The sequence below is a fragment of the Populus nigra genome, chromosome 2, assembly GCF_951802175.1.
Source record: "Populus nigra chromosome 2, ddPopNigr1.1, whole genome shotgun sequence".
Classification (NCBI taxonomy): domain Eukaryota; kingdom Viridiplantae; phylum Streptophyta; class Magnoliopsida; order Malpighiales; family Salicaceae; genus Populus; species Populus nigra.
Window position 1 is genome coordinate 23,036,537 of NC_084853.1, and position 57,686 is coordinate 23,094,222.

The 57,686-nt window shown below is 36.3% G+C and overlaps 3 protein-coding genes, 2 non-coding genes and 1 pseudogene across 5 annotated transcripts; all 6 read left to right on the forward strand.

Annotated features, from left to right (window-relative positions):
- Positions 1-5,417: 5,417 nt before the first annotated feature.
- Positions 5,418-6,614, forward strand: LOC133682883 (uncharacterized). The gene has a single exon (XM_062106431.1). The coding sequence runs from the start codon at positions 5,418-5,420 to the stop codon at positions 6,612-6,614; it is 1,197 nt and encodes a 398-aa protein (XP_061962415.1).
- Positions 6,615-9,315: 2,701 nt separating this feature from the next.
- On the forward strand, positions 9,316-16,678 carry LOC133682884 (uncharacterized). Its single transcript, XM_062106432.1, has 11 exons — positions 9,316-9,507; positions 9,779-10,348; positions 10,465-10,588; positions 10,853-11,182; positions 11,264-11,374; positions 11,465-11,969; positions 12,614-12,826; positions 13,716-14,089; positions 16,069-16,106; positions 16,191-16,338; positions 16,463-16,678. The coding sequence occupies exons 2-11, from the start codon at positions 9,780-9,782 to the stop codon at positions 16,676-16,678; spliced, it is 2,628 nt and encodes an 875-aa protein (XP_061962416.1). The 5' UTR covers positions 9,316-9,507; position 9,779.
- Positions 14,490-14,563, forward strand: TRNAF-GAA (transfer RNA phenylalanine (anticodon GAA)). Its single transcript has one exon. It is a non-coding gene; the product is annotated as a tRNA-Phe (tRNA).
- On the forward strand, positions 14,815-14,889 carry TRNAP-UGG (transfer RNA proline (anticodon UGG)). The gene has a single exon. It is a non-coding gene; the product is annotated as a tRNA-Pro (tRNA).
- A 2,147-nt stretch (positions 16,679-18,825) lies between the features above and the next one.
- Positions 18,826-45,382, forward strand: LOC133683155 (uncharacterized; annotated as a pseudogene).
- A 9,850-nt stretch (positions 45,383-55,232) lies between these two features.
- Positions 55,233-56,294, forward strand: LOC133682885 (L10-interacting MYB domain-containing protein-like). Its single transcript, XM_062106433.1, has 3 exons — positions 55,233-55,553; positions 55,651-56,035; positions 56,146-56,294. Exons 1-3 carry the CDS (start codon positions 55,233-55,235, stop codon positions 56,292-56,294), a joined length of 855 nt encoding a protein of 284 aa, XP_061962417.1.
- Positions 56,295-57,686: the final 1,392 nt, after the last annotated feature.

The window sequence follows — 57,686 nt, forward strand, 5'->3', positions numbered from 1 at the left end:
ACCAAGCACTATTTTAAAGTTTTGAAGTGTGTGAGGGGAGGGGAGTAGCGCAGCGCTGCGCAGCTTTTGATTTCCCTTAAAAAATAGTAATTCCTGAGCTTGCACTTGCCTTATCTTCTTCTTCTGCGACTGTTTCTGGAACAGTAGTAGCTCGTATTTCTATTCCAGCCAACCTGTAGTCCGCTACTACTACTTTACTAGTAGCAGAACCGGCCCGGCCCAAGGATTAGATTAGGAAAGTACAGCAATAGCCCTTGCAGTTCCTATGGAAATACCAATTTCGCCTCCTCGCCTCTTATCTGGTTCGTTTTGTAATGTTCGTTGTCAAAAACCCTAAAAATAAAAGGGGTTGTGCCCAAATCAAGAACATGTTTTGTGCTGGGCATTTTTCTTTCACATAAACTTGATGATCTAACTACAATATTGAATTCAACACATTTGTTACGAGCTCAAAGCTTCTGTTAGGTGAGTCATGTAAAAGATCAATTATATCTAACCAAACTCAAACTATAAATTAAGGCAGAGATTAGCATAATGAGATATCAAAGCAAGCTAGCTAGCAATCATACAGAAGCTCTGGAAATTTAGTCGTTACAAATTGTTGGATAAGCAAACATGGCATCACTCAAGTCTCTTAGCTCCCCAGCAGCACTCCCTACTAAAAAAATGAGGTATTAGCATCTGAATTTAGCAACGGATAATTCCGTTGCTAAATTCAGTAACGGATTTGCAACGGATTACATATATATTATTTTTTTAATGTCAGCAACGGATTTTAGCAATGAATAATCCGTTGCAAAATTTACATTGAATTTAGCAACGGATTTTCCGTTGCTAATTAAAAAAATAATTATTTAAATTTTAATATAAAACCAAAATTACGAACACCGTTGATTACATTTACAAGAATTAAATCTCAACCATTGAGTGTTTGCTGGCTTTGGTAAATATACACCAGTGCTCGATCTCCCCCCACACCGAAAGCCAAACAGAGATAATGAAATGAACAAAACCAAAATCAATGATCTTCCACTCTTCCAGTCTCCTTCGTCCCTAACAACCTCGATCCATAGCTGTAGAAAAATAACCCTCTCTTCATCAATGTGATTTTCCTTTATCCCAAACATTTCATCTTCTTCGCGTCTTCAGCACCCATAATTTCTTTTCTTCATCTTCTTCTCCTTCATCTGAACAAAATCGAACCACACCCATCATTATCACCATCGAACATGCTGATTTAAGGTATCTCCTTGTAAACGGGTTGGGTGTTTAACGATTTTCTTCAATAGTTCAGGTAAGTAATTATGGGTTTTTGTTTTTGTTTGTTGCAATTTAACTTGCACTAAAAATTTTTCACCTAACTTTCCCAATCCAGGTTTCTTTCTGTCCTGTAGAATAATCTCGGTCACCTGTAACTCAAGAACACAGGTAATTTTTTTTTCAATAATTTGAATAATTGTTTTAGGCTATTAATTCGATAATATAGGGGTTTATGAAATGTTTTTACCATGATCTATAACCTAATTATACATGTCTAATTGAAAATTTATCAAAACCCCCAATTTAATTTTTAGGGTTACGGTTCAAAAAAATTTTGATGTTCGTAAATTTTTTGATCTATAACCTAAAATAGCTGTCACTGGATATAAAGGGAACATAATGATAAGTTAAGGTACAGGAATTAATTTTTGATTAGAGGTTGTTTATGTTTATGTTCATGAAGTTGAGTTTAATTTCCACACATACCTTATCATTACTATCACAGTTGTAAAGAGGGCATAGATGCTTTTGATATCATATACTATGAATCGTTTTAGGATAAACAAATTGATGTAGTACTGAACAAAAAGCCTAGGGTGATTATTCTGCTTTTTAGGCAATTTTTGTAATACATGTGTTTGATCTCCAACTGTGATAATCAACACATCTTTATCTGGGCAGAAAGACACCCAGCCTTTCTTGGAGTAAACATGAAATTGCGATGACCCATCACATATATGCCTTCCTTTTTTACTGTAAATAAATATGTTGTTATAACATGTATATGACTGGGTTTTGAATGCAGGACCAGGATTTTGGGAGAAACAGGGAAGGTGATACATGGGAAAAGGTTGGCCAAATTCGAGATAAATTTGAATATGACAGAGAGAAAAGAATGAGGGAGAAGGGTATGTTCAATGCATATAATTTACTCAATGTGTGGTCACTTATATTTCTCAGGATAAATTGGTCAAGGGGTCATTCTTGTAGGTATAAGTAGCTGATATGCTCAATAATAACTTCAAGTTGATTTCTTTTATCAGATTGTTTGTCTGTTAGGCAGTCCATGATTAAATCTTTGTGTTTAGCATGCTTGTTATAAATTGCAGAGCTGGAGTTTGAGCATCCATAAGCTTGGTTTTGATTGACTAACAAACATATTTATGTAGACAAGCACCTATATGTATTTACATATACACATTTATACATATATGTTTTGTGTTTTCTTCTTCTGAAGAGCACTGAAGTATACAAATTTTGCTTTCTCCTGTTCAAAGCATTCTAGATAGAAGAGGACATTTCAACATAAAGTATCTTCTTATTTACCTGGTGATCTATTGTAGAATAGTGTTCATGCACAGTTGCAGCCAAGTCAGGTTTTTGTTTTTTAGTGCTGACATCTGATGCTTTGTGTCACCTGCTACTGAAATAAGCTCTTGAATGTGCGTGGCATTTGTCAAGGTGCTAAACGATCTGTTTCTCTTTCATAGAATCTTGATTTTGTTTTTGGTAGAATTTTACCTTTCTTTATGGTTGCTTTTTTTCTAGTATTATTTTCATCACTAACACTTCCTGTCATTGTTAGGCCTTTGGGTTTAATAACCAAACCTAACCTAAAACCAGTCATTTTGATTTCCAAATTGTTAGGCCTATATAGGTTTAAGCAAATGAATTGTACATCAATGGTGGGCTAACTATATAAACATAAGCTCTAACGTAACGGAAGCTTGGATTTGCTTAGAAGCATTAAGTTCCATAAGGAAAAATCTTTTCTTGTCACAATAGAGTGAGTTGGACCATCATCATCGCAATAGAAAGGTGTGAAATTGAGTTTTTGCAATTGGATCTGTATAAAACTCAGCCCTCCTCTTACAAAATAAAATAGCTAATTAATTATTCAGGTGAAAAAGCCAAACGTATTGAGTCTTATGAGTTATTAATTGTTTTTTTATTATTTATTTTAACACATAAACATTCAAACCAATCTTCACAACCATCATGAAATTAAGTGTTTTAAGATTTGAGAATTTTATATTTAAAAAATAAAATACAAATTTTGTGTTGAAAAAGGTTTTGATATTAGAATGTTACCTATGAGGTTAGTAAACTGTTTTGGTGGTCTTCTAAGGTTTTCTGGTCGACAAAATGGTGGAATTCTGCTAGTGGTTTGTGATAGAGAGGATCCCAATCAAAGCATCACATAATTAATGTATTAAATTTTAAAGAAAAAGTGTGTAGGGATATGTCAATCAAAACAATTAATAATTTAGAAAGAATATGTTTTAACCCGAAAGAAAGAACAAACTTTAATGGTATAATATTTTATTATATCAACCTTTATTCCTTGTATTTGACATTGTTTATTTAATTACAGCATTTGATTCATTTAATAAAAAAAATCAAAACGCAGGAGTATTCTTTATAGATTAAATGACTCCATCTTATAATAATTAAAATATTTGAGTAATTTAGATATTCACAGTCCATTTTTTCCAAAAGCAGAAACTGCATTTAGCATTGTCATGATCCCTCTGGTTTCATAATTCTCCGAAGCCTGGCTGGTTGACAAAAACTGTAAGCGTCAATTAGATGTTTTTCTCATGAAGAACACATAGAAAACTCGAAAGATATGGTTTGCTTCCATGTTCATCAATGACAACCAGTTTAAATGTTAACCACGTGGAAACGTACTGTGACAACATACCAAGGCATTACTGATCACAGATTTTGTAAATTATTGACTGGCGTGCTCTGAGCTAAAAAGGTAATTTGTTGGGACTGGACGGATCAAAACTAAGTAGATAGTGATGATTGTGGACTTTTTTTACAGGACTCCACCGTACTGCATATAAAGAATCATATATACGGCACTCATTTTGCTTATTCAGCTGTTGATTCTTTGTGTTAATCCATTGCAAAGTAGGAAATTAATAATCTATCAACCTTTATTCCTTGTTAAAAAATTACAAGAAAATACTTAGTTTATTCCAAATTCTTTATAAAAAAATCAATTATAAATGAGTAATGTTAATCTTACAAAAAACAAATAAAATCATTTCTTAAAAATTCCATCCATTTGATTTTATGTAATTCCGTAATAGGATCTTCATTCAATGCCCAAGTTTGTTTAGGAGTGGTTTTGGATAGAATATTTGATAAAATAGTACTGCTTATCATAAAGTTTTGAGTTTGTATCACCTTCTTATCATTGTTTATGATATTGCAATTACATTTTATAATATTTTAATTTATTAACTAAATCTTGTAATACTTGAGGATTCATCAATATAACCAAAATTTCATTGTTGTCACATTCTATAATATAAGGATTTGTTTTAAAGACTAGCAATTGTTATAACTTGATGGGTGTAACATACTGTTTATGTTTTTTTTATTTTTCCAGCAATATAAATGGCTTATTGGATCACAATATAATCCAATAGAGTTGGCTAAATCTGATTGGGTTGCAATAAGAAAACCTCCACCTTGTGCCATTGATTCTTGGGGCTTAGGTAAGTCTATTTTGCATTATTTTTACATGGTTGCTTAATTATATCGTGCATAATTTTTTTGTTGGGCATGCCTATTGTAATCTTGTCAAGTAGTTGGAACTCTGTCTTTCATTGGGACAATATTGATAGTTTGTATAAGAAAACTAATTGAATGATTTTCTTTTATTAAATCTGATATTGAGTTTATTTTGGATGGAAATTATGAGACCAAAATGAAACCTAGAGGTGGGAATTTATTTGTTCAACTCCAAAACTATTATAAAGATAAATTTATTTAGTATTTGTTCAACTAAATATATTTTTTTATCCATTCATTCTCTATAAAATACTAACCGAACATAATCTAAATAGTATATTTTTGTCACTAGTTAGAAAATATAAATGACAATATAAGTGTGTGGGAATTCCTCACACACTCATATTGTCACACTAAACAGCCTATATAATTAAACACTCAATAAGAAAAAGTAGAAGAAAAACAGTTATCTATTTTTTAGCTTCATATATGTTTGAGCTGGACAAATAATTAAAGTTTATTCATGTGGTACATATTTTATTTTAAAGGATTGTTTAAGTACTAGTAGTTAAAGAAGTATGCTTATTTCAAAAAATGCTTATTGGTGTTGTCATGTTAATTAGATTAACATGGATGATCGATCGTGGATGTATCGTCGTCTTATGGATGGTCGCCTTCGTCCTGAATACATTACTGGTGTTAGAAGATTTATCAATTTTGCATTTTCAATTGATAAAAATATATCTGGGGGAAAAATTAGATGTCCTTGTGTGAGGTGCAAAAATCAAAAGTTTTTAAAAGAAGATGATGTTTGTAAACATCTATTGATAAAAGGTTTTTTACCTTGTTATGAAAATTGGACTGTACATGGGGAGCCTTATGTCGCAGAACCAATATTGGCTGGACCTTCATCGATTATAATGAGTCATGATGTGAATGATGTTTGTCTAGAGAATCCATATAGGAATCTGGTTATGGATGCAATGGGGGTTGGTAATGCATTCTATAATGATAATGTGTCTAGTCCTATGGTAGCAGGGGAAATTCCAAATCCGGAGGCAACTAAATTTTTTAAGCTTTTGAAAGCCGCGGAGGAGCCGTTGTGGGATGGGTGTACCAAGCAATCCAAATTATCTGCTTGTGTACAATTGCTTAATATGAAGTCAACTTTAAATTTGACTCAGAATGCCTTCAATAATTTTATTGACTTTACAAAAAGTTGCATGCCTAATGATGAAAATTTGGTTTCAAATTTTTATGATGCCAAGAAATTTATGCGGCCACTTGGACTTGGTTATGAGAAATATGATGTGTGTCCTAATTACTGTATGCTGTACTATGGGGTAGATGCAATGAAAATAAATTGTGATTTTTGTGGAAGTTCACGATACAAACCTAGAAATCCAACTAGTAAAGGTTCCAATAAGGCGGAGAAGCAACTCCGATACTTTCCTCTAACACCAAGGCTTCAGAGACTATTCATGTCTCCATATCATGCCAAAGATATGACATGGCATCATTTTCATAAGTCTGATAATGGGGTTATGGTGCACCCATCTGATGGGGAGGCATGGAAGGAGTTTAATCGTGTCCACTTAAGCTTTGCATCAGATCCGAGAAATATTCGGTTAGGGTTGTGCACTGATGGGTTTTGTCCATTTGACATGTCTTCAAATACATATTCTTGTTGGCCAGTAATTGTGACTGTTTATAATTTGCCTCCGTGGAAGTGCATGACTAGACCATTCATGTTTTTGACAATGATGATTCCTGGGCCAAAGAATCCGGGTAAAAAGCTTGATGTTTTTCTAAGACCTTTTGATTGATGAGTTAAAGAATTTGTGGTTTTTTGGTGTTGAAACATATGATGTATACAGAAAGGAAAATTTTCAATTAAGGGCAGCTTTGATGTGGACCATTAGTGACTTTCCAGCATATGGCATGTTATCGGGGTGGAGTACTCATGGAAATCTGTCTTGTCCTTATTGTATGGAGCATAGCAAGGCTTTTAGATTAAAAAATGGGGGGAAAACTACATTTTTTGATTGTCATCGACGATTCCTACCCATGGACCACCCATATAGATTTCAATATGATAAGTTTTTGAAAGGAGTAATTGAAAGGCTTCCTCCTTTACCTCGTCCATCTGGTTTGGAAATGTTAAATGAAGTGTCCAAGTATACTGAGGGACATAATGGAGGTTCATCATATAATGATAAAATTCATGGCTTTGGTGTTAAGCACAATTGGGTGAAGAAGAGCATTTTTTGGGAGCTTCCATATTGGCATACAAATTTGATTCGTCATAATCTTGATGTCATGCATATTGAGAAAAATGTCTTTGACAACATTTTTTATACAGTAATGGATTGTCCGAATAGAAGCAAGGACAATTTAAAGGCTAGGTTGGATATTCAATTGTATTGTCAGAAGCCAAATTTACATTTGCAACAAGATATGAGTGGTCGGCTTTACAAACCTAAAGGCACTTATTGTCTACACAAGAAACAACAACAAGAAGTTTTGTCATGGATGAAGGAATTATCATTTCCTGATGGTTATGCTTCAAGCATTTCACGATGTGTGAAAGAGGCACAATGTAAGGTTTCAGGGATGAAGAGCCATGATTGTCATGTCTTCATTCAAAGACTTCTTCCAACCGCTTTTCGACCTTACTTACCTAGGCCACTGTGGGAGGCATTAACTGAACTGTCCGTATTTTTCCAAGATATTTGTTCAACAAATTTAAATGCTCAGCACATAGAGTTAATGCAGATGAATATAATTGAAATAATTTGCAAACTTGAAAGGATTTTTCCTCCATCCTTCTTTGACTCCATGGAACACTTGACGATACATCTACCTTATGAGGCAAAAGTTGGTGGACCAGTTCAATATCGATGGATGTATCCATTTGAACGGTATGTTTTCATACTATGTTAATTTTATTCACTTTTTATTTTTTAAAAATAAACTAATTGACAGAAATGATATAGGTATATGTTTTATTTGAAGAAGAAAGTGACCAATAAAGCTAAAGTTGAGGGTTCCATATGTGAAGCATACTTGATTGATGAAATTATCAATTTCGCATCTCATTATTTTGGTGATGACGTGCAAACAATTTGGAATCGAGTTCCACGGAATGATGATGGTGGCCTTAGAAGTGTAGATGGATGTCTCTCTATTTTTTCCTATCTAGGGAAAAAATTATCCAAAAGATTTTATAAAAGGCAGTTGTCACATGCTGAAATGCAAATTGCGCATAACTATGTGATATTCAATTGTCAAGAACTGAAGCCTTATTTAGAGTAAGTATGAAATATTAATTTGTACTAAATTTATAATAATTTATTATTAACTTTAACATTTTAAAATTTTAGGCAATGTCGACAAGAGCTAAAGTCACAACAACCACATGCGAGTGATGGTGAAATTGAAAAATTATGCGAAGTGATCTTTCCAAATTGGTTAAAAAATAATGTAAGTATTTTAGTAAAATTAATTTATATTTTATGTCAATTAGCTACTTTAAAAATATTATTAATCTCTTTTGAATCATTATTTCTTATGGAGTTAACTATTATGCTAGGTGGAATACCAATCTAATGGAATTGAAAATCAGCTCTTTGGACTTGCTATGGGCCCTTCAACTTCAGTGAAATGTTATAATGGCTATTATGTGAATGGTTTTAAATTTCATACTCAACGTTATGGTCGTTTTAAAAAGACAATGAATAGTGGAGTTTGTGTTAAAGGAAGTTGCTATGATGATAATGAATGTGATTATTATGGAATGCTTAAAGAAGTTGTTCGGCTAAAATACTTGGGGAGTAAGTGCAAGTTATTTATGTTTAAATGTAATTGGTATGATACAAAACGAGGGATTAGAGTGCATCCTTCGAATGGTTTGGTTGAAATCAAGCATACATCTCGACTACACGGAAATGAAGATTTTGTGTTAGCACAACAATGTCAACAAGTCTACTATACATATCCACCTGGTAATAAATCATCTGAATGGTGGACGGTTATTAAGACAACTGCTAGAAGTCGTTACAATGTTGATATGGGTGAATTTATCGAAGATGCCAACAATGTGAGATCATTTGATGTTGATCAATCAGATGAGATTTCTCAATCATGTCGTGTCCTTCCTACTTAAACACTTGATGATCCAAATATACTTGTTGAACCATCTTATTATGAAGAAATCGGGCAACATGAATTGATTCAACTTGACATGAATTGGGGAAACAAAGATGATGAAGATGAAGATGAAGATGAAGAAGCTGATGGTGATGGTGATGGTGATGGTGATGGTGAAGAAGAAGAAGAAGATGATGGTGAGGATGATTGTTATGGTGGTGATGGTTAGGAATGATGATAATAATGAGTAGCACAAGTTAATTATATTTTGTAGTATATGTAATGAATTATCTTTATTATATGTATGAATGATTTCATATTATTTGACAATATTTAGGCTGTCAATGTTTTTTTTTATTATTTTATTCAAGTGTGGGTTATGCATCACATTACATAAATCATTTTCATTCACCTTTGAAACCATTTATAACCTTTCAAGTATCAATCTTTAAATTGTGATTCTGATGTTATATTTTATTTTGTGATTCGTTTTCTTGCTTACAGATGCTGAAGCGTGAAAGAAAGGGTTCTTCCTACTCAATGTTTTGATTTATAGGACCAAACATCAAGGTAAGCATACTCATAAATTTTGATTTCTGCTTAATTAATTATTTAGATTATTATTTTTATTACTGTTTGTGGTAATTGGCTTTTGACAATTTAAACTTCATGGCTGAGTTTTGTCAATGAGATTTAACAGTTTGTTTTCATTCTAGTTATGGCAGTCTTGGGAAAATATCTGTGAATTTTTTGTTCCTGATAGTTTAACTATGAGCTAATTTATTGTTATGTTGTATATATTGCCATATTCTAAATGTTAGTTATTTTTTCCGGTTTTTAGCATGCCTCGACGAGGATCCATATTAGATTCTAGGAGTGACAGGTCCACTTCAAGGAGTGACAAGTCCACTTCATCCAAGTCATTTCAAACTACATCAAGGCATAATAACAAAGGATCCACATTTCATCAACCTATGTATCAGAACGCAAATGAGTATTATATACCTACTTTGGGGAGTACACATCCTCCTCAACATGATTGTGGGAGGGTTGATGCATATCAATATTGTGAGGGCTTTCGTTTTCAAGATTTGCTTCAAACTCAAGGAGGTTTCTCTCGAGATAACCAACTTGTTTATGGAGGACATAATTTATATGGGAGTTATAGGAGAGTTGAAGGTAATGATAATGATGTGAACATTAGAAATGAAGATGAGGGAGACGGTAGTAATGAGAGAGGTGTATGTGATGAGAGAGATGTATGTGATGAGGATCAAGATGGTGTTCCATCATATCACGGTTCAACATCTTCTCCATACAATTATGATCAAAGTGTTAAAAGGAAGGGTTTTGACACGTCAATAGATCCAATAACAAGAAAAAAAGAGCTTTGTTTGTATGGAACAACAGAGTAAGTTCAAACTTTCAATAACTAACTTATTAAGGTTATATTTTCAAGTATGAAAAAAATTACTTATTATTGTGTAATTATTTGTTTAATATAAGTTTGTTATTATATATTTTCAGGTTCAATAATGCATCGTGTGGTCGTGCAATCGGAGATATTTTGAGGTCCAATTTTAAGGGAGCATGGCACTCTTGGGAAAAAGTAGATCCAATGTGCAGGGATGAATTCTTTAAAGAGTTTAAGGTAAGAACCAACACTAATTGCCATCATATTCTTTTTAATTTTGATCACTTTAATGTAGAATTATGAAAATTATCAACTGAATAGCTATGATTGATTTGTGTTATAATTTGTTCTTATTTCTTGTTTACTCTTTAATATCATTTAATTTCTTTAGTTATTACATCATCTTGCAAATTCTGAACAAGATAACACAATATGATTAATTATTTATATAATTTGAAATTTTGTGCACCCTTTTTACTTGGTATATATATTATTTGGTAGAAAAAATATTCCTTTCCTGAGAAAGATGAGTCGATTGTTCGTAATATTTGGGAAGATAAGGCTAGGATAGCTTTGAATCAACAATTGACCCGAGCTCGCAAGAAAGCCATGTCAAAAGAAAACACTACAAATATTATAGATTGTCTTGATAAGGGTCCTGCCTGGATAAACAATGATGACTGGAATCAAATGATCAAAGATGTTTGGTCCACCCCTGAATTTCAAAGGAGATCTGAATCTGCTAGGAGAAATCGATTAACCAAAACAGATGGCAAAATAAGCACTCATTCTGGAGGAACAGTGTCATTTGCATCATATCGAGCTAACATGGTAAGGATTTTTTTTTAATGCTTAAGATAATAAATTAAAATTTGTATATTTCTCTTTTATAATATTTATTAATCTTGAAAGCAAGAGGAAGCTGGTGGAAAAGAACCTCCATGGGATGATGTCTTTACAGCTTTGCATCAAAGTACTAAGCAATCTGGTAGCTTTGTCGACAACAAGTCTAAAAAAGTGGTTGTATGTATTTTTATTTGATTATTTCTTAATATAACTTAAGTATTATTCAACATTCAAATTAATTTATTGTTGCATGTATTTTATTTGTAGGAAAATTATAAAATGGAGATGATTTCAAAGTATGGAACTGATCGGGAAAATCATCCTTCATTTGATGGAGCAGCTTGGTGTGTGGCTTCAGGAGGAGTTACAAAGGGTAGGGTATATGGTGCACCTCGTATGCCAAAATCAAAAGTTAGTACAAGCTCTTCATCACATTCTTACTCGGTGGAGTCATCATATCCCAGTTCATCGTATCGAGCATTGCAAAAGGAGATAAAGGATAAAGAAGAGGAGATAAAGAAAAAAGATGATTTTATTCTTGAAATGAAACGGCAGATGGATTCCATGAAAGAATATATTGTGAACAATCTTGGATACCATGGTGGGACATCAAATATTGATCAAGGTATGCCACCACCTTTGACTCCATCAATACCGCCACCTATGGCTCCTCAGATAATGACACCTATGGGTCCTGCATTTCAACCAATTTTTCGACCTACACCTCGACCTTTATATCCTGCTCAATCTTCTGTTGATCCACAATATCATGGTTCGTCTTCGCAACCTGCACCATGATTGTATCTTTTGTTGTTTTTTTTATTGTATTTGAACTTAATTGTATTAATGCAAGTTTAACTAAATTTTTATAATATGAATATTATTTTTATTTTGTTTTTTATTAATGATATAATTATTTTTAATATTAATTAATTTATGTTGGTTATATTTTTAAATTATCCATAAATAATTAAATAAATAAATTAAAAGTGATTTTAATAAATAAATAAAAATTAATTTAATAAAAAAACAAATGCAATCACCAACAGATTCTCCGTTGGTGATTGCAACTTATGCATGAATCAGCAACGGAGAATCCGTTGCTGATTCACAAAATTAGCAACGGATTTGTTCGTTGCTGATTTGGCAGCAACGGATAATCCGTTGCTAGTTTTGCAACGGATTATCCGTTGCTAAATTTCAGCAACGGATTTTCCATTGCTATCAAATCAGCAACGGACAAATCCGTTGCAAAAAAATCAGCAACGACAAATCTGCATCCGATTTTTGTTGTTGTTGATTTCGTTGCTAAATTGTTTTAGCAACGGATGTTAGCTTTATTTGCAACGGAATTGTCCGTTGCTAATTACTCCATTTTTTAGTAGTGACTGCTTTTCTTGCTCATTGCACTTGCAGTGCAGACTCAACTGGCTCACTCGCAGATATGCACATCCCAGCTCAACAGCCTGAATGTCTGTGCACCATTTGTGGTGCCTGGTGCAACGAACACCAACCCTAGTACTGATTGTTGTAATGCACTTGGTGCAGTGCAACATGACTGCCTCTGCAGCACTCTCCAGATTGCGGCTCGCCTCTCTTCTCAATGCAATCTTCCACCTATCACTTGCGGTAACTAGAGCAGGTATGAACTTCGTAAATCAAACTTTAAAATTAAATTGCTAGGAAGATATTATTAGGTAATATTAATTAAAATCTCAAAAGGAATTGTGTAAATTTTTTAATATAGTATTTAAAAATATACATAATAACGTAAAATTTTAAGTTTAAATAATTTTTTAATATAATATTTAAATTTTAATAATCAAGTAATCACGAAATTATATCTTATTATTTTTATTTTATTTTATTAAATTATAAATACATTAAACATGAGATACTATAACTTTGTATAAATTTTAAATTTTAATTATTTTTATTTAAAAAAATATATAAGAGAATAATATAATTTTTTATAATAATTTAAGCTATGAGTTTCTTGTTTTTTTCCCCTTGAAAAAAGTGATGGGTCTTGTCGACGAAAACAATTTTACTCTCTGCATCAACTGTCCTTAGCAATTAAAATATATAATATGATCCAACATTCAGATCTAAGCATGAATTATCCATCCCTTATCATAGTAGTTTGACTTAGATTTTTAATAATAATAATAATAATAATAATTAATTATGTCTATCATCTCTTTGCAGGTACAAGACAAGCATGAAGCTGTTGGCAAAAGAGTGAAAAGGAATATTAGTGTAATTGGAACTTCAATCATTGAAGCTTATGATCCATCAATCTTCCTTTTCTCTTTCAAATGTGTCCCGATGATCTGTAACCAAGCAGAAGCTTCATGCTGATTAATAAATAAAACACATTATTAGTTGTTCTATCGTATTTGTGACTGGATATATAGTAATTAATTACATGCACGTAGCAATGCAATCCATCAGATTTCGCTTGCTACCATGTCATCTCCCAAATCTTTGGAATCTCACGAATATGATCCCATTGCAGAACATGTGAACTCCCAGAGGTTGTGTGAATTGGATATGTGCAGTGATTCCATTGGTGAAATTGAGCTGAAGAAATCAGTCCTTTCAAAGAAGGAGGCAACTGATAATATAGGAGAGCAAATGGAGGAAAGATTTGCAAGGGGTGGAGTACAAGGGACCATGGAGATGATGACTGATTTAGAGCCCGGGCCGCAACAGTCCGCTGAAGAAAGTAAAGGCCAGCTGAATAGATGGAAGAGATTGTGTATTTACCTTGGTACTGTTGGAATGCTGGTTGCTTTTCTAATGGGTTTGGCCATGTCTTGGACTGCACTCACAGCAGCCCTCATTTTTGTGATTCTTGATTTCAAAGATGCAGGGCCTTGCCTAGAGAAGGTAAATCAACAGGTCTTTCACAAAGATTCTATCTCCTCTCCTAAATATCTTTTCATCAACTGGAATACTTACATGCAGTATTCGATTGAGTAAAAATGAGTTCCGAAAATAGCACTACTTAGTGACTAGGAGCGGAGAGCCTGTTTCGCGTTTTTTTTTTGTTTGACCGGTCTATCTTCTTTCTATAAGCAAGCTCCCTCCGGCCATCCAGTCCCTGGACGGCTCTCAGTTCTTGAGCATGGTGGGAGATTAGATTAGGCGGCAGTTGAAAGAGTTGCTCGAAAGCTTGGCGAACAAGCGAAAAAAGCCCTATATCTTCTTTTTTTTTACTTTTCCCTTACTAGTCAAGTGGTAAGGTAGGGCGCTCTTCGATGAATAAAACACAGACTTTAGGAAAGTGGTTCAGGTAGCTCAGCAGGTTAGAGCAAAGGACTGAAAATCCTTGTGTCAGTGGTTCGAATCCACTTCTAAGCGGGCGAAGGGTCATGAGGACACGTAGCCGGGAGCGAGCCGAATTTGGAAATTCAAGTGAAAGAAAAAGCCAAAAAATCTCGCTCCTGCACTCTACGGCTTTTTGGCGTCGCCATATCTTGCTGGAGGCAGATTTTCTAAAAAAAGCGGTTGATTACTCGGATTGGTTCTCGCCTCCCTGTGTCCAAAAGGATGGGCGAGTTCGGTTCAAGTCTTCATCGATCGGGTGGATCTATATGCTCGGGGGGGTGAGACGAGGTGTAGCGCAGTCTAGTCAGCGCATCTGTTTTGGGTACAGAGGGCCATAGGTTCGAATCCTGTCACCTTGACCAAGGAAGGGCTATTTTTTTTATATAGATCTGACACCCTTTCCCGGGAAAAGAAGTTAGGGATCACCATTTTGGGCAACAGAAAAGCTGTTGTTTTGCTTCTCCATTTCCAAGCAACCCTGTGATGTGACTATCTGTAACCATATAAATGATGAGTATGAATAACGAACTGCCGTAGCCCCTTTCTCATCTCTAATGGCCATGGATACATAGTGGCTGGTCGAGGGGTTATCGCTGGCACTACTTCCACTTGATCGCTTCGTACTTCACATTCGATCAGCAACTTTAGGCTAGTTTATTTCCCTTCGTACTGACCTGGCATACAAATAAAAGCCCATGACCCTCTTTTCGTCTTCAAAGAATGTTTGTAGCGTTCTCATCTCTGTACTGAATGATTGAGCTACCCATGCTATGACGGAACTACTCCACTGTCAACTGATCGAACTAGACTGATCTAGGGACACTAGCATCTATCCATCAAGGAACTGAGCTATGCCACATGTCGCTCTGACTGAACTACCGAGACTGACTGACAAACGAACCCAGCTCTCAAAGACCTAGCTATACTACTTAATTACTGACCTATTCTAGTGCGCTAGGTAGGAAAGGGAGACAAGAACTACATTGCTATACCTGAATCAGTTTGACTCAATGCTAGCACTTAGACCTTTCCCCCAAGCTTCCTTCTATGCTGCCAGAAGCGGAGAGGAGGGTTTTCACTTCTTAGAACACTTAAACCGAAAGAAGAAATGCCCTAGCTCAGCTTCCTAGCATGACACATCAGCTACGCCATCAGAGACTGAATTAGAGCCTGGAATGATCCTCCACTTGCTAGTCAGGAAATATCACCGCTCTGTCTTTCGTTGCTCTCTTAAGCTACTTTACGAGTGCAACCAAGTTCAAGAAACTGCTAATTAAGATACTATTCTGTTATCTATCTAAAAGTCAATATCTGTGAGAAGCTTCTTTCTCATAAACATCCGAAGCAACGAGAGATGCTCAAAATCCTATTTCCTCTTTCCTCCATAACCTTACCAATACTCCCTCGCCTGGAATTCTCCCAGTAAGCTGATCAGACACAGCCCTGGACTTCCCTTCACTACCAACCCCTCCCATTAAGATTCCTCACCGCCTGGGTATGAAGATCCCTCACTGCCTGGTTATGTTTGCAAGTTGCAGAAAGCATTGTATAGTCTTAAACAGGCATCACGCGCTTGGTATGATAAGTTTTATAGCTTTTTAATCAATAAAGGCTTTCTTATGAGCCGTAGTGATTCCTCGTTATTTATTCAAACTAACAGTTTGCGAACTACAATTCTTGCGGTTTATGTGGATGATATTATTATAACTGGCAGTGCTACCTCTTATATCTCCACTCTAATCACTAAATTAAGTGCTCAGTTTGCTATAAAAAACCTTAGGAACTTGAACTATTTTCTTGGCATTGAGGTACTCAAGACAAGAATGATCGTGGACTTTTTTTAACACAACAAAAATATACGTTGGATCTCCTCCAGAGAGCTGCTATGCTGAACTGTAAGCCCTGCTCTTCTCTAATTAACTTTAAAATCAGTCCTCTGCTGCAGTCTCTTCTACTCCATTTCATAATCCATCTCTGTACAGAAGCATCGTTGGAGCCCTACAGTATATTACAAGACCTGATTTGGCCTTTGCTGTTAACTCTGTTTGTCAGCACATGCAATCTCCTACAGATGACCACTTTACTGCAGTAAAACGTATCTTGCCTTATCTCAAAGAGACTATTACAACTTGGTATTCAGTTCACTAGAGGACCTTTCACTCTTACTGCCTATTCAGACACTGATTGGGTAGGTGATACTTGTGATCGTCGGTCGGTTAGTGGCTATTGTATTTTTATGGGTAATAATCCCATTGCCTGATATGCTAAGAAGCAGGCCACAGTTGCCAGATCTTCCACTACCAGAAATTCGCTAAATACCAACGGATTTACCGACGAAATATTTTCTGTCGGTATTTTGAGGTCGAAATTACCGACGGCCACCTTCCGTCCGTAATTCAGTCGGTAAAAACCGACGAAAACTTTTCCGTCCGTAATTCAGTCAGTAAATACAGACGGAACATTTCCGTCGGTATGTACCGACTGAATTACAGACGGAAAAGTTTCTGAATTTAAAAAAAGGTGGGTCGCTGACATGGAGGTTTTGGCGGGTTTTTGTTTCCAACGGAATCACCGACGGATTCAAAAACGACTGCCCGTACAGTGCCCGTAAAGTGATGTGACCGGTTCGCCGTTTAAATTGCCGACGGACTCACCAAGGGATTTGAAATGGCAGATCCGTACGGTGACATGTCTATGTTTCCGTCAGAATCACCGGTGTAATAACCGACGGAGTGTCCGTCGGTAAAACCGTCGGAAAAAGTTAATATATGACAGCTCTGCCGACCCTCTCATCCCCTATTTCTCCTTCTTCTTCCTCATCTCAACTCTCCCCATCTGCAAACAACCAGCCCCCCCTCCCCCCCTAAAAAAAAAAATCTTCCTCATATCAGCACAACAAGTTATATTTCTTGAAGTTTTGTGGTCACAGCATCCGCGCGTGTTCTGATTTACCGATGGATTTTATCAATTTTTGTAAGTAATTATATCTTTTTAAATTTTAACATTTAATTAAATGTTAATTTTATTGTTTTTTTAGTATATGTATTTTGTTAGTAGATGTACATGTTTTATTGTTATTTCTCAAACAAACTTGTAGTATATGAATGTATAATTTTGTACATGTTATGGTTTGTTTTAGGTATTTGTTTGTAAATTGTTATTTCTTTATAGAATTACCGAATTAAATGTGCTATTTTGAAATAATTAATAGCTTGCTTAATGGGCCTGTTTAAAGTTTTATCAATGGTATTGCGGAGTGGTAATTTCTGTAAATTTATATTTTTTAATTCGTATGGACGTTGATAAATGATAATAAATATTTAATATTTATGAGAAGTTGTGATTGGTTTGTTGGATAATCTCGAGTTAAAGTAATATTTGTACAAGTTTATTTACCTAACTTAGTTAATTAATACATGAAGTCATCATAATTTTATAGAGGTTCGATATAAGTCATGGATGATCGTTCATGGATGTATCGAGATTCACCCCAAGGATTGCGGAGGATGGATTATTGTAATGGGGTTCAGGGTTTTATTAATTTCGTAACATCTATTCCCAGAAATTTTACTGGAGGCGGTATTAGGTGTCCATGCAGGAAATGTGAAAATAAAAAGTATCTGCATCCAGATGTTGTAATGATGCATCTTCTACACAAAGGGTTTATGGAGAATTACCAGTGTTGGTATGCACATGGAGAAGTATTTGTTAGCGAGAGTGAGAGGAGAATGGAAGAAACGGTGGTTGGGTCTACTTCTAGTGCTAGTAACGTGCATGAAGCGGCAAATGACAACACTAATCCTTACAGAAATATGGTTATGGATGCAATGAGAATGAATCAAGGTAATGGCAGTCAATGTCCAATCGTAGAAGAAGAACCTAATGTAGATGCAGCTAGGTTTTTTGATTTGTTGAAAGATTCTGACGAACCATTATGGGATGGCTGCACGAACCACAGTAAATTATCGGCCGTAGCACAGGTGTTCACCATCAAGTCAGATCACGGGTTGAGTGAGGTCGGGTATGACAAGATTATTGAATGGGCAAGAAGCATTTTACCTGAAGGGAACAGGCTAAAAGAGAACTTCTATGTTGCGAAGTCCATGATGAAACCCCTCGGTTTAGGATACCAGAAAATTGACATGTGCCCTAACTTCTGCATGTTATACTACCTTGAAAATACTGAGATGACCGAGTGCATGACATGCGGGCATTCCCGTTACAAACCTAGAACTGGCAGGGGAAAGACTCTAGTGGCATATAAAAAACTTAGATACTTCCCGATCACACCTAGACTGCAGAGGTTATTCATGTCACCAAGGACTGCTGAGCACATGACATGGCACCAAGCACACCATGCGGTTGATGGAGTGATGGTTCATCCTTCTGATGGCGAAGCGTGGAAACGCTTTAACAGTGTTCATCCTCACTTTTCAGCTGAATCAAGGAATGTGCGTCTTGGGTTGTGTACAGACGGATTCAACCCATTTGGGTCATTTGCTGCTCCTTATTCTTGTTGGCCGGTCATACTCACAGTTTATAACTTGCCACCGGGAATGTGTATGAGGCCGGAGTTCATGTTTTTATCTACTGTCATACCCGGTCCAAGAAGCCCGGGGCGGAATATAAATGTTTGTCTTTGACCATTGATTGATGAGTTGGCGCAGTTGTGGTCCTCCGGAGCTCTGACTTATGATATATCGAGGAAACAAAATTTCCTTATGAGGGCGGCATTGATGTGGACTATCAATGATTTTCCAGCTTATGGAATGCTTTCTGGTTGGAGCACGCATGGGAAACTCGCATGTCCATACTGCATGGAAAACAACAAGGCATTCACGTTAGCAAATGGAGGTAAAGCTTCTTTTTTTTACTGTCACCGTCGCTTCTTGCCACTTCATCACAGGTACAGAAAGAACAAAAAAGATTTCTTTGTTGGCAGAGTTGAAAAAGATGTTGCATCCCCGTGTCTTTCTGGTGAAGAATTGCATGATGTTGTCTCAGAGTACGGTGACATTGTGTTTGGCCTTCAATCAGAAAAGCAAAAGTTTCCTGGTTTTGGTTTGACCCATAATTGGGTAAAGCGAAGTATCTTTTTTGAGCTTCCTTATTGGAAGACCAATCTGCTTCGCCATAACCTTGACGTCATGCACATCGAAAAGAACATGTTTGAGAATATTTTCAACACTGTCATGGATGTGAAGGGGAAGACAAAGGACAACATCAAGGCTAGATTGGATATAGCTTTATACTGTAACTGAAAAAATATGGAGTTGGTTTATGATGAGTCACAGGTCGCAAAACCAAGAGTAAGCTTCGTGTTAGAGAAAAACGCACAACTGCTAGTCTACAAATGGCTTAAGAGTCTGCGTTTTCCAGATGGACATGCATCGAACATATCAAGGCTGGTTAATATAGAGGACTGCAGATTGTATGGAATGAAGAGTCATGATTGCCACGTGTTTATGCAAACACTCATCCCATTAGCTTTTCGTGATTTGTTGCCAAAGGGAATATGGGATGCACTCACGGAGATCAGTCATTTCTTCAGAGATATATGCTCCAGCAAGTTGAATGTTGATCACATTGAGAGGCTTCAAACGAATATCGTTGAGACACTATACAAACTTGAGATGATATTCCCTCCATTATTTTTTGACTCAATGGAGCATCTCCCTATACATCTACCGTTCGAGGCAAAAGCTGGAGGACCGGTCCAATATAGATGGATGTACCCATTCGAACGGTTAGATATTACAGTTGCAATGTAATTCATATATAAAAGTATTTTATATGTTTTTCTTAATTGAAAATACTTGATTAATATTTCAATGCAGGTACTTGTTTAATCTCAAGAAAAAGGTTAAGAACAAGGCGCATGTTGAGGCTTCGATATATGAGGCCTATATTGTTGAGGAGATCTCAACATTTATCTCGTACTATTTCGAACCTCATATGAGAACGAGAATCAATTGCGTTCCACGGCATGATGATGGCGGTGAAGTGCCTTCCAGTGGGAACTTGTCAATATTCTCCAATACTGGACGACCCACACCTAAAAATGTCGTAAGAGGAAGATATTTGTCGGAAATAGAGTTCAAACAAACACACAACTATGTTCTATTTAACTGTGATGAGCTGAGACCTTTTATTCAGTAAGTTTATACTAATTAAACTTTGTTAGTAATATACTGTTAATTATATATTGTAATATCATACACTCATTATCACTTGCAGGCAACATCGTCAATATTTGCTCTCCAATAACTCACAGCTGACTGAATCCCAGATCTTTCAATTACAAGATGAGCAGTTGCCACGTGGTTCAGAACACATATAAGCACTATCACAAACTCATTCTAACTTGCAAAATTACTGTACGTATGCATGTCATTACGAGATTCTTGTTCATTTACTGTTTATTGATGTACATTACATGCAAGGTTTATCAAATGGGAAGGAGTGCACCTAAGTCATTGTCTTTACTAAGCCTGGGGCCTGAAAGAACATGTAAGTGCTACAACGGGTATTTTGTCAATGGATATGTTTTCCATACTGAAGAATACGGGCAAGGAAGAAAGACATACAACAGCGGTGTTTGTGTTAAGGGATCCACTAGTAGTGAGTTAGAAGTTGACTACTATGGTAGATTAGAAGAGGTCGTCGAACTGCAATATCATAACGAGCAGAATATAGTGTTTTTATTCAAATGCTATTGGTATGACACGACTGACAGAGGAATCAGAGTTAATCTGCACTATGGTCTGGTCGAATTCAACTCAAAAGCTAGACTCCGCAACATAAACGATGTCTTTGTTTTCGCAAAGCAATGTCAACAAATTTATTACACATACACCCCTTCATTTAGAAAGGATCGATCAAGAGTGGATTGGTTGTCCGTTTTAAAAACGAAACCCCGGGGTCGTGTCGATGTTGTTCAGGATGAGAACGAAGACACACGTGTGCGAGATGAAGTCTTTCAAGTTAGTGAGGTGGTTGAATCATATCGAGTTGCTCCTTCGATTGAATTGGAAGAAAATTCAAATTTTTGTATTTTCGATGATAGTCTTGTTGATGTTGACGCAGATGAGTTAAATTTTGTTTTGAGCTCTAGCGAACAACCAAATATCGATGAAGAAGATGATATTCATATTGAAGATTGCGATGAAGGTGATGACAATTCAATTGATGACGAAGAAGAAGAAAATTCTGACTAGCTACCAAAATGAAGCCCTATGTAAAACCCTTTTTTACATGTAATTTAGATTATGAATGATATATATATATTTTGAAACACAAAATATTTATTACTTGAAATAATTAGTTGAAATGCCACAATTATGATGGATGATATATTTTGTGACATGAAATAATTACTTGAAATGCCACCCTATCACCGACGGCCTTAAGTCCGTCGGCATTTCACAGAGAGTTCGAAAATAATTACTTGAGATGCCACCAGATCACCGACGGCCTTAAGTCCATCGGCATTTCATAGAGAATTCGAAAATAATTACTTGAGATGCCACCAGATCACCGACGGCCACACCAACGGCCTTAAGTCCGTCGGCATTTCACAGAGAGTTCGAAAATAATTACTTGAAATGTCACCCAATTACAGACGGCCACACCGATGAAATTAGTCCGTCAGTGTTTCACAGAGAGTTCGAAAATAATTAATTGAAATGCCACCAAATCACCGACGGCTACACCAACGAATTTAAATACGTCGGTAAGTTGTCGGCGGTTCAATTTTACCGACAACATTACCGACGGACGGTGCGAATTTCAAAGGGTTGCGCATTAAATGCGCCTCTGACCACGTAACATTACCGACAAAATTACCGACGGACCGCGAAAAATATGGAGGGTCATTAAAAATTTTGGTGCGAAATTCAAAATTTGCCGACGGATTTTTAACACATCACCGACGGAATAAATTTAAATAATAATTAATTTTATATCCGTCGGTGAAGCCGTCGGTAAAACTGCCATATAAGTTCAAGTGACCGCCCGTTCAGTTCATTTTTTCTTCTCCTTCGTTTCTCACCTTAAGCTTTTGATTTTTTTCCTCTCCATTCTTCAAAGCTTTCACCTCCAATCTCTAGCAAGTTTTCTTCATCATCTTCATCAGTTTAAAAGGTTAGTGTTTTCTCTATTTGATTTTACTTTAATAGTTTTTTTTTCTATTTTTTTTGGTTATTTTTTTTGTTTTGGTGTATTTTTTGTAATGTAGATAAAGTCTATAGTTTTTTTTGCATAATTCATTGCTAAAGTATATAGTTTTTTTTTTGAATTTTTTGAATATTTTTTATTGTTGTATTGGCATAATTATTATTAGTTAATTTGTTGAATTTTTATTGTTAATGTTGAATTTATCATAGAATTAGTAATTGAATATGTTGGAATAATTATTAATTTTACTTTATTATTGCATGATTTGTGTTTAATTTGTTCCATTTATTTTGATTGTTATTCTAGAGTTTTTTTTTAAAATTTATTGTTTTGTTGTATTGGCATAATTATTGAATAATTACTTGAATTGTAATTGTTAATGTTGAATTTACCGTAGAATTAGTAATTGAATATGTTGGAATAATTATTAGTTTTACTCTATTATTGCATGCTTTGTGTTTAATTTTTTCCATTTATTTTGATTGTTATTCTAGAGTTTTTTTTTATTTATTGTTTTGTTGTATTGGCATAATTATTGAATAATTACTTGAATTGTAATTCTTAATGTTGAATTTACCTTAGAATTAGTAATTGAATATGTTGGAATAATTAGTATAGATTGGGTAAATTAGTTGTGGCTATTGTTAATATGTGCAGGTTTGTGGATTTGGGTAGTATCCGATATAGGGGAGGTGCTGTCAATTTTTTTTTTTACATTTGAATTTAATTATATAATTATTTGTATCAAATTATGTAGATGCGTAGAACGAAAACCAGAGCTGGTCGCTCAGGTGCGGTCGCAGCTAGTTCGTCTAGCAGCGAGGATGATATTTCCTTAGGTGCCTCTCAAGAAGAGGCACCTACACCACCTGCGCCGTCAACCGATGTTGCCTCTTCCAGCGGTACTTCACAGCGCAGAGGCGGCGTGCCTTCGCAGCGGAATCAATTTACCCGCAAGTACGAGGCACAATGGAAGGACGACCTTTCAATGTAAGTTTGTTAAGGTTTTAGTTTTTTTTAAAAAAAATTACAACATAATTTATGAAGTAATCACTATTGAATGTATTTCATTTATTTTCAGGTTCACAAACATTGAAGCTGCCCGAGTAATATCATCGGCATTTAAATCATCGATGGAGATTCCATTGTTTCAATGGAGTCAGATATCCAAGCATCCTGAATGGATGCCTCAAATCAATGCATGGTTTAACAGGTTTGAGGTTGGTATTAATTTATAATTTTCAGCTTATTAATATAATTGTAAATAAATTATTCCAATTGAGCATAACACTGTTTATTTATACTTGTTTATTTATACAAAGCACAAATTCTGTTGGGACATTGAGCATAACACTGTTGTGAGGAGGGTGTGGGAAAATCACGCGGCAACTAGGTAAGATCGAAAACAATACATGATTTTTTTTAGACAAAAATTTATGTTTCGAAATGTAATTTTTGGTTGCGTGAAGTAGGTTGCGTGATTTTTGGTATGAAGCACAGAAAAAGGCAAAAAAAACCGCGAGGGATAGGGGTTTCCAAGGCTGAAACGATGTTGCGGTTTGGAGGGATTTCAAACCGATATACATCCCGGAAGATATATGGCCGCACTATCTTGAGCACATGACGTCTGAGCGGTTCACACGACGCTCACAGTCCGGTGCTGGCAACCGGAATCGGCCAATTCATGGCGAGGTGACAACTCACACTGCCGGCTCCGTTCCGTTTGCTGCACATGCGAAACGGATGGTAAGATTAATTTAAATGAAATATATCGTTAAATTCAGTTGTTGTTAATATATCTTTTTTCATTATAGGCTGCATCTCTTGGACGTGAGCCGAGCCCGATGGAGCTGTTTGTGGAGACGCACGTGCGGAGTCAAGACCGCCAGAAGGGAGCGCAACAGTTCGTTGATAACCGTGCTCAACATTTCGTGGTATGTTTGTTCAACCATTTTATTTTGTAAGTTATTGTGTTTATTGTATTGAATATGATGATTACTTTTTTTTTTTATTTTCAGGAGACCTATAATAATCGGTTGAGATACGGGGACGATACTTTGACCCATCCGGAATTCGATCCGGATTTGTGGATGGAGGTTGGCTCGTCAGGTGGACCAGATAAAAATCGGGTTTACGGGCTCTCCAACACTACGGCTGACAACTTGCAGTCGACCCGTAGTGTTTCAACCGTTGGGAGCTCCCAATCAATAGCGAGCTCCCAATCTAAGGAGTTCGTGGCTTTGCAGCAACTCAATGAGAAATACGACAACCTACAAGCGGAGTACGCACAACTCAAAGCGTCTCATGCACAACAAAGAGCGGAGTCTGAGCAATTCAAAGCGTCTCAAGCACAACAAAAAGCGGAGTATGAAGCGGCTCAGGAAAAGCAAAAAGCGGCTTATGACCAGCTTTACGAAATGATTATGAAATTGTCAAATAGCGGAACATGTGCGCCTAATCCTTTTTGGCCGTATAACCACCAGCCTCCGCCAGGATCTCCTCCTCCTCCTCAAGCTCCATCATCTTTATATTAATTTGTAATCAACATTATTTACCTTTAAAACTTCATTTATTATTTTTCTTGAAACATATTCAGTTTGTAATGAATATTATTTAACTTTTTTTTTTTTTTATGTTTAATAAAAATTTTATTTGCATAATTGGTTTGTATAACAATTAATTTATATAGTTTTATATTATATATCCTAAATAATTTTTTAAAAATAAATTAAGAAAAAAACTATTACCAAGGATTTTACCGACGGATGAATTTAGTCGGTATTTTAAACTTTCACCGACAGACTTACCGACGGAATTAATCCGTCGCCATTTAACAGTAGCTTCCACCAGTACCGACGAAGTTACAGATGGAAAGATTCCGTCGGTATTTCATACATTCACCGACTGATGTAACGACAGATATTTTCCATCGGTAAATTCAATTTCACCGACGGAATGAAACTCCGTCGGTATATTTCAAGTGGGAATCTTTTTTTTTTGGCGCGCATGTTCCGTCTGTAAAACCGTCGGTAAATGATTTTTTTGTTTTTCCGACTGATATACCGACGGAATGAGGAATCACCGACGAAGGTAAAGCCGATGGACGTATTCCGTCGGTGATGATGTCGGTAAAAAAATCACCGACGAACTTCTAATCACACACCGACAGAATTTTGCCGTCGGTAAAACTGTGAAATCTTGTAGTGTTCAACCAAATCTGAGTATAGATGCTTAGCTCATACTGCCGCTGAATTATCATGGCTTCGCATGCTTTTCAGAGACTTACAGATTCCTTTGTTTCATGTGCCAACCATTTGGTGTGATAATATATTTCAGCCATCTCCCTCGCCTCTAATCCTATGTTCCATGCTCACACGAAACAAATGGAGGTGGACAACCACTTTATTCGGGAGAAAGTTATCCATAAAAATCTTAAAGTGCGGCATACGAAACTTATAGCACAAAGTCGGTACCATTGACTGAACACAAACATAAGATCAATCAAGTCTCACATGTGAACGAAATCAAGAGGGAAGAGCATGGATGCTAGTAGTGTTAAAGGAAAGATACAGCTAATCATAGTTTTCCTATTGTATTACAATCACTGAGATTTCCTTGTTAGAATAGGTTTCCTACTTAGACTAGAATTATCACCCTGTATAAATATTGTAACCTACGGCCTCCTGTTTCATTCAATTCAGTAATACAAAGCAGTAGTATTTTCACATTCTTTCATGGTATCAGAGCGCCCACATTGGTGATTCTGCCCACACACCTTCCACCACCACAAAAACAACCAAACAAAACAGAGCACCCACATTGGTGACTCTGTACACATACTGCCTCCACCATCACAAGTAAAATATCAACACAGATAAGCAAGCATGAACGACAACATAGCTGACCCACTTACCCTACATCATTCAGATTCACCCGGACTTGTTCTTGTTTCCAAACCCCTTGAAGGACATAATTATGGACAATGGAGCCGATCAATGCGCATTGCTTTGAGTGCCAAGAATAAACTAGGATTCATCGATGGAACCATCAAACCCCCAGCAAACACTAATGCTAGATCTGCTATTTGGCAGAGATGCAACTATATGGTGTTGTCATGGATTCTACATTCACTAAACCCCGACATCGCAAGCAGCATACTTTACTGCACTAGTGCGTTCATGGTGTGGAACGATCTTAAAGATCGATTCTCACAAAGCAAAGATTCCAGAATTTACCAAATTTGCCAAGAAATCGCCAAACATCGACAAGGGGACCTTACGATCTCAGAGTATTACACCAAACTCAAGGCCCTATGTGATGAATTAGATTCCTACCATGAACCTATCACCTGCACCTGTGACGGTTCAAAAGCATATGCCTGTAGAGAAGAAAAGGAGAGAGTTATGCAACTGTTGATGGGTCTTAATGAACCCTATTCCACCATGCGCGGCTCGATTATGATGATGTCGTCAATCCCTGACACACGCCGCGTCCATGGCTTAATCCTCCAACACGAGCGATAGATGGATGTAGCAAATCGACAGATCACATCCCATACCATGCAAATCAGTCGCTCCATCAAGGGCGGCACAAGACCCGGCAACTCAATGGGCACGAGACCACCTGGTGCTAGTTATGGGGATGGCAAGCACAGCTCTCACCTAAGAAAGTCTTTAAGTTGTTCTTATTGCCATGGAGATACCCACACAGTGGACAAATGTTATTTTCTTAATGGTTTTCCTGTGGGCCACAAGCTGCATGGAAAAAATATCAGGCCAAAAAATCAAAGACCCGCAGCTTACAGTACTGCAAAGGAGACCATCCCATTACATGACAACAAACCCAATGAGAGCCTGACCTTCACCACCGAAGAATACAATCAACTGATTGCCCTTTTGCATAACCAAACCGGTAATTTTCCACTTGCGAATGCAACAGGTATTGTTACACCTACCTGCAATCTTTCACAGCATGACTCACATTCAAATATACATTGGATAATGGACAGTGGAGCCTCTGACCATATTTCATGTTCAGCACCGACACACAATATCATCAATACTCAACATGATTTTGTTAGTTTACCTAATGGAGGCAAAGCAACAATTGCCAATATTGGGTCAATTAAATTATCTGAGGACTTAAAACTTGACAGTGTCCTTCATGTGCCACACTTCAACGTGAATTTATTATCTGTAAGCAAATTGACACGAGGATTGAAGTGCACTGTGATTTTCTTTGATAAATTTTGTATTGTGTAGGACGTGAACACGGGGAGGACGATTGGCCTGGGCAAGCAATTTAATGGACTTTACTACCTCAAAGCCATCCAAAACCCACGCCTAGCTCACCACGTACACCATACCTCTCATCTTTGGCATCAATGTTTGGGGCACCCTTCCACCGCACCTATGCAATTCCTTTCAAATAAAATTCCAGAAATTATGTGTAATCCAAATCATATTTGCAATATCTGTCCTTTAGCAAAACAAACTCATTTATTTTTTTCTTCGTCTACTTCAAAATCATCCAACGCACCTTTTGATTTAATTCATTGCAATATTTGGGGGCCACACAAACTTCCCACTCAAACTGGTGCCCGATATTTTCTCACTATTGTGGATGATTTTACCCGATTTACATGGATTCATCTTTTAAAATTTAAATCTGAAACACAAGACATAATCAAATCTTTTTTCTCTTGGGTCCAAACACAATTTGACCTTCCCATCAAAACCTTCCGGTCCGATAATGGGAGTGAATTTCTATCCCTCCAATCCTTTTTTCACCACAAAGGGACTTCTTTCCAACACTCATGCCCATACACACCCCAACAAAATGGCATCGTCGAACAGAAATATCACCACCTTTTGAATGTCGGTAGGGCACTCCGTTTCCAAGCACACATTCTCTTACGTTTTTAGAGGGAAAGCATACAAACTGCGTGCTACCTCATAAATCGCCTTCCCACACCCTTACTCCACCACAAAACACCGTATGAACTTTTACATCATACCTCCCCTGATTACTTTCATTTATGGGTTTTTGGTTGTTTGTGTTACGCAACCAATCTTCTTCCTAAACATAAGTTTGATGCCCGGCCCGTCGATGTGTGTTTTTTGGTTACCCCTTTGGTCAAAAAGGTTATCGCTTATATGATCTTGATACACAGAAATTTTTTTCCTCTTGAGATGTGGTTTTTCATGAACATTTATTCCCTTTTTCCATATCCCCATCTGATTATTCAGATGACTCACCTACCCTACCCAACACACCCCATGACTCCATACTTCTACCCGAACCTGACTCACCTCCAGACACCACATCTTCCCCTTCCCCACACCATTCCCCTGTTCCTCTAGAAACCGACCCATTTCCTTCCCCTGTTACCCAGTCCCCCTCACAAACACTAACCATCTCAGCCCCACCTCTCCGCCGCTCCACACGCCCCACCAAACCACCTCCCCACTTTCAAGATTACCAAGCTCACCACGCAGCCTTGCTTGCTACTAGCGCTCCTCCCCCGATCACGCCTAGCACCCGCTACCCCATCACTAGGTATGTCTCCTACTCTCATTTTTCTGCTCCTCATACCAATTTTGTCAACAATATATCTCAGTTTGTTGACCCTAGCACATATGAGGAGGCCCGCCATCACCCTCACTGGGTTGCGGCCATGAACTCTGAAATCCATGCTCTGGAGGAGAACCACACTTGGTCCTTGGTACCCTTACCTACCGGTCATCACCCCATTGGCTGCAAATGGGTTTTCAAAACCAAATATCAGTTTGACGGTTCCATTGAGAGGCACAAAGCCCGGCTGGTCGCTAAGGGTTTCAACTAATGGGAGGGCATCTACTATACTGAAACCTTTGCCCCTGTTGCCAAACTTATTATTGTCTGCTGCCTTCTCACCATTGCCTCTGTCTCTAATTGGCCACTTCATCAAATGGATGTGCACAATGCCTTCCTCCATGGCGACCTCCATGAAGAAGTCTACATGCTTCCACCACCAAGGTATCGTCGACAAGGGGAGCACACGGTGTGTCGTCTCCACAAATCCTTATACGGCCTTAAACAAGCATCTCGCAGCTGGTTTCGTAAGTTTTCCTCTACTATACAAAATATTGGCTTCCTTCAATCCAAAGCAGACTATTCTATGTTTACACATAAACGTGGACAGTCCTTCACAGTTATATTGTTATACGTTGATGATATGATACTCACTGGAAATGATGATGCTGCCATACGCGATCTTAAACATTTCCTCGGCAACTGTTTCAAAATCAAAGACCTTGGACCTTTAAAATACTTCCTTAGGGTTGAAATAGCACGGTCCAAATCTGGGATTTCCTTCTGTCAATGAAAGTATACACTAGACATCTTAGAAGATGCGGGCTTACTTGGTGCCAAACCTGAAAAAATTCCTATGGAAGCCAACCTTGCCCTCATGCTTACAGGGAGTGACCCCCTTAAAGATCCTACCAATTACCGAAGACTCATTGGAAGATTAATCTATCTCAATATAACAAGACCAGAAATCACATATGTCGTAAATACACTCAGTCAGTTCATGCATGAGCCTCAGAAGCATCATTTTGCCACAGCACGCCGGCTCCTCCACTATCTGAAAGGAGCCCCTGGCCAAGGGTTATTATTCCCCTCAAACGGACCTCTACACCTAACTGCATATTGTGATGCAGACTGGGCACGATGCCCTTTCACCAGACGCTCAGTCACTGGTTATTGTATTTTTCTTGGCAGGTCACTCATATCATGGAAGAGCAAGAAGCAGATTACTGTTTCAAGGTCCTCGGCAGAAGCAGAGTATCGTTCCATGGCAGCCACCACTTGTGAACTCACTTGGCTACGATACCTCCTAAATGATCTCCAAGTGCGGCACAATCAACCTGCCACCTTGTTTTGTGACAATCAGGCAGCACTCTACATTGCAGCCAATCCAGTTTATCATCAACGGACCAAACACATTGAATTAGATTGCCATACTGTTCGTGAGAAAATTCACAATGGAGAAATCCAGACAGCTCACGTGCACACAAAACACCAAGTTGCCGATATCTTCACCAAACCACTGCCTGCACCATCGTTCCAGTCTCATCTTCACAAGTTGGGTGTAATTGACATTCACACTCCAACTTGAGGGGGAGTGTTAAAGGAAAGATACAGCTAATCACAGTTTTCCTATTGTATTACAATCACTGAGATTTCCTTGTTAGAATAGGTTTCCTACTTAGACTAGAATTATCACCCTGTATAAATATTGTAACCTACGGCCTCCTGTTTCATTCAATTCAGTAATAAAAAGCAACATTATTTTCACATTCTTTCAAGTAGCACCGGAAGTTCTCGTTCAGTATGAAGTTGAATGCAAGCCTATGTCCATCTCGTGTAGTTGAAGAGGCCCACGACAAACCTCAATTTCTTCTTGCTGCTAGTGCTTCTTGTTAAAGCAGCTTTCAATTTTCTCTTAATGTTACAAGCTGTTGTTGATCTAAAAAGAGTAAGTATAGTTACGATTCTTTCCCCGAGCTAGAAGCAGTTAAAAAGATTCTCAAGTTACAGTTTTTAATTCACTCCAGATGGGGTAAATGTTCAATGGCTATCTTCCGACTGTCTGCTTTACGAAACGAAATCAAGTGTGATTGAAGTAGCGAGGTTGAGACAAGTCGGCCTTCTTGTCCTGCCTTGAGAGAGGACTTGATTAGATCAACTGCCCATGATAGTGCAATCGAGAGAGTGAAGGGAGAGAGACCTCTGGGGACAGTCAAGTAGGAGGTTTAACAGTAAATTACATCTTGAAGAAGACCTCCTAAGGACGCCAGCCAGTAGAAAACAACAATTTAGTTGTAAGGTCTTATCCACCCTTTCTTGCAAATCGATGCCCCATGAACAACGTTTATGAGAAGTTGATCAAGGACCCATTTTTCCAGCCAAACCTTAATGTTTGATCCCTATAGAGGCTTACTAGTAAAGGGACCGGTTGGAACGACTGACAGAAGAAAGAAAAGCGTGAAGGGAGATGATCTTCACAACCGCAAGGAACGGCTGCTGGGAGTCGGCCTCCATTGCTGCCGGGTTCACACCGCTGCTGCAACGTGTCTGCCGAAGAGGAGGCTGCACACCGTCATCAACATGACTGTGAAATGATGAGGATGGCCGTTGCTCCTCTTCTCTTGGCTTTTATGAGGTTTCATTCGTGGAGAACACAACTTTTCATCTGCGCGTTGCTCCTACCTTTCTTTGCTGAGGTTTTCCAAGTGGCTCGTTAAGGCTAATGCTCATGGTGGATTTTCCCATCAGATGCAACCGTAGCAGGGCTTATGGCAGGGACTCTTGCTGTTGTGTGATTGCAGCACCCGAGAAGCACCCACCACGGTATGACATTTCACCACAAGGACCAATCTTTTGTCACTCATGCAGTCCATTTTCGATCATGATGGAGATGGGAGAGTCATGCTTTGAGTTGAATCTCTACTACTCTGCCATCCACTTCCGAAACATCACCAAGCCTGATACCGAACAAGGCATCCATCACCGTCTTCCTGCAGCAAAGGTTCTTTGCTTGACAACTTTGAAACGTCATCCCCGACCCCCTTCCCTCGCGAGGTTTGGCTATGCTCTATAATTGCCTTCTCGGAGAAAGAATGTAGCCGGCTTTGAAGCCGTGACCGCACCCATGGCATGATGTTTTAAGATCGGTCCTAACATGGTTTTCTAAGCATGGTGTTCCAAGACCAAACCTAATGTGTTCTCTTCATTTTGTTAACAAAAAAAGAAGAAGGAAAAGAAAATGTTGAGAAAATGGGCCTTTGGGTGTGGCCCTCATGAAACGGGCCCGGTGCTAGTGTGCATGACCCGTGTAACATGGGCTTTAGACCTCTACTCCCCTTAACTAAATCTCTAGGCCTGCCAAAGACTGCTCACTTACGAAATAGGCCTAAGCCCATATAGACTTGGCTCGTCCAAATGATGTTCAGCGGTCTAAACCTACCTGGATCTATTGAATCACCACCCGACAATCATAGAGAACCTATCAGAAAGGGTATGTTTCATTCGATATAAAATCCATTTAATAGGTCCGATCCAAGCGACCTTATTGCTTGCTCCGACCCAGGTAGTGCATCCATAGCTCAATCAATCTTATTTGGTGGTAACTTGGGGTCCATCTCCTTTCTTTCTTCCTTTAGGGGTGAAAACCTTCCGGACTGGCTTATCATAAAGGCCAGTGAAAGGGGTTAGGACATAGGTTCCAAATTATATGGCAAGGACATCTCGATGCGAGTATCATATGTATATCAAATGGATAAAGAGAGTATCTATCACACTAACCAACCAACTAAGATGGATTCAACTGGAAATGACATCATCATAAGTTTCCTTAGATTCAAAACCCAAATGATAAAAAGTGACAACACTTCTTCATGATTTTCATCTACCACCCTTATTATAGAAATCTAACATTATGTCACACACTAAACAATATAGTTGTCGAGTGCTACTCAGATGTTGCCCTCGACAGTACGATTATAGGACCCCTTTAAAGACCGAGTCCTTAGTCGCTATGTGGCAATTCATGGGTTGCAACAATTCCTTCGGTGACACCATGGAGCTTCTTTGCAATGCAACGTGTCAAATATGTGTTGTTATTCATGTTTTACCCCGTAAAAAATTCAAGAAGAAGAAGAAGAAAAAAAATCCAAATACAAGAGTAGAAAAAAACCTAGAAAATTGCTCAAGATTGGTGGTAGAGAACTAAAATGAAAAGATTGAAGGACTAAAATATATAAGATTGAAAAAAATTGACAATTCAATTCTGACTAACAAAAAATCCCACTATGAAAATCTTTTTATCTAGGGTAAAGAAACACAAATTTGGATGGGTAAGGATTCAATGAGAATTTTAGAATTGAGGACTTAATTGCAAGATAAATAATTTTTGCGAGTCAATTTAGGTGTTAATTAATTTTAGAATCGAGGACTTAATTGCAAGAGTAGAAAAAAGCCTAAAAAATTGCTCAAGATTGGTGGTGGAGAACTAAAATGAAAAGGTTGGAGGACTAAAATGTATAAGATTGGAAAAATTGACAATTCAATTCTGACTCACAAAAAACCCCACTATGAAAATATTTTTATCTAGGGTAAAGAAACACAAATTTGGATGGGTAAGGATTCAATGATAATTTTAGAATTGAGGACTTAATTGCAAGATAAATAATTTTTTCGAGTCAATTTAGGTGTTAATTAGAAGAAATTGAAGTTTGGGGATTAAAATTAGACTTTGGAAGGTTTAATTGGTTAGATCAAGGGCTTAATTGTGAAAAAAAATAAAGTTTGGAAGCCATTTAAGGACTTAATTGTAGATTCTTAAGACCATGGACCAACCTGTAAGTGGCGCACAATTTCAGGGGTAGAAATCGGTGAAATCAATGGTCAAATTGAAAGGAATTGGAATTTTGGTGGTAAATTAAGGATGAAATTGAACAAATTAAAAATCAATTACTCGTTTGTAACAAATGTTAAACTTAAGGGCGAATATTTAAATGTGACAAGAGTGCAATTGCATGTATTTAAAAGTTAGAAGACAATTATAAGTGCAATTAAAAAGGATTAGAAGAGCTAGGACCAACTTGAAATTGTCCAAATCTCTAATTAAAAAACCTAAATTTCTAGGGTTTAACCTTGACGACGTGTTGTTCACCCACTACTCATCTTTTTCTTGATGATTTTGGCTAGTTGAGTAGGCATCTGAATGTGGCATTTTCGATTATCTCAAAGGCTGTAACTACCACCATTCAACTGAGAAACACCCTCTCTACAACCCCATACTCATGAATTTGAATGTTTTTGTTGTGATGTCGTGGTCGCACAAATTAATTACCCTAGCTTAAAACACACAAGATAGTATAGAGCAAGCAAGGGGTCGATCCCACGAGGAAGTTTCAAGTCAGATTTTTATGTTGTACGTTATGTAATTGGGGGGATTTGGTTTGTGATTATCTAAACTATGGCAGCAATTAAACTAGCAAACAAAATCAATTAAAACCAAAACTTATCAAGAAAACAAACCTTGGTCGCAAGCACACATCCACCAACGGAAATTAGAACCGATCCTTGAAACGAAAATTGCAGTTTATGTTCTGAAATTTTATCTTTTCTTAACGTTGATTAATTAACGAATCCGCCGTATAACTAATCCTAACCAACAAACAATCAAAGTGTCCGCACTAATGATTCAATTTAATGGTAGCTTTAAGAACTAGATAATTTCATCAAGATTAACATACAAGTTGTCCGCAGCTTGTGTCACTTTGTTCAAATGTTCTCCCTAAGTTCAATAACGTAGTTCCGCCACAATTATCAAGCTTAGTTGCTTCACAAGGTCATATATCACAACTCCGGTTTTGATATTAAACTTAGCAATAGATTGTTCACAACAATAACTTAGAGTCCGCTCTAGCAATCATCAACAACAATCATAGGAAATATGTATAGGAAAACAATCATACTCATTCATAACATAAACTGAAAATAAAAGGAAGAATAAATCTCACGGTTCTTGAAATCCGAAGGTTTGTTGTGTCCTTGTGATTGTGCATCAAAAGTATCATTAAGTCTCTTATTTTACATATGTATTTATTATTTTTATTTGGGTTTTTTATAATAATTGATGTGCTTTTTAGTAATGAAGTTTCTTTTAATGTCTCGATAGGTTTTTGGAGCTTAAATGAATTATTTCAGAAAATTCAACGTCGGAATTCGGAACAAAGAATTGAAGAGAAATTTAGTTGAAGATTGAAGCAAATCTTGGTTCAAATAAGTGCTCCAAATTTGCCCCAAAAATCAATTCTAGTCCAATTCTAGAAAAGAATATCATATGATCTATTTCAAGCCCAAACATGCCTTATGTTGTAAGCAAACATCAACCATCAAACACTCAAGGTTTCAATGTCAATCTTAGCCCAAATAATAGGTACATTTGTATCCTTATTTGATGCTTCAATTCAGCCCCAAATCAGCCCCAAATCAGCCCCAAATCACCCTCCAAATCAGCCCAAACACAATCCATGATCCTACATGTTCACACAATAAATAACATTTGATTTATTTGGGTAATTCATTGATCCAAGAGGGCAAGCACATGGATGGAAAGCTGGAGGGGACATTGTGACATTATTTTGGGTCAAAAGAAGAAAGAGACAACTCATAAAGGAGGAAGAAAAACGTGCACCAAAGTGTTCTCCAAGCTGGCCTGGTTTGATTTTCCAGAACACCTTTCGGTGTTTTGTCCATAACTTTTGACTCAGATGTCCAAATGAGCTGTTCTTTAATGATCTGGAAATCTAACATAATGGCCTATAAATATGTCTCTAATAGCCATCTCCAGAAGAGGCTTCTAAAAGGGTCGAATTGCTGTCCAAAGTTAGAGTCAGATTTGTGTTCGAATTTTTACTGAAATTGTGTTGTGTTCTTCTTTATAGATTTCGGTTCTTTAGCTTGTAAAACTCATTATTTCAGTTTGATTCAAGTCATTTTATGTTTATTAAAGTGTTATTATATATAATCATGGTTGGCTAATCTTCTTCTTGGATCCAAATCAAGGATGATGGTGGTTGAGGTGAGTTCTTTAAGATATGAATGAATCTTAATGTCTATCTTTTCATTTTCTTCATGAATGTTTATTATTGCAAAGAAATTTTAGAAATCATTTAGGTAATGTTATAATCTTGAATTTTTATGCACAAACCTTAGTTTTGGTATAGAGATTGCTTGGTTCAATGTCTTACTTAATATGAAAATACTTGTTCATTCTTAAGCAATAATCAATCTTCGTCTTTTTAAACTTCATTGTAATATCTTCCGATCTAATATCACCATCGTTGATATTAGGTTGAGTTATCTTATATATGTTGAAGGAATCACCAATACATCACCATTAAAATTGATTTGGACCAAGACTTACCTTTTCTTGTCATTTAAAATCTATTTACACTTTTTCATCTTTGAAAACAAATCCATCAATCATTTTCAACCAAGTTATTGTTAATTTAATTTCTCTTGAGTTTTGTTTTGTTACCTAGCTTAATTTCCAGATCTAGCTCTCTGTGGATATGACCTCGATCTTACCGAGTTAATTGCTACATCGCACACTCGTGCACTTGCGAGTTAAAACAAGCCGAACATAAAAAGCGGTCAAGCAATTTTGGCGCCGTTGCCGGGGAGCTAGCAAGCAAAGGTAACAAATTTCTATTTGATTATTGGAAAACAAAAAAAAAATACATAAAAATAAAAAATCAAATGGCTGGTTTTACGGCCTAAAAAAAATAAAATTTGACCTCAACTTTTCGGATATTGGACTGTGGACTGGACTATTAATTGTTGGATTTTTGTTGGTTCAACCATTTTTCTTTTATTGTCTATTCTAATTAGTTTATAATATTTATTGTTTATATTATAAGGCTGGTTTTACCGCCTCTTGTTTATTTTATTTTATTTTGTTGTTTATTGTTGTTATTTTTCTTATATTTATTGTCTGAAGTGCTTGGCTGGTACTACCGCCTTTTGTTCATTTTATTTTATTTTGTTGTTTATTGTTGTTATTTTTCTTATATTTATTGTCTGAAGTGCTTGCTCGGTACTACCGCCTTTTGTTTATTTTATTTTATTTTGTTGTTTATTGTTGTTATTTTTCTTATATTTATTGTTTGAAGTGCTTGGCCGGTATTACCGCTTTTTATTCATGCTTGTTATAATTATCTTTTAATGTTTATTGTTGTTACTATTGCTTATTAGTTAGAGAGTGAATTTCTTAATTTGTTGTATTTTTATTTTTGAGCTATTACTTTATCTTTTACGTTTCATTTACTTTTATTTGCAATCTTTTTTTTTTCTTTTTCTTTTTCTTTTCCTTTCCTTTCGTATTCATATAATTGTTATATTATTGTTTTTTTTTATCATGGCTAATGTTGAAGATGTAGAGGGTGAAGGGAGTGTTCAAGGTAATGGACCTCCACAATTCAATGATCAACCTAATTTTCGAACTCTTAGAGAGTATCTTCACCCGGCTAGACAAAGTACACCTTCGTGTATTATCTTACCTCTTAACCAACAAGCTTTCAATTTGAAACCGGGCATGATTCAACTTCTTCCCACATTTCACGGTATGGATTCTGAAAATCCATACATACACATTAAGGACTTTGAAGAGGTATGTAATACTTTTATTGATAGAACATGCACCGAGGAAACTATTCATCTTAAATTGTTCTCATTCTCTCTAAAGGATAAAGCCAAGCTTTGGCTAAACTCCTTGCGTCCTAGGTCTATAGGTACATGGAGAGAAATGCAAGCTGAATTTTTGAAAAAATACTTCCCCACTCATAGGACGGCAGCCTTACAACGTCAAATGATGAGTTTTTCTTGTAGTCCAAATGAGTCATTTCACCAAGCTTGGGAAAGGTTCAAAGACTTGTTAAATGCATGCCCCCACCATGGTTTTGAGATGTGGAGGTTAGTGAGTTTCTTCTACGACTCTCTTACCGCAGATTTTAAAAAGCTAGTGTCAACCATGTGTAATGGTGAGTTTTATGACAAAGAACCAAGTGAAGCCTTTGATTTCTTTGATCAATTGGCTGAAAACACAAAGCAATAGGAGACTTCTCTCCCACTTCATGTTGAGTCTAGAAACACCATTTCTCATTCAAGTGGGAAGTTCCAATTGAAAGAGACTGATGACCTCAATGCTAGATTAGCCTCATTGGCTAGGAAAGTAGAGTCTCTTGAGATTAAAAAAGTGCATGTCATGAGTGAACAACAAGAGGAAAGTTGTGTTGTTTGTGAGAGCAAAGGGCATAGGACAACTGAGTGTCCTACCATTCCAGCCTTCAAGGAAGTGCTATATGGCCAAACTTCTGATTCAAGTAATGCTAGAAAGCCATTTTCAAACCAAGTAGGCAATCCCTACTCTGAGACCTACAATCCTGGATGGAGGAACCACCCAAATTTTGGATGGAGAAATGAGGGCCCTTCAGTACCTCAAACATTTCAACCTCCACCCCAACCATTTCATGCTCCCACACATAACACATACCAACCACCTCATAAGAGATCCCTAGAGGATACTCTTCAACAATTCATACAAACACAAGGAGGAATCAACAACCAAGCTTACAAATTTCAAGACCAGACCAATAGGACCTTAGATGACATTCGAAGTCAACTAACCAAGTTGACTCAATCACTAAGCATTCAAGAGAAGGGAAAGATCCCAGCTCAACCAATGCCAAATCCTAGAGGTCAGGTACACATGAGTGAATCCTCATCTAGTGAACCTTCAAACCATGAACAAGTCCAAGCCATCACTACCCTAAGAAGTGGAAAGATTGTTGACAAAGCTATAGGTTTTGGGATTCCTAGAAGTATTGTGGAGGAGGAATCTAGGGAAAGTGAAGAGGAAATCAAAACACAAGTGACAAATGAGAGCTTGAGTGACAAAGAAGGTGAGATAAATGAGAAAGAGATGAGTGAGAAAGGAGATGATTCAAGCAAAATTGGAGTCAAAGTGAGTGATTTAGAATTTGTTCCTAGAGCACCATTTCCACAAAGGTTAGGGAAACCTAAACATGATCTTATGAACTCAGAAATCTATGAATTGTTCAAACAAGTGAAAGTCAACATTCCACTCCTTGATGCAATTAAACAAGTCCCATCTTATGCAAAGTTCCTCAAGGACTTATGCACAGTCAAAAGGAGATTGAATGTGAAAGAAAGAGCCTTTCTAACTGAACATGCTAGTGCCATCATCCAGTTTAAGACCCCTCCCAAATACAAAGATCCTGGTTGTCCTACCATTTCATGCATTATTGGAAATCATAAGATAGACCAAGCTTTGTTGGATTTAGGAGCAAGTGTGAATTTGATACCCTACACTGTTTACGAACAATTAGGTTTAGGAGAAATCAAGCCTACTCGAATCACCCTTCAATTAGCTGATAGGTCAATCAAGATTCCCAGGGGTATTGTTGAGGATGTGTTGGTCCAAGTAGATAAATTCTACTTTCCTGTTGATTTTGTAGTGTTAGACACCGCACCAATTCAAGGTTCTAATGCTCCCATCCCAGTCATCTTAGGTAGACCTTTCCTAGCTACATCCAATGCTTTAATCAACTGTAGGAATGGGGTGATGAAATTGTCTTTTGGGAACATGACTGTGGAGATGAACATATTCAATGTCTCTAAACAAATTGGTGAACATGAGGACATTAGAGAGGTAGATTTGATCCAAACAGTTTGTCAAGAACACTTTGAGAGAGAGTGGATCAAGGATCCATTGGAGAGAACTTTAATTCATGATGAAAGATTTTATTCTTTGGAATGTGTTGATGAGGAAGTAAGAGAACTCGAGACTTATCTAGATCCAATGCCTCTTATGTCAATAGGTCAATGGACCCCATCGTTTGAGCCTTTGATTTCACCCCAAGTGAAAGCTGAGGCATCTCTTGTCCAACCTTATAAACCAGAAAGGAAGCCTTTACCGAGTGATCTTAAGTATGCATTTCTAGGGGAAGATGAATCATATCCTATTGTGATTTCATCAAAACTTAGCATAGAGCAGGAACAAGAACTTTTGAGAGTGGTGAGAAAACACAAAAAAGCAATTGGGTGGACTATTACTGACTTGAAAGGAATTAGCCCTCTTTTATGTACACATAGAATCTATCTTGAAGAAGAGGCTAAAACTGTGAGGCAAATGCAAAGACGATTGAACCCAAACATGAAGGAAGTAGTAAGATGTGAAGTGCTTAAGCTACTTGATGCGGGTATCATTTACCCCATTGCAAACTCAAAATGGGTTAGTCCAACCCAAGTTGTCCCAAAAAAATCTGGAGTCACGGTAGTGAAAAATGAAAATAATGAGCTAGTACCAACTAGAATCCAAACTGGATGGCGTATGTGCATTGATTATCGTAAGTTGAACATGGTGACTAGGAAGGACCATTTTCCACTTCCATTTTTAGACCAAGTGCTTGAAAGAGTAGCCGGAAGAGCTTTCTATTGTTTTCTTGATGGATACTCAGGTTACAACCAAATTGAGGTTTCTTTAGAAGACCAAGAAAAAACCACTTTCACTTGTCCTTTTGGTACCTATGCTTATAGAAGAATGCCTTTTGGCTTGTGTAATGCACCAGCCACTTTTCAAAGGTGTATGATGAGTATCTTTAGTGACATGGTGGAAAATTTTTTGGAAGTTTTCATGGATGATTTTTCAGTTTACGGGGATTCTTATGAGTTGTGTCTAATGCATTTAGAAAAAGTTCTTGAAAGGTGTGAAGAGAGCAATCTTGTACTCAATTGGGAGAAGTGTCATTTTATGGTGACACATGGCATTGTCTTAGGTCACATTGTCTCTTCAAAAGGGATAGAGGTAGATAAGTCAAAGGTTGAAGTCATTCAAAAATTACCTACCCCTAGGACTGTGAAAGATGTGAGATCCTTTTTAGGACACGCTGGTTTCTACCGAAGATTCATTCATTCTTTTAGTACCATTGCCAAACCATTGTGTAACTTGTTGTCACAAGATGTTCAATTTGATTGGACATCAAAATGTCAAAAAGCTTTTGAAAAGCTTAAAGGGTTGTTGACCACTTCACCAATCATGCAAGCTCCTGATTGGTCTTTACCATTTGAACTGATGTGTGATGCTAGTGATTTTGCGGTAGGGGCTGTTTTAGGACAAAGAAAAGATAAGAAGCCTCATGTCATTTATTATGCTAGCAAGACTTTGAATGATGCTCAATTGAATTACACTACAACTGAAAAAGAACTTTTAGCTGTAGTATTTGCATTGGACAAGTTTAGGTCTTATTTGGTTGGATCTCTTGTTATTGTTTTCACTGATCATGCAGCATTGAAATACTTGCTCACAAAACAAGACGCCAAGCCACGTTTGATTCGATGGATCCTCCTACTCCAAGAGTTTAACCTTGAAATTCGAGATAAAAAGGGAGTAGAGAATGTAGTGGCTGATCATTTGTCCCGTCTTTCAAGCTATGAGACCACAATTGATAAATCTCCAATAAATGAATTCTTTGCTGATGAAAATTTATTTTGTGCAGGTACTGTTTCCTACATTGGCTCTCCATGGTATGCTGACATAGCAAATTACCTAGCCACAAGTCAGATTCCTTCTCATTGGTCTAAACTTGACAAACAAAAATTCTTGCGCAACGTGCGTACCTTTTTTTGGGATGACCCCTACCTATTTAAATACTGCCCTGACCAAATTGTTAGGCGGTGCATCCCTGATCATGAAATTCCAAGTGTCATTAATTTTTGTCATGCATTAGCCTGTGGTGGGCATTTCTCTTCCAAGAAAACCACTGCCAAGATCTTGCAGTGTGGTTTTTATTGGCCCACCATGTTCAAAGATGTCCATGCCTTCTGTGTTGCATGTGACCGATGCCAACGACTAGGTAACCTTACTAGGCGTAACATGATGCCCCTAAACCCCATTCTTGTTTTGGAAATATTTGATTGTTGGGGGATTGATTTCATGGGACCTTTTCCAAGTTCATTTGGTTACCAATTCATCCTTGTAGCTGTTGATTATGTGTCTAAATGGGTGGAGGCCATTGCATCTCGAACTAATGACCATCGAGTTGTGGTCAAATTCTTGAAAGAAAACATTTTCTCTCGTTTTGGCATGCCCCGGGCTATGATTAGTGATGGGGGTAAGCATTTTTGTAACAAGCCTGTTGGGATTTTGATGAGAAAATATGGTGTAATTCACAAGGTCAGTACCCCCTATCATCCACAAACTAGTGGCCAAGCTGAGTTGGCAAATAGGGAGATCAAGAACATTCTAGAGAAAACAGTCAATCCAAACCGTAAAGATTGGTCCCTACGACTAGTTGATGCTTTGTGGGCATATCGCACTGCTTACAAGACCTCTTTAGGAATGTCTCCTTATAGGCTAGTTTATGGAAAGCCTTGTCATCTCCCTGTTGAGATTGAACACCGTGCATATTGGGCCATCCGACAATTCAATGACAATGAAAATGAGGTTGGCAAAAATAGAAAGCTTCAATTGGATGAATTAGAGGAGCTGAGAAATGATGCATTTGAAAATGCAAAAATTTCAAAACATAAGATGAAAGCCTTGCATGATAAACATATTCTTAGAAAATCCTTTCATGTTGGTCAAAAGGTTCTCTTGTATAATTCACGATTACATCTTTTTCCTGGGAAGTTGAGGACAAAATGGATTGGTCCATTTGTGATTAAATCCATATCTGAGCATGGTGCATTTGAGGTAGAAAATCCTAAGAATGGAAATGTTTTCAAAGTAAATGGTCATCGATTGAAACCTTATCTTGAAAACTTTGTGGCTGAAGTTGAGACATTGGATCTTGAAGATCCAATACCATTGTAGTATCAGAAGTAATGAGTTTTTATTTTTATTTTTTTCATTTTTATTTTTATTTTTTTTCTCTTTCTTCCATCTCTTATATTTTCTTGTTCATGCATTAGGGACAATGCATTATTTTAAGTTGGGGGGTGTGAGGTTCTTTATTTTCAAAAAAAAAAAAAAAAACATCAATGTTTTCTTTTAGTTGTGATATGCAGGTAAAAAAAAAATCAAGCAAGAAGTCAGCTCATGTCCAATTCAATCAGACATTCATCCTTGAGAACAAAAGGGGAGTAACAGTTTTCTAATCTTTATACTTTTCTTCTCTTTCTTTTTTATATTGAGGATAATGAAAAACTTAATTTTAGATATTTGATTATGTTGAATGCTTGAGATAACCATGCTTGTTAAAAAAAAAAAACTTGCATTCGTATGTGAATGAGACTTGTTTAAGATCAACATTACATTTTTGGATTCATTATTGTGTTGAACATTGCATGCTTTAATTTGGGATAGATAATATCTTATAAAGCAAGATATAACATACTTTTTTCTTAAGATTATTGAAGTACATCTTTCCTTGTAAAAGTTGTGTGAGTTGTGTGATTATGCATGAAAGATGAGTGTGATGCTTTACTTGTGATCATCCCTTTTCATCTAGTCCTAAACAAGGTTTAAGTAAATAGAGTAATCATTATTACACAAATGTGTACAAAGTTCTATCTACTCCAATGTTTTGAGTTGCTCAGTAACTAGGGGTATTCATCACAAATGTTTATCTTTACGTCAAACGGCAGCTTGAAATATGAGTATGCAAAGCACTTTAAGTTTGTGACTTTGTGAGTAACCGGGTGCATTCATCACAAATGTTTGTATTCGCGTCAAAAGGGAAGTGACCACTTAAAGAAAAAAAGAATGAATAATATCATAAAAAAAAAAGAAAAGAAAAAGAAAAGAAAAAAAATATAGATACTTCTCTAGTTTGCTACCTTGTTTGTAGTAGTGAGAAGGGAAGATTACAAGTTGAGTTTTCGCGTGAATTAATTATGTTGGTTGCATGATAAATACGATTGAATTTGGAATTTTGTATGGATGTTTGATTTAGAGAATGTGAGTATGCTTATTTTTCTTTATTTGCTATTGTGTACACTAAGTTAAAGATACCAATGTTTGCATGATAGGTCCTTTAAGTGTGATGAGTCAAGCCTAATTATGTTATTATTATTCTTTTTATTTCAAAGGTTTTATGTTTTGTTTTGCTTGAGGACTAGCAAAATCTAAGTTGGGGGGTGTGATTGTGCATCAAAAGTATCATTAAGTCTCTTATTTTACATATGTATTTATTATTTTTATTTGGGTTTTTTATAATAATTGATGTGCTTTTTAGTAATGAAGTTTCTTTTAATGTCTTGATAGGTTTTTGGAGCTTAAATGAATTATTTCAGAAAATTCAACGTCGGAATTCGGAACAAAGAATTGAAGAGAAATTTAGTTGAAGATTGAAGCAAATCTTGGTTCAAATAAGTGCTCCAAATTTGCCCCAAAAATCAATTCTAGTCCAATTCTAGAAAAGAATATCATATGATCTATTTCAAGCCCAAACATGCCTTATGTTGTAAGCAAACTTCAACCATCAAACACTCAAGGTTTCAATGTCAATCTTAGCCCAAATAATAGGTACATTTGTATCCTTATTTGATGCTTAAATTCAGCCCCAAATCAGCCCCAAATCAGCCCCAAATCACCCTCCAAATCAGCCCAAACACAATCCATGATCCTACATGTTCACACAATAAATAACATTTGATTTATTTGGGTAATTCATTGATCCAAGAGGGCAAGCACATGGATGGAAAGCTGGAGGGGACATTGTGACATTATTTTGGGTCAAAAGAAGAAAGAGACAACTCATAAAGGAGGAAGAAAAACGTGCACCAAAGTGTTCTCCAAGCTGGCCTGGTTTGATTTTCCAGAACACCTTTCGGTGTTTTGTCCATAACTTTTGACTCAGATGTCCAAATGAGCTGTTCTTTAATGATCTGGAAATCTAACATAATGGCCTATAAATATGTCTCTAATAGCCATCTCCAGAAGAGGCTTCTAAAAGGGTCGAATTGCTGTCCAAAGTTAGAGTCAGATTTGTGTTCGAATTTTTACTGAAATTGTGTTGTGTTCTTCTTTATAGATTTCGGTTCTTTAGCTTGTAAAACTCATTATTTCAGTTTGATTCAAGTCATTTTATGTTTATTAAAGTGTTATTATATATAATCATGGTTGGCTAATCTTCTTCTTGGATCCAAATCAAGGATGATGGTGGTTGAGGTGAGTTCTTTAAGATATGAATGAATCTTAATGTCTATCTTTTCATTTTCTTCATGAATGTTTATTATTGCAAAGAAATTTTAGAAATCATTTAGGTAATGTTATAATCTTGAATTTTTATGCACAAACCTTAGTTTTGGTATAGAGATTGCTTGGTTCAATGTCTTACTTAATATGAAAATACTTGTTCATTCTTAAGCAATAATCAATCTTCGTCTTTTTAAACTTCATTGTAATATCTTCCGATCTAATATCACCATCGTTGATATTAGGTTGAGTTATCTTATATATGTTGAAGGAATCACCAATACATCACCATTAAAATTGATTTGGACCAAGACTTACTTTTTCTTGTCATTTAAAATCTATTTACACTTTTTCATCTTTGAAAACAAATCCATCAATCATTTTCAACCAAGTTATTGTTAATTTAATTTCTCTTGAGTTTTGTTTTGTTACCTAGCTTAATTTCCAGATCTAGCTCTCTGTGGATATGACCTCGATCTTACCGAGTTAATTGCTACATCGCACACTCGTGCACTTGCGAGTTAAAACAAGCCGAACATAAAAAGCGGTCAAGCACCTTGCAACCAAGAAAAGAGCTTAGCCTTGCATAACTATTGAACAACTACTTCTAAAGAATGAAAAGAGCATGATTTTTGGGTTTGTAGAGGAGAGAATTTGTGTTTATTCTCTGCTTGTTGCTGCCTCCTTCTGCTCTCCCTTTTTTTCTGCTGGCTGCTGCCCCTTCTCTCTTTCTTTTTATATGCTAAGAAACCCTAGTCTCTATTTTACAAAATAGTCCTTCCTTAAGTTGGCAGTTTACATTTAAGTACTTCAATAACTATTTTTCCTAAAAAGAAGAAATATCCTTGCATGAAATCTTCAAAATCTGACTTAGAGGAGCTAAATTGCTGATATAAAAACTTGGATGTCGGTTTAGATGCTTCGGAATGTAATTTGGACTCGTTTCTTCACGAAACCTGTTTGCTGGCAGAATTCAGTTGTCATCTTTGGAAAATCATATCTCCCTCATATGACATCGTTTGTGGCTGCAATTTGGAGCGTGGATAGGTCTTTGAATAAGTAATCCAAGAAAATCAAGTTTGCATCAATTGGACTTCTGTAGCTCCAGATATTAAATTTTGAATGGCCAAAGGTCAACACTGGCAGAATGCGAGATTTGACTTTGCAGGATGTGATTTCCATGATCTTTCTCCTTTTATTTTTCTTGCATTACATTTCCAGAAAGGTATGGATGTTAGCTTTTTAGTGTCACTGGAATCACTTCATTTCAATCTCTAGAACTCACGCTTTGCACAAAACATCGACTGAACGTCAAATCTGTCAATTACCTCCAATTTACTCCTTTTTGCATCTTTCATCCAAAAATGCCTTCAAAACATAAAAAAAAGAATATCAAGGTATTTTATATATATAACATGGACAAAACATTAGGTAGATGTGGGTGAAACTATCGAATAATATGGTTACATCAGTTTTCACCCCAATTCTTCTATAGAAGTCTTCAACATCTTATCCCTAATCAGCTTTCCTTGCATTTTCAAATTCTGGACTGATCGAGTTGGCACCTTTGGACAAATAAGTGTGAATCTACAAACCTCCAAATTGAGTAAGGTTGGATCCAAATGAAATGTGTGCACCTCTTCTACCAACTTCAGGTGGTCTTAGACAACATTCATGTTGAAGTTGCTCTAACAAGACCTTGAAAATGGTCAACTCAATCAGTCATGACTGTGACATCCATTTGGTAAAACCACTGACTTTTTTCGTGTGTTCACACTCAAAACTTTCTCAATAGGTTCTTATAAAGGGCTGACCACATTTCTCTCAAAATCAAAAGGCTAAAAAACAGCTCCTTGGTCTCCAAGTTTGGCAAAACCACTAAAATCCCCAAAACCAAAACCATCACTATAAAACCAGTCTAGTACAGAGCTTCCAACTTGTAACACCCCAAATCCTTCAGAGGATGTTAAATATGGAAATACTACAATAATTTTACATTTTAAACTAAATATGTGTTTTGTCTGTGACTTCTTTTCATGACAATTTTTTTTGTATTTATACATATCATCATATTCCTCTATTGATAAGCAATTCTAATGAAAATTTGGCAGAGTTTCCTTTATAAATGGATATATTTCTTCATTACATAATTGTTGTAACCACATAGACCATTCGTCCTAGAGCTTATTCCATATCATCTTAACCACAAGTCAATCTCAACCTCACATATATATTTCACCTTTTGATAACAATATCATATTCATTCACAAGAATATAACTATAAACAATTGCTAGGAAATGAATATGTTAAATCACATATACATATTGATCTTGAGATATATATATATATATATATAAATAGAAAGCATAATCTAAACACACATGGAAATTTATACGGATAGGACATAAATGTCGTTTTACATAAAATATTTCACTTAAGGATTTCATTATATAAATCTAACATAGATAGGACAATGTCATTAAGAAAGAGAGGTAATGGAAAGAGTTTTTAGTTTAGTTTACAAAATTAATTACATGCACAACAAAAGTTTTGAAATCCTAGAGTATGTTTATCGCCTAATTACTTGGTCCACCAATACACGAAAGTCCTGCAACAAAGATTAATTAAGCATAAATTTATATTTCAAACACAGTTTTACTCCTAAGTATATACGATGATAAGAGTACTTGTTATTCCTATCCAATCCTATAGAAAATTTTATGAATGATGGTTACACTTTCAAAATAATACACACGACATTTACACATGCATTCATAAAACAACAAGAACATACTTAATCATAAATAATTTACGAAGACTTTGCCATACTAGTTTTATTTCGACAACCCATCTCCCCCTATTGATTTCTACCAATTTAGGGAGAACATTCCCAACATTGAGCTTTTGTATATTTCAAGAACAACCTCAATTACATGATTTCTGAAAACTCTAGTAACAATCCCAATATTGGCTTTCGCTCATTGCAAAAACAACTTCATTACATTGGTTTCCGAAAAACTTTAGAAACGGTTTCAACATTGGCTTTTTCTCATCGTGAAAGTAATCCAATTTCATTTGGTTTCTGAAAACTTCACAACAATCTCAACATTGGCTTTCGTCCATTGTGAAAGCAACTCAAATTCATTGGTTTCTAAAGACTTTGGAAACGATCTCAACATTGGCTTTTGCTTATTGTGAAAGAAACTAAAATTTGTTGGTTTTCAAAAACTTTAGAAACAATCCCAACATTAGCTTTCGCTCATTATGAAAGCAACTCAAATTCATTGGTTTCTAAAAACTTCAGAAACGATCCCAACATTGGCTTTCGCTCATTGCAAAAGCAACTCTATCTTATTGGTTTCTGAAAAACTTTGAAAACGATCCCAACATTGGCTTTCACTCATTGAGAAAGCAACTCAATTACATTGATTTCACATCATATTTACGATTCATCCATATTACTTTTATGCTTAGCATTCATAATTACAACTGGAAATTTAAATGTAACCTTATAAGTTATAAGTGAGATTTTACTTACCTTTTTCTCTGGTCAAGTGAGCTCTACTGATCGAAGATCCTATTCAAGGTGTTCCCCCTGGACCATATGAATATTTTTCACCAGTCAATTCTTTAAAAATTTACATACTCATTCTTTGTATAAGAAACACTTCTTTTAACTTCATAGTAAAACTCATTGTGTTCAACAATACATGACAATGCACTAAACTACTATTTAGTGTTACTCTCCCCCCTAAAGTTGTAGAACTTGATTTTATTTGTGGTTTATTTCTTTAATAATCTAAGACACAAATACATAACTTTAATGAAGAGGGTTAAACCCAATTCTACCATTTACACACTTAAATTCATAGAAATACAATAGCACGTGGGTCTGTCCTGTAATATACAACCTAACCCTTCTCTAGTGTTTTATCTACATTTGGAGTTCTATAACTCCAAATGGGGTAAGGTTTGTTTCCTGCAAAAACTAACATCACTAACCACATTTTCCATGAGACACTTACCCTAAATTTCCTCATTTGTAAGTCTTAATTTTTGGTTTAAGGTCTGATGTACATTATGTCCAATAGTTCCCAGCCTAACCTGTCTTCGGGTTTTTATCTATATATAGAGTTCTATAACTATGATTTGGGCAACTCCATTCCAATAAAAAAAAAATAACACCCAAATCTACAACTTTCATGAAGGATAACATCTCAAATGTTGCCTTCAACTAGTCACATTTCTGGTCAAAAGTTAGTTAAAAATATTATCCAGATTTTTGGTTTTGTAGGTCTAACACATAACCAATCATTTTCATGCATTTTTCCCTTATTTTTATCATCTTTTGTATACAAAACATGTTATTTCCACATAAATGATTATTCTTGAGATTTTACACATTCAAAATTAAACTTCACAAGAGCATGCACCACATGAATTTGTTTATTGTTTATGTTTTCAACACACTATAGTTTCTTGTGTGATCCTACACTTGTTATTTTAACATGCATACATAATTTAACATAAAAAAGTTCCCCCCTCGTCATTTTGTTCATATCTGACTGAAGGCTTTAAGTTTTCTCTTACTCGTCTTATTCTTCAATATTTTTAAAACACTGTCAAGTCTTCTTCACCTCCCCCTTTACACTCTATCATTATTTTCTATCTACCCTAGAAAAAATCCCTCCAGAATCCTGATCTAAGAGTTAGTATTTTTGTATAAAACTTACCCAAGGTATTAGAAATTAGTTTAAAAAGGTTTTAGGTTTGTCCTAGCTGTGTTTTTTGCTATTCAAAGCTCTTTCTCCCTTAAATCTTTTGGCTTTTCTTCATCTCAGTCTCCTCACTTCTTCTCCCTCAATTTATTTTGTTTTTGGTGTTTAAATCTTCACTCAAACCCCTTATTTTCTCTCATGGATTTATTTACATGTGTTTTCTCTACTTGTTCTTTGAGAGAATGTGCTAAAGAGAATAATGACTCCTTCTTTGTCCTCCTTCTCTTTTTGGTGTCGGCCTTTCTCTTCTTCCTAGGACTAACAGGTTTTTCTCCTTTTTTTTATTCTTCACTTGTTCATGTTTTTTTCAATTTAGTCCTCTCATCCCTTGTTTTTCCTATATTAGGCCCTAATTTCTCCTTATTCACTTATGTGTATTTCATACTTTAAGCTAAAAGTTTTGTATTTCACTAATGAGTTCTTCTTTATTTACTTAATTTCATACATTTATTTTCTAGGGGCTTACACAACTACTGAAGAAGATTTTAGGCTTGATGAAAAGAATCACTTATAGTCTGTGTTTTTAAAAAGATAAAGATGCAAAGGGTAAAAAGAAAGTGTTTTTTGAACAACCAACAGTCATTAAGGCAAACGATGTAATAATTACAACTCGAAATAAGCATTAGTAAAGGATTGGTGTCATATCTGTATAGGAGTTTGGTGCTACTTTAATGGTTGGCAGTTAGTCAGACAGAATAGACTGGAAAGCCTCTGAGGAAGATAGAAGAGATTCTTTTAGAAGAAAAACGTAAGCTATTTTAGTGGGACGAGACCTTGAAAGAAGAAGAGAAAAGAAATAAGTTGATGGTGGAGTAAGCTTCCTATATCCTCTCTCTTCCAGTCGATCTGGAGTATAACCAGTATTGTAGCATATTAAGTGCCTATAATCATACCTATAAGCAAAGGCAGAGACAATAGCATAGGCAGCCATTAACTTTCAATCTAAAAATTCCCACCAAACAGATTCCTTTGCTTTATGGCAGGAATAATAGGATAATTAGAGGGCTTGTCTTTAAGCAGTGAGGGAAAAAAGCAGGGTTTCAAACCTCATACTAAAAGAAAGGATCAAAAGACTGATTGAAGCTGAGAGAGATGGGTCCCGTGTCAATCAAGTGGAGGTTGAAGTCCCATTAAGAGACCGTTATGCAGGAAAAGATGATAGCAAAGATTACCTTCACTCATGACAATATACTTATGGAAGGGAAGCCAGTAGCCAGAAGGTATGTTGGTTGCAACATGGCTTTCATAACCTTTCTCCTTTTATCATGTGTTTCCATGTTATTAGGGCATCTATTAGTAACCGTGTGCTTGTCCAGAACGTGGATTTCTTCTCGAAAGTTTTCTTTATGTAAACCCTTTCATTAAGGGTTTTTCTCCAAAACCCTTCCATTTCAATCAGAGGGCCAAGATTGATCAATTTTTAATTGAATCTAGCAAAAAAAAACCTAGTAAAACCCTATGAATAACCCCTGAAAATCAGAGTCAAGGAAGAGAAAAAAAAAAGGAGAAAAGGAGGGAAATATTGAGAAAATACCCTAGTTGTGAGGGTTTATAAGCCTAACACAAGGGTTTATTCAGTTTTGAAAAAGCATTAAGTTTATGGAAGCAAAACTTTACAAAGAAGAGCAAAGAAGGCAATAGTTATTCTAGGGTTTTAAAAGTATATTTTCTAACCTAAAAATGGAGTTCATGTGGCCTACTTAAGGAGGTTTTGGTTATCATTTGGTCTGCATTTATGTTTGTGAATAGGGTGATGCTTAAATAGTAAGGGTTGTGTTTGTTTTTTTTTTATTGTTGTGATTTTGATTCTCCGGTTTAATGTTTGTTTTTAGGGTGCATTTGATGTTTTTAACATGACAAAAGCTTTCTAGTTAGGTTAGTTTGAATAAAACAATGTTTGTTTGTTTTGTTTTGTTTTGTTTGATTAATGTATTGTGAAGCAATATTGTTGATCCTAGGTTTATAAGGCTTGTCATGAACAAAATATATTTAGGAAAACAATTTTGGAATCCAAATTGCATTGATATATAAGCTAGATAAGATTTGGCAATTTTACAAATTGAAACTTTATGCATGTTATTAATGATTTAATGTTATTTGTTAGTTTTTTGGATTCAACTATGTTTGGTATTGATAATGTGATTTGTGAGGATCAAAAATAGTGTGTTTAGAGGCCTAAATACCAAATCTTGGTTTTAGCAGTAGTTCTTCAATTTATGGAAATTTTCCAGATTCTGGGTTTATGTTCTTCACTTAAACTTTGTCTTAGCTTTTTGTTTTAGAGTTGTTTTGGGCTAATTCTTGGAATATACATGCCAACTTATCATCTTTAGCAAATAATTTAGGGTTAAAATGCATCCATAACATATATTCATGTATTTAGATTCTAGGGTTCTTTTGACTGCCCAAATATATTTTGATCAAATTATGACTTTTGAGTATTAATCAAAGAAAATTAATGCTTGATTATTGATCTATGCATGATTACAAACAAAACATTGTCCTTGATTGCATGAAAACTTGTATGGTTTGTGATTTGTGTTTGCTGGATTTGGTTTGAATGTTCATTGTGTTCTTTCATGTTCTTAGTGTTTGATTTGTTTTTTGTATAAATGATGGACCTACAAGTAGGCTGGAATAAATAGGAGTGAACTGAAATAAATAGGCTAGAATTTAAATATCAAAAGTTAACTTGAAAATTCCCAAAATTATTTCGGGTATTCATCAATTTTAATTGGGAGTATTTTGCACCACATCATATAAGTTATGGAAAACTCTTTCGTCTTCTAGGATGGATGAACCCTGTCAAGACACCTACATGGATTCTTCCCACAAGAATTTATTTAGGCATACGAGCCCATAATAAATTCAAAACACCGGATTTATTCATGAGAATAAACCTTTATTCTAAGTCATAGACGAACCATTAGTTAAGAACCCATCAATACCTTTAAGCCACATATAGACCACACAATGTAGGTTACCTCAAGTAAGGTGCACTAGGGGTGTTAATACATTCCATAGCCATAATCAGTCCCTTACTCTAGAATTTTATATAAAACCAGTCTACCAGGGTCTCATAGTGACCCTGAACCAAACAATTAGGTGGTGACTCCTTGATCCCGACATCACAATGTTGTGCATACACGTGCGATAGAATAGCGACACCACTGGGAATTTTATGTTTTTGACAGTTTTAGACTAGGATTTGTGTGTTTTATGTGGTTTATGTGACTTAGAGGCCATTTGGTAATGCGGCTAGACCTGAGGTGAAGGCAAAACACAATGTAAAAGTGTTTTGTTATGTTTTAAACATGGGTTGAAATTGGTGGGACCCATCATCACTAGTGGCCAAACATGTGGTTACCAAAAAGTTGGATGTAGCTGCTGCTAACCAGCAGCAACCTCAACTTTTGTCATCCACCGACACTCTCCACGCAAAAAAAAAGCTGTTGGATAATTACTCCTCTCCCAGCAAAAATCAAATAAAAAAAAACCGTTGGATAATTACTCACTCTCCCAGCAAATCAATTCTTCACTCATCCACTGTCAAAAAATTCAATGAAGCACACGTTTCCATCCAACCTAGCAGATCCCTCCTTCCTCTCAGAAGTTTTTCCCTTCTGTTTTTCTACCCGAGACGCCTTGCCAAGCTCCTGATCTTGTGAGGTTGCTGTAAAATTTAATTGCAGTCGTTTCTTCGTACTATGTTTATCCCTTCTCTGTCTCACATAAAAAAAATTTCAGCTCACAAACACACTCACTGCAAAAAAAGTTCTCTCCTCTACTGTCAAAAATAATTTCCCCTTTTGTTTTTCTACCTGAAACGCCTTGCCAAGCGCCTGATGTTGTAGATCTGCTTAATATAAAGGTATATTGTCATTTGTATCATTTTTTTGTTCATCTGCATCAGCTTAAAATAATTTCCCCTTTTGTATTTCTTCTCACAATTTGTTCAGGATTGTTGATGTTATGCCTGCAAAGCCGAGTTCGTGTGAGAGGCAAAAGAACAAGGGGACACTGAGAAATTATTTGGACAAAAAAGGAGACGGTGTTGCAGTAAAGAGTATATGTTTCTGTTAACCAATTACGCCTCCTTGAAGATAATTATATAGATGTATATATGTTTAGGTGTTGGGTATTGTTCTGAGTTACAATATTATGAATATATTGTGCTGTGAGGATTGTGAATTAAGCACACCAATTTTCTTGCATAGATGCCGATATGGAACAAAAATTAGGTGTTGTGATAATAGGTTAATTAACCATTTGTTTGTTTTAAAAAAAAATTCATTGCTGTGTAGACAATACCGCTTTGCAGAAGTTGATGTAGTGTTAATTTGGATACTGTTGTTGCCATTTGAGTCCAAATCTGCGTTGCTTCATGTGATATTGTTTTTATAACTTGATCCTACACGATACCTGCTTATACTTATTTCTTTTGGGGTTTGAGAACTGGGAGGCGATGGTTTATGAGAACGAATCCACAATTTCACTGTCTAACATAAAAAAAATGTTTAGAATCTGTTTGATATGTTCAGGGTTTCGGATGATGAAAGAAACTGAGCTGACTGTAATGTTTTTGAACTACCTTGATGAAACACCACTGCAATTACCTCATGTATTATATGACAATAATATAAGACAACTGCCTGTTTCATCAATTACTATACACATAAAGTATACTATAAGACATCTATGTTTCATGAAGATGTGCAGTATTGATGGGTGCTATTTGTAGGACACATGCATGTTGTATGGAAGGGCTAGAATTGTTATAGAATGGTAATCACGTGTTGGACACAGTATAATTCAAAACTTGCTACAGACAAACAGCTTTGAATTTAATTGTTCTTTACGGTACTGATTGTAGTACATCCTTGCATGTCATCTACACTTCCATCCAATATTACGCAAATTATTAGCAGATTACAATTCATAATGTTTGCTTGCAAATATGTTATCCAAATAGGAATGGATAATCCTGAAACTATTGATAAAGCTGCTTGGAATAAAGAAATATTGCATGTCTTTTATGACCTTTGCATCAAGGCCATCGACATGGGAATGAGACCGAATACTCATTTCGACAAGGCTGGTTGGAAATATTTGCTGACATCTTTCAAAGAACAAACCGGTCATGCATTTACGAAGACACAATTGAAGAACAAATGGGATGGCTGCAAAAAGGATTGGAGGATATGGACGAAGCTCATTTCAGAAACTGGTGTGGGCTGGAGTAATGAATTAGGGACAATTTCTGCAAGTGATGAGTGGTGGAAAGCAAAAATTCAGGTTATTTGTCTGTTTCCTTAATTTTTAATTTGGTTAAATCTCAGTTTAGTAATTACCAAAATATTTAGGCAAGCTGCATTCCATTTGTTTTGTGTAGGAAATAAGAGGAGTAAAAAAATTTAGGCAAGCTGCTATCGAACCGTCTTTACGTTTAAAGTTCAACAGAATGTTCTCCAACATTGTAACTACTGGAGAGTATGCATGGGCACCATCGGCTGGAGTCCTTCGTGATGATAATATTGGTGTTGTTGAGGATTCAAATGACAATAATGAACAACCTAATTTGGAAGAAGGAAGCGGTGATTCAGAAGAGGATGGAATTCCAAATTTCACCGATGATATGTGCAACATGGTTAGAGGGGTTAATATGTCAAGCAGTAGTAACACACGCAGCAGTGAAAAGAGAAAAGCAAGAGAACGTCTTGACATTCAAGCAGGGAAAAAAAAAGAAGTTCTGGAATTGGGATGCAACTACTGTCACGGTTTGATCAAATGGTTCACAGCATGTCAAACAATAGTGATTCCACATCTATACATAGAGTTAAGAAAGGGTGTAGTATTCATGAGGTTATGACTGAGCTGCACTTAATAGAAGGAGTTCATATTGGTAATGATTTTCATGTGTATGCTACTGAGTTCTTAGGTATGAGAAGGAATAGAGAAATGTGGTCAACTATGGGTAGTCTTGAAAACAAGATGAAATGGTTGCAGAAAATGTTTACACGGCGTAAAGCACCTTAGACGGAGAGGTATATATTGATCCCGAATGCCCTGTAATTTATTTATTTGTTGCTAATATTATTATCTAAATTGTTATGTAACATGTTTTAAAAGGTCTTGTCAATTATTTATATTTGCAAAGATCTGAAGATGATAATCGACCAGAATTGTTCGGGACTCTATTTGTAATTTTAACAATTCTCATCTGACATGGAGAGACTGTTTGCAAGTTCTAGTTTTCGGTTATGGAGCATTAATATTTGTTATTTTCATGCTAAGGACTGTATATTAAAGTGTCGAAAAGTTGTAGTGTTATTCGATACTTGCTAAGTATTATGAATTGCAATCCGGAAAATTTCTATCATACAATGCAAGGAACTTGTGATAAAAACTTGTCATGTGTACTATCATGCAATGCAAGGAACTTGTGATAAAAACTTGATGTTGTAAACAAAAGGTTGTTAACTAATTAATTTTTATTTCCCATTACAAATGTGATGTGGATTAACGGGAAGGAAAAAAAACAATATACAAAATGTGAAACATATTAAAAAAGGTGAAAAGAAAAAAATGCAAGGATTCGAAATACAAGTCGCATGCAAAAACTAGCTAACTGGTACACTGCGATAGAACTGCTCTCGACCTTGCACTTTGGTTACAAAAGATAAAAAGAAAAAAGAAAAAAATGCAAGGATTCAAAATACAAGTCACATGCAAAAACTAGCTAACTGGTACACTGTGATAGAACTACTCCCGACCTTGCACTTTGGTTATAGAAGATAAAAGTAATGAACACGGGTTGTTAAATACCGAACCTGTGTGACAAGGATGAACCAAAACAAAAGGGAAAATAAAAGGCAACCTCACTTGTACACAAAGCACTGTTATCTACAATGCTTTAAGAAGAGAAAACAAGGCAGCAGAGACAGAAAGGCAGGGGAACGAAATCATAGGATAGCAGAGGCAACCACGGGATAAACAGAGGGCCGCCACCACCACCAACCTTCCTCGTCGTCGCCACAACAACCATCTGCCCTCATTGTTGTCAACAGCAGCACCACCAACAGCGGGGATAGAAGCGACCACAGTAGGGGAAAACACAACAGAGGCAGTGAGAAGGAAGCAGAGCAGCTTCAGGCGAAAAAACAGGGCCACCGCGGGATAAACACCAGGCCACCACCGCCAACCTTCCTCGTCTCCACAACAGCAACCGTCTGCCCTCATCGTCGTCAACAACAGCACCACAAAGAGCGGGGATAGAAGCGACCACAGCAGGGAAAAACGCAGCAGAGGCAGTGAGAAGGAAGCAGAGCAGCTTCAGACGAAAAAATAGGGTCACCGCAGGATAAAAACCAGGCCACCCCGCCAACCTTCCTCATCTCCACCATATCAACAGTCTGGCGACATTACATC

Bases quoted from the DNA above. Each gene is read 5' to 3' on its own strand.
- LOC133682883 (XM_062106431.1), top strand. From the start codon at position 5,418: ATGGATGATCGATCGTGGATGTATCGTCGTCTTATGGATGGTCGCCTT.
- LOC133682884 (XM_062106432.1), top strand. From the start codon at position 9,780: ATGCCTCGACGAGGATCCATATTAGATTCTAGGAGTGACAGGTCCACT. The intron at 10,349-10,464 runs GTAAGTTCAAAC...ATATATTTTCAG, and splicing joins TGTTTGTATGGAACAACAGA to GTTCAATAATGCATCGTGTG. The intron at 11,375-11,464 runs GTATGTATTTTT...TTTTATTTGTAG, and splicing joins ACAAGTCTAAAAAAGTGGTT to GAAAATTATAAAATGGAGAT.
- LOC133682885 (XM_062106433.1), top strand. From the start codon at position 55,233: ATGGATAATCCTGAAACTATTGATAAAGCTGCTTGGAATAAAGAAATA. The intron at 55,554-55,650 runs GTTATTTGTCTG...TGTTTTGTGTAG, and splicing joins GGTGGAAAGCAAAAATTCAG to GAAATAAGAGGAGTAAAAAA. The intron at 56,036-56,145 runs GTTTGATCAAAT...TGCACTTAATAG, and splicing joins GGGATGCAACTACTGTCACG to AAGGAGTTCATATTGGTAAT.